General features: G+C 46.1%; 1 protein-coding gene across 1 annotated transcript; it reads right to left on the bottom strand.

Moving 5' to 3' along the window:
* Positions 1-38,512: 38,512 nt before the first annotated feature.
* LOC309516329 (uncharacterized protein) lies at positions 38,513-57,267 on the bottom strand. The gene is made up of 6 exons (XM_082195146.1): positions 57,024-57,267; positions 54,389-54,568; positions 48,975-49,152; positions 46,051-46,200; positions 43,459-43,558; positions 38,513-40,863 (listed from the first exon to the last, which is right to left on the bottom strand). Exons 1-5 carry the CDS (start codon positions 57,067-57,069, stop codon positions 43,471-43,473), a joined length of 642 nt encoding a protein of 213 aa, XP_082051272.1. The 5' UTR covers positions 57,070-57,267; the 3' UTR covers positions 38,513-40,863; positions 43,459-43,470.
* Positions 57,268-72,089: the final 14,822 nt, after the last annotated feature.

Below are 72,089 nucleotides of genomic sequence, written 5' to 3'. Positions count from 1 at the left end.
CCCTCTGAAGTAGGCCAGGCTGAGAGATAGTGACCATCCCATGGTCACCCAACGGGTTTCATGTCTGAGTGGGGATTTGAACCTTGGTCTCCTAGATCCTGGTCAAACGCTCTGACCACTTCAGGAACATCTGGAGGGCCAAAGGTTCCTCACACCTGTTGTATGGGGAAGCCAGGAGCAAGACTGTGCTGAGCAGCCCCGATTCCTACATATATGACAGAAACATCTGCAGGGTGCAGGTTGTACATTGGTAGACTTCCATGTTGAACTAAGAAGCCCTAACTGACACTGGCGGAGGAAGCGGGTGCAGTGGGTGTGGCCTACCCCAGGTGTAATCCCTGAGGGTGTGGGTGTGTGCATGCGCACAAGCTATTTCCGGTGCTCCTCTGACCCGGAAGTGGGCAGCCGCGCAGCGCAGTGCCGGTAAGAGCGGGCGGCGGCTGTCTTCCTCTTCCTCCTCCCTGGAAGGGTCAGGATGGGGAGGCGGTTTCCACCATTCCTCCTCTGCCCAGTCTCTGACAGTATGCCACAAAGACACAACTTTCACCAGCCCTGCTCCATGCATAGCTGTCAACCGTCCCTTATTTGGCGGGAAACCCCCTTATCCCAGCGCCGTGTCCTGCTGCTGTCCCTTATTGATGATGTCCCTTAAATTTCCCGGGTTTCAAAGGAAACAGCTCCTCTCCCTCCCTGCCGGCCAGGGAGGAGGGAGGCTCCAACTGTGTTGCTTGGCTGCCCGGCCCACCCCCCGGCTTCCTCTCACCAGTCTCGGCCCCTGGGAGCCCCTCCCTGCTGGGACTGGCGGGAGCCTCGGGCCCTTCCGCCACTATCCTCCTCGTGGCCGCCGAACTGGGCGTCTCTGCCTGGGGCCTCCCCTCTGCCCGTTGCTGCTGCTCCCACTGGGCCGTACTGCGGCTGCGCTGCTGAAGGACCCGGATGAGATGGGCAGCTGGGTGCGGCCTATGAATTGCTGAGGAGCCTTGAGATGAGAGCGAGGGCAACCGTAGAGAAAGCAGTTCAGAGAGAGGAGGAAGAGGAGGAGGCGGAGGCGCGGGCAGGTGTTCCAAGGGCTATAAGGGAAGGACCGCAAGCGCTTCTCCCTTCAGCCTAATGGAACTGAGAGCTGCAGATGGAGCACGAGAGAAAAGATACAGAACTGCAGCAGCATCTTCGTAGCTTGGACTTCGTTTTGCTCGAAAAGTGGTTGCTGCTTGTAGTTATTTAATTGCAGTGTTTCATCAGCTGGTGTCTTGAGCAGCAACCTCTGGAAACGAAGGGCTAAAAACCGGCGCTGCTCTCCAGAATTATCTGGTCCCTTTTAACTTCGTATTTCAGCTGGTTGACTAAAATCCCTTATTTTTGAGGCTGCTGGTCCCTTATTTTCAAATCTGTAAGTTGAAAGCTATGGCTCCATGCCCTCCTTGAGGGCTTTGGCCTGGCTGAACTGTGTCCTTGAACCGTGATAACGCCTCTTGCATGCATGGAGAGAGGGAGGAGATGCACGCCTGACATTTGCAGTGCATCCAATTGCGCAAGGCGTTGAGACGCGCCCTTTGCTCCACCCCCTTTTCCTTGGAAAAGTTGTCCATGAGGTAATGTGGGCCTTGGATTGGAAAAAAGTTCTCCACCCCTGGTCTTGGCAATAGAGGCATGTTCCCCAAAGTCCTGACTCAGGTTTGGTTCTAGAGATGAAAGATTTGCATACAATGAAATGGCAAGGATCCCCAGAGATGTCGCTGTTTTGTGATGGAATTATAAGCCGGTGACTCGTTTGTCTAGCCAGGTAATAACTGTAATTAGTGCAAGAGGTAACAAGGCGGACCTTAGGTATTAGATATTTCATGAGCATGAAGGACATTTTATGGGGAGACAATTATGAAGAAAATGTTGGCTCCCTGGAAGGAATTCTGGGTTAGACATGATAGGCTCTAAAACTATCCTGAATGTTGTTATTCTGTTCTTCAGCTCAGAGGTTTTCAGAATGAGTGGCTAATAGGAATGCAAAAACAGCAAAGAAACAATTAAGAACAACTAGAGCAGTGTTATTTTTTACTGTTGTTAGCTGCTCTGAGCCTGGCTTCGGCTGGGGAGGGTGGGATATAAATAATAATAATAATAATAATAATAATAATAATTTAAGATTGCCGGAAGAAATCAACAATCAGATATGCAGATGACACAACCTTGATGGCAGAAAGTGAGGAGGAATTAAAGAACCTTTTAATGAGGGTGAAAGAGGAGAGCACAAAATATGGTCTGAAGCTCAACATCAAAAAAACGAAGATCATGGCCACTGGGCCCATCACCTCCTGGCAAATAGAAGGGGAAGAAATGGAGGCAGTGAGAGATTTTACTTTCTTGGGCTCCATGATCACTGTAGATGGTGACAGCAGCCACGAAATTAAAAGACGCCTGCTTCTTGGGAGAAAAGCAATGACAAACCTAGACAGCATCTTAAAAAGCAGAGACAACAAAGGTCCGTATAGTTAAAGCTATGGTTTTCCCAGTAGTGATGTATGGAAGTGAGAGCTGAACCATAAAGAAGGCTGATTGCTGAAGAATTGATGCTTTTGAATTATGGTGCTGGAGGAGACTCTTGAGAGTCCCATGGACTGTAAGAAGATCACACCTCTCCATTCTGAAGGAAATCAGCCCTGAGTGCTCACTGGAAGGACAGATCCTGAAGCTGAGGCTCCAATACTTTGGCCACCTCATAAGAAGAGAAGACTCCCTGGAAAAGACCCTGATGTTGGGAAAGATGGAGGGCACAAGGAGAAGGGGACGACAGAGGACAATATTGTTGGACAGTGTTCTTGAAGCTACCAGCATGAGTTTGACCAAACTGCGGGAGGCAGTGGAAGACAGGAATGCCTGGCATGCTCTGGTCCAGGGGGTCACGAAGTGTCGGACATGACTAAATGACTAAACAACAACAACAATGCAATAACAACAGCCTAAAAACATAGAATTTCAAAGAGAGTCTTTTCAGTGTTTTGGCAATGTCCTTTTCAAGGAAATGACATCCTAGTGAAACAGGGTGGACATCCTCTTTTATCTGGTGAGGGAAATCTTAGAGAGGTTGAAATTTCATGTGGCTAGATCTCAGTGAGGAGGATTTCCCTCCCTGCTGTCAAAAGAATTGTGCTTCACATTCACTACCACCCAAAGGAATAAGTAAGACCAAGAGCTAAACGTTTCTGGTTGGTTAGCACACCTTCCCTCCCCACTGTTCTCAGACTGCAAAACTTTCTTCAATTCCCAGAAGCTACTCCCTTTGGCACTACTTCCTCAAGTATACTATGGGCAAAGACTCAGTTCCTAGAAGTCCTCTTGAGCTGACTACAAAAATCCTGCATTGTGTAAGGCCTTTCTCTCATCCCCTTTTCTCTGGTGAGCATGAATGGAAGCAGACTTTTAGAATGATTTCTAGAAAGCCCATATCAAGCAGATCTGGTGTTTGGATGGTATAGGTATTCAGAAATGAAAAGCAGCATGGGGGGGGGGGAAGATGTTTAATGGTTTAGCATCTGTGAAAGACGTAACTAAAGATGATGCAATAATGTAACTTCACACCTGAACTTGCTCCTTATGATGGCTCACAAAGGAGATCCTAACAACCCATTTACCGTATTTTTTGCACCATAACACTCACTTTTTTCCTCCTAGAAAGGAAGGGGAAATGTCTGTGCGTGTTATGGAGCGAATGCCTGCGGGTGGTAGTGGGGATCTGCTGCAGTCGTGAGCAGAGGATCCATGGTTCCCCTTCCTTCCCTCCTCCGTGGTTACAAAGCATGGATCCACATGGATCCTCAGGATTTTTGCATTGGGCTACTCCAAACTCACTGTCAGATCACATGTCTGTGGCCACAGCATGAACCACAAAAATCATATATCCACTATATCATTTAGAATATTTTTTTTCTTGTTTTCCTCCTCTAAAAACTACGTGCGTGTTATGGTCTGGTGCGTGTTATAGAGCGAAAAATACGGTAAATTACAGGGGTCAGCAACCTTTTTCAGCTGTGGGCCGATCCACTGTCCCTCAGACTATATATATATATATATATATATATATATGGGGGAATGAACAAATTCCTATGCCTTACAAATAACCCAGAGATGCATTTTAAATAAAAGGACACATTCTACTCATGTAAAGACACGCTGATTCGTGGACCATCCGCGGGCCGGATTTAGAAGGCGATTGGGCCGCATCCGGCCCCCGGGCCTTAGGTTGCCTTCCCATGGTCTTAAAGCAAACTCTGGAAGTATGTGGGCTTTCCTGGAGAATGCAGAGGAGCAAAAGGGAGAAAAGAGGAAAGAATGGATGAACCCTGTGTCAAGAGAAATTGAGTCAAAATGAGGCTATTGATAAATAAGAGGTAAGTATCAGCAAGTTTCTCCTGCCAACCTAGCAGTTCGAAAGCACGTCAAAGTGCAAGTAGATAACTAGGTATCGCTCTGGTGGGAAGGTAAACGGCGTTTCCGTGCGCTGCTCTGGTTGGCCAGAAGCGGCTTAGTCATGCTGGCCACATGACCCGGAAGCTGTACGCCGGCTCCCTTGGCCAATAAAGCGAGATGAGCACCGCAACCCCAGAGTCCGCCACGACTGGACCCAATGGTCAGGGGTCCCTTTACCTTTACCTTTATCAGCAAGTTTAGGTGAACCCCAACATTTGAAGAAGTACAGTTTAAATAGAACTTAATGGAACATCCCCTCAAACTCAGCCTAATGAAGACTAGGCATGCTTAGTCCTCAAGGGAATGTTGACCGTCAGTTAGAAAATAAACAAATGAGGATGGAGGAATGCAATGGAGTAGCCTGAAGTAGGGCATAACCAGCTGCCTGAAACCCTGAACAAAAGTATGTGAGGATATGCTGCAACATTTTGTTGCAGGTCCCACTTGTTGTCTTGAATCACGCCTTCTCCATCGTTAGGTCCATGGAATGGGATCTCAGTGTGACCAGGACACCATATCCTCCATGCAAAACAAAAATCACTGCCCATCACTGGCAACTCTCTTGCACAAATGTGTCATATAGCAGGGGTCACCAAACGTTTTCAGTAGGGGGCCGGTCCACTGTCCCTCAGACCTTGTGGTGGGCCAGACTATATTTTGAAGGGGAAAAAATGAACGAATTCCTATGCCCCACAAATAACCCAGAGATGCATTTTAAAGAAAAGCACACATTCTACTCATGTAAAAACACGCTGATTCCCGGACTGGCTTCGGGCCGGATTGAGAAGGCGATTGGGCCAGCCCAGAAATGGAAACAAGAAGAAATTCCAATGAAAGAAGAATGGCAGACGAAATTAATGGACTATGTAGAATTGGACAAAATGACAGGAAGGATTCGAAACCTGCGGGACCAGAGATTTACAGAAGATTGGAAGAAGTATATGAATTATTTGAAGAGCAACTGTAATCAACAAATTACGCAAGTAGGACTACAAGAAGTTTTGTAAGGAGAAATATACGAAGTGTTACAAAGTAGAAAAAGATAGAGATATTGGTTATGAGTTTGAAATGTAATAGGGAAGATAAATGCATACGGAGAGATTAGATTGAAAAATTTTCAGACAGGATTGATGGAAGTCAAAAATTTGAATAAGATGTAAAAGTATGTTTAATTACTGTTGAAAATGATATGTTAAAAAAACCGAATATATATATATATATATATATATATATATATATATATATATATATATATTTGCTTTCGTAGATTTTCACGGGTACAGGAATGCAGGTTTTGGTGTCTTCGGGTGTCTTCCCGTGTAAGAGTCGGGGTGTCTGTGCGACGTTTCGACGAGGTCTCACTCGTCATCTTCAGGCTGGTGCTTTCGGCTTCTTGTTACTGGAACAGAGCAGAATCTGGTGTTTGAGTTCCTATAAATACTGTTGAGGGGTGTGGTGTATAGCCTCCAACGTTCTGGGCAGAGAGGAAGTTCCTAGATTAGTGTGCCTTTTCTTCTTTTGTTCCTTAATTACTTGAGGGATATCTTGAGTGATTTCATGAGTGATATTCTGAATACCACTGGGTGGGTCATTAAGTGTAGATTAGTTGCTAAAGCTTTTGTGTCTTGACCTCTTGAGCTTGTGAAGAGTTTTTCTGAGAAGATGGCTGTGCTGCATTTAGTTGTGCTCTGGCTTGGCTTCGTGTATAGGGGCGAGCTGTGGTTTTGTGCCTTGTGCCAGCCAGATCTGTGTAGGGATTGCAGGGGGGTGCAGCATCCGGAGGTGCCACTATAGTTTGGCTACTGGATGGAGTCTGTAATATGTCTGTGGAGAGGGTCTGGGTTTGGGTCTGGTGTGGTTGATTGGTGACGGCGTTCTGTGTGCCTCTGGTTCTGGTGTCGGTTTTTGTGGGGAGGGCTAATTTCCAGATGTCTGGCAGGCGGGACGTGTCGTCACGCTTGTTCATGTTGTGAGGGTGTTTCTCTATCTCGATGGCTTCCATGATTATTCTCTTGTGGTGATGTTCCATGTTAAAGAGCAATTTGGAATCTGCAAAATTAATTTCGTGTCCTGTTTCTTTCATGTGTTGGAAAAGAGAGGAAGTTTTTTCTTCTTTTTTGACGGCATTCTTGTGTTCTGCGATACGTGCATTTATTCGTCTGTTTGTTTGTCCAATGTACGTGGCTGGGCAGACTTTGCAGGGTATTTCATAGACCCCTTGGTTTTCCAGCTGGATTTTGTCTTTTGGGTTTCTGAGGATATTGGCTATTTTTTGGTTGGTGCAGAAGGCTGTTTTGATATTGTGTTTATGGAGGATTTTGCTGATTTTGAAAAAAACACACACCAACCGCTACTTACATGCACAATCACACCACCACCCTGCACAAATAAACTCCGTAGCCAAGACTCTCATCTCCAGAACCAAACGCCTGGCTGACAAAGACCACTTGACAACTGAGTTACAGAATCTCTCAAATGTGTTAATCGCCAATGGATACCAGAAAAACAGGGTTACGAAGCTAATCCAAAAAGAAACACCCCCCAAAAACCAAGACACAGAAGAAAACAATGGCATGGCCCTCCTTCCTTATATCAAGGGCACTACAGACAAAATCAACAAAATCCTCCATAAACACAATATCAAAACAGCCTTCTGCACCAACCAAAAAATAGCCAATATCCTCAGAAACCCAAAAGACAAAATCCAGCTGGAAAACCAAGGGGTCTATGAAATACCCTGCAAAGTCTGCCCAGCCACGTACATTGGACAAACAAACAGACGAATAAATGCACGTATCGCAGAACACAAGAATGCCGTCAAAAAAGAAGAAAAAACTTCCTCTCTTTTCCAACACATGAAAGAAACAGGACACGAAATTAATTTTGCAGATTCCAAATTGCTCTTTAACATGGAACATCACCACAAGAGAATAATCATGGAAGCCATCGAGATAGAGAAACACCCTCACAACATGAACAAGCGTGACGACACGTCCCGCCTGCCAGACATCTGGAAATTAGCCCTCCCCACAAAAACCGACACCAGAACCAGAGGCACACAGAACGCCGTCACCAATCAACCACACCAGACCCAAACCCAGACCCTCTCCACAGACATATTACAGACTCCATCCAGTAGCCAAACTATAGTGGCACCTCCGGATGCTGCACCCCCCTGCAATCCCTACACAGATCTGGCTGGCACAAGGCACAAAACCACAGCTCGCCCCTATACACGAAGCCAAGCCAGAGCACAACTAAATGCAGCACAGCCATCTTCTCAGAAAAACTCTTCACAAGCTCAAGAGGTCAAGACACAAAAGCTTTAGCAACTAATCTACACTTAATGACCCACCCAGTGGTATTCAGAATATCACTCATGAAATCACTCAAGATATCCCTCAAGTAATTAAGGAACAAAAGAAGAAAAGGCACACTAATCTAGGAACTTCCTCTCTGCCCAGAACGTTGGAGGCTATACACCACACCCCTCAACAGTATTTATAGGAACTCAAACACCAGATTCTGCTCTGTTCCAGTAACAAGAAGCCGAAAGCACCAGCCTGAAGATGACGAGTGAGACCTCGTCGAAACGTCGCACAGACACCCCGACTCTTACACGGGAAGACACCCGAAGACACCAAAACCTGCATTCCTGTACCCGTGAAAATCTACGAAAGCATATATATATATATAGAGAGAGAGAGAGAGAGAGAGAAGGCGATTGGTCCGAATCCAGCCCCTGGGCATTAGTTTGCCTACCCATGTCATACAGCATAGAGAACTGGCTTATATAAATAGACATTGAGTCCATTTTATATTATTTGTCCACTGATCCACTGCCTTGCGGGACATCTTCCACAGAAGAAATAGCTAAACCCTACACAAATCCAGAGTGGAGTCCCTAAGACGGTTGGGTGGCATTTTTTACACCTCCTTCCAGCAACTCCTGTAGCCAGGCTGGTGCCAATCATATTGCTTTGCTTTCCTTTGGACCACATCAGTGGGGTCGAGAGGGCAGCCCAAGACCTCCAGGCACACAGCCCAAGCCTGCGCCCTGAAGAAGAAGAGAAGAGTTTGGATTTGATATCCCACTTTATCACTACCCGAAGGAGTCTCAAAGCGGCTAACATTCTCCTTTCCCTTCCTCCCCCACAACAAACACTCTGTGAGGTGAGTGGGGCTGAGAGACTTCAGAGAAGTGTGACTAGCCCAAGGTCACCCAGCAGCTGCATGTGGTGGAGAGGTCACTTCCTGGTTCGCATGGAGAAGGCAATTTTAATGGAGACCAGTGATGGAAGCAAGCAGCTGTATTGAGGCAGTACCGGGTGTTGAATTTTTCCACCCCTAACAATTTTGCGCCTGGAGCAACCGCCCCCTTGCCCCCCATGCTACTCCACTGGCGGTAAAGATTGGGTTTCCCTGGGGGAAAGTGGAGGGACAAACAGAAGCCTGGATGATACCGGAAGTGAGAGCTGGACCATAAAGAAGGCTGATCGCCAAAGAATTGATGCTTTTGAATTATGGTGCTGGAGGAGACTCTTGAGAGTCCCATGGACTGCAAGAAGATCACACCTCTCCATTGTGAAGGAAATCAGCCCTGAGTGCTCACCGGAAGGACAGATCCTGAAGCTGAGACTCCAATACTTTGGCCACCTCATGAGAAGAGAAGACTCCCTGGAAAAGACCCTGATGTTGGGAAAGATGGAGGGCACAAGGAGAAGGGGACGACAGAGGACGAGATGGTTGGACAGTGTTCTCGAAGCTACCAACATGAGTTTGACCAAACTGCTGGAGGCAGTGGTAGACAGGAGTGCCTGGCGTGCTCTGGTCCATGGGGTCACGAAGAGTCGGACATGACTAAACAACTAAACAACAAAATTTATGGGGCCGGGTGTTTGATGGGAAGGTGGGGAATTGGACTACGGAAGATTGGAGAGGAAGAAAGGTACCACCACTACAATAAAATAAGAGCCTACTGCATCAGGCCAATGGCTCATCTAGTCTAGCATCCTGTTTTCACAGTGGCCAACTGCTAACCAAAGAGTGGCAGAGGTCCACCACTGTTTTACCATGTGGCAAAAACTTTGCCGTTCGTGTACAGCTGTGCGTTGACGTGCCAACAGACAGTGCTTCGAACTTTTGTGCCAAAGCAACAATGACTTCTTAAAAAAGGCAAAGGGCAGCTGAGGACTGGCAGCAGGGGGCCCACACTTCAGGAAAGGGAACGTCAGAGGTGTGAGCAGGTCGGGCAAGAAGGGAGCAGAAAAATGCGAAGTCATACGTCACCCGCCATGCCACTGCCTGTGTCACAGAGCACTCCACCGAAGGGAAGACAATAGAGCTACGCCACAGAGCCAAGGGTTGTGCTACAATCCCGTTGGAATCCCAAACAGCTGCCTCTCCACCCCTCAAAAAGGAGCGTTTGGAAAATACCAAAGTTAATTGGATTGAAGTCAGGGTTTGCAAATACGTTTGAGAATTATGAACATAGTAGATTTGACTCCCGAACCAAGTGATTTTGGGTTTTGGCGACTTTACTAGCCATCATTTGTTATAAGCTGTTCAGGGTTGCTTCCCCCCCTCCCCAAAGAAAGTAATGAAGCAATATATTCAATTACCGTAATTAAAATAGTACAGAGGATTGGTTAAAGGCAAGCCTCTAACAATATACACCAGACAGGGATGGATATTTATTTTGAGAATCTTTCAGGATTTCCACCTTTCCACATTTTCAGTACAGTGGTACCTCCAGTTGTGAACAGGATCCGTTCCGGAGGTCTGGCTGGATCCTGAAGTTTCCGCAACCCGAGGATCACTTTCTGCGCATGCATGCGGAGCAGTAGACCGCTTCTGCGCATGCGCGTGCGATGAAACCTGGTCCGATACTTCCGGGTTTGCCGCTTTCATTACATGTAGTTTACGTAACCAGAGGGTTATGTAAGCCGAGGTGCTACTGTAATTGCCTTTATGGTTTTAAAATTTAAACCTACTGCGCCTCATACATTTCTAGAAGTAAAGAACCTAACAATTTAAAGTGTGTCAAATACCTACTCAGAAGTGAGTCCCATTGATTTCAATGGACCTGATCCATAGCTAATTGTGCATCCTAGGATTGCTGGATCCACTATTGGTCTCGCCACTAAATCTGCAGGAGCCTATCTTCAAATGCAGGAAAAGTCCTTAACTCATGGAAGGGCTTGAACTCCATCGGCTACCCTCACATAGTTTAGCCGGCCAGTTGAAACCGTTCCCAGGGTGTGGCCACTGTCGCATGCTGACAGCTTCTAGGAGTCACAGGTGAGAGATGAGTGCAGGGTAGGGGCCAAAGATGGAAAAACTACTCCATAAAGAGCACAATGTGTTCCCGACCAGAGGCACTGCCCCTCTCCTAATACCCCGTGCACCCTAGTCGTTCTCACTATGTATTTTATACAACAACAACAACAGCAACAACAACAACTTATTATTTATACCCCACCCATCTGGCTGGGTTTCCCCAGCCACTCTGGGCTACTCTCAACAGAATAATAATAATAATAATAATAATAATAATAATAATAATAATGACGTGATAAAACATCAAACATTAAAAACTTCCCTAAACAGGGCTGCCTTCAGATGTCTGCTAAAGTCTGGTAGTAGTTTTTCTTTTTGACACCTGGTGGGAGGGCGTTCCACAGGGCGGGCACCACCACCGAGAAGGCCCTCTGCCTAGTTCGCTGCAACCTCACTTCTCGCAGTGAGGGAACTGCCAGAAAGCCCTCGGTGCTGGACCTCCAGGCAGAACGATGGGGGTGGAGTCGCTCCTTCAGGTATACTGGGCTGAGGCTGTTTAGGGCTTTAAAGGTCAGCACCAACACTTTGAATTGTGCTCAGAAACGTACTGGGAGCCAATGTAGGTCTTTCAGGACTGGAGTTATATGGTCTCTGCGGCCACTCCCAGTCACCAGTCTAGCTGCCGCATTCTGGATTAGTTGTAGTTTCCAGGTCAGCTTCAAAGGCAGCCCCACGTAGAGCGCATTTCAGTAGTCCAAGGGGAGATAACCAGAGCATGCACCACTCTGGAGAGACAGTCCATGGGCAGGTAGGGTCTCAGCCTGCGTACCAGATGGAGCTGATAGACAGCTGCCCTGGACATAGAATTAACCTGCGCCTGGTCCTTCGCTATGGAAGAACAGTGGGAGAGGACTATTGCCCTGCTTGCGGGTTTCGGGTTGTTCTAGGTAAGCCTTTGCTCTGATCCCGCAGGTCTCTTCTTATGACCCTCCCAACACAAAGAAGAACTTCAAAGGGAACCACTTTGGTCAGCAGCAGAAAGGGTTAAATTCCCACCCCTGCCTGCTGTGATCCTAGTAATTATCAGCCCACCTTTCCCTGAGGCTGCTATTTGCATTTAAAAAAACCAAACACCAAGCAGGTTAAGTACAAAGAGGCATTTGACATCGCATCTAATTTAGCCCTAAAGCTGTGTGTCTATACACTCTACCCAGAAGGAAGTTGACAGTTCAGTATCAAGTGGAAAAGCGCTTTCAGGGGGTGTGAGCATCTTGAATGTATGAAGAGGTTGGCAAAGTGGGGGTGGAAAGTCATTTGAGTCCACGGGAGCCACTGAGGGTAGGAAGTTTGTTCTGGGTGGTTTGCGAAGGTGAACAAGGGGAGGCAGAGGTGGGCTTATTTATGGTGTGGACTGTTTGCCGCACTTTCTTTTTGCAGCTGTCAACGAGCTGCAGCAGCAATGCCCAGGCTTCAAAGCGGGGGAGGGGGAGGGGATGAGAAAGCTTTGGGGAATTGTTGTTACATGACCCCACACAGGGCCAGATTTAGGTTTGATGAGGCACTAACCTACGCAGGTGGCGGTGGGATGTGGGTGGCACTGTGAGTTAAACAACAGAGCCTAGGACTTGCCGATCAGAAGGTCGGCAGTTCGAATCCCCGCGACGGGGTAAGCTCCTGTTGCTCAGTCCCTGCTCCTGCCAACCTAGCAGTTCGAAAGCAAGTCAAAGTGCAAGTAGATAAATAGGTACCGCTCTGGTGGGGAGGTAAATGGCGCTTCCGTGCGCTGCTCTGGTTCGCCAGAAGCGGCTTAGTCATGCTGGCCACATGACCTGGAAGCTGTACGCTGGCTCCCTCAGCCAGTAAAGTGAGAGAAGCGCCGCAACCCCAGAGTCAGCCACGACTGGACCTAATGGTCGGGGTCCCCCTTACCCTTTAAGCTACTAAAGGTAACGGGGCCCTTTATATGTCCAGCTGTCCTGTGTCAACAACAAATTGTCACTTTTTTGTGTTGAATATGTGCTATATGGACGAGGGTGTGCTGTGGTCTAAACAAATGAGCCTCTTGGGCTTGCTGATCAGAAGGCTGGCGGTTTGAATCCCTGCAATGGGGTGAGCTCCCGTTGCTTGGTCCCAGCTCCTGCCAACTTAACAGTTTGAAAGTATGCAAAAAAGTGCAAGTAGATAAATAGGTGGGAAGCTAAACGGCGTTTCCGTGCGCTGCTCTGGTTTCGCCAGAAGCGGCTTAGTCATGCTGGCCACATGACCCCAAAAAACTGTCTGTGGACAAACGCTGGCTCCCTCGGCCTATAGATTGAGATGAACGCTACAACCCCAGAGTTGTTTGCGACTGGACTTAACTGTCAGGGGTCCTTTACCTTTAATTTATGGACCTAATAGGTATCTAAAGCCATTTGCACATAACAAAATACGTATTTTATCAAAGTAATTGTTGAACTGAAATACAATTAAGAATAAGTATATTAATGGTGAAATACAATTAAGAAGTCTATTAATAGTGAAATAATCATTAAGCTCCAACTTTAAATGATTTTTTATTCATAACAAACTTAATACAGTGGTGCCTCGCAAGACGAATGCCTCGCAAGATGGAAAACCCGCTAGACGAAAGGGTTTTCCGTTTTGGAGGTGCTTCGCAAAACAAATTTCCTATGGGCTTGCTTCGCAAGATGAAAATGTCTTGCGAGTTCCTGCGGGGGTTTTTTCCTCCCCCCCTTTTCCCAAGCCGCTAAGCCGCTTATCAGCTGATCCTAAGCCGCTAAGCCGCTTAACAGCTGATCCGCTAGGCCGCTTATCAGCTGATCTGCTAAGCCGCTTAACAGCTGATCTGCTAAGCCGCTAAGCCGCTGATCCACTAAGCCGCTAAACCGCTTATCAGCTGATCCGCGAAGGCCACTAAGCCGCTAATAGCGCTAATCCGCTAAGCCGCTAATGGGCTTGCTTCACAAGACGAAAAAACCGCAAGACGAAGAGACTCGCGGAACGGATTCTTTTCGTCTTGCGAGGCACCACTGTAATGCAATTACCACATCGGCATTTGGTAATATCAAAAGTTCCTTTAGAAACACAATTTACAAAGACTCATAATTTTTTGGGGGCCCCCAAGAGAGTGGGGCCCAAACTATAGCTTGTTTAGCTTATACGTAAATCTGCCACTGAGTCCCCACACCACATGGACGCCCTTTGAAATTCATACTTCCGACCCATCCTGCAGTGCAGTTCTGCAGCCACCGGATGTGTGCAAAAATGCACACGCCGAGCTAGAGTACGCACATAACGCATATATCGGTGAAGAAATAAATGGAAAATGCACTTTGCAAAAATGTGTACATTGGGCAACATTGCATACAAAAAATGTGTGCTTTCTGAAAAATTTGCAGTAAAAGCCTGATGCATTTTCACGAGGATAATAATAATAATAATAATAATAATAATAATAATAGCAAACTGATGTGGAAATGTGGAGAATGGAATTGGTTTGGAAAATCCATCAAAACTGACAGTTTCACCCATCGCTAGGCCCAAGTGCCCAGCTCAGACTTGTTCAAAGTGAATTGTTGAGGAAGAATGGTGGGGTTGTACATGCATGCACACTTTTCAGCAACTAATTTCTGGGTGGTTTTTCCCATTTGGAGGGCCTTATTTTGAAGGACATCCACTTCTTCCGACCTCTTTATTTGTAGGTGTTCTCCAAGATGATAGGCACGGTACCACCGTAGCTCAATATTAGGGGAACGATGGTGAGAATTAAATGTTGATTCTGATTACCTAGCAATGATGTATCCAAAATAACCTTGGACGCGTGCATTCAGAATGAACAGAAGTTAGATATTTGCTTTCCTTAAATAATCCTTTTGTTGGCTCAAAGCACTAAACGCAACTGTTACAACAGAACACCTCGGCAAGCTTTTTTAGGCTGCTTATTAGAGGAATGCGAGAACAAAGGGAGTGCTCACAAGAACAGCCTGTTCAAAATGTTGTAATGGAAGCAGCACCCAATGTTATATCGAAAGAAGGGAAAGGGTGATTATATGATTTACCTGGAGAAAGAACAAATATAAGACATGAATCAAGCTGGAATGAGGAATGTGAGTGGTGTTGGCAACCAAACATGTAACTATGTACTCGCACAGGAAAATAAAGCCATCATTTCTCCAGAAGAAAAGGTCTGTGCTGAGCTTGAGCGATGGAAATGAGATCAAAAGGATTAAGGCTGAAACCTATACACGCCTACTTGGGAGTAAGTCGTGTTGTTGAACTTAATGAGGCTGTATGAGGAATGAAAATCCAGGCAGCAGAGGAAGCTCCATATAAATATGCAAACAAAGCAGCTGGTGGAAAAATCACTTGGTGCTTAAGGTGCTTCCAGACTAGGGCTGGGCGATATCTGGTTTTCAACATCGCGATACAGCACCAGCTAAACATTGCGACAGAACGATATCTCACAATGTCTGAAATAAGGGTGGAGCTATGTAGAGGCACTGGCTGGCTTCACAGTTTCCCCCTCACTGTGATTTTTGCATACTACACACACACACACACACACACACACACACATTATAATTTGCGATATATTGCCGAGTCAAAACTTATGAAACCATACGCCTTGGTACTCAAACAACTTGGAACCCAAACACTGCAAACCCAGAAGTAAGTGTTCCGGTTTGTGAACTTTTTTCAGAAGCCAAACATGCTCTGTTTTGAGTGTTACGCTTTCGATTTGAGTGCCACACTTCTGTTTTGAGTGTTGCGCTGAGGTCCGTTTGTTTTTGCTATTTTTTTTTTTTTTGCAGCTTTTTTGTTTTGTTTTTGTGACTGTATGGAACCCAGTTTAGCTACTGATTGATGGAGTATGTGACTGCAGTACATTGTTTATTGCTTTCATTTTAAGGATCAGTGGTCCCGTTATATAGTAAAATTCATGTTAAATTGCTGTTTTCGGGGTTGTTTTTAAAAGTCTGGAACGGATTGATCCATTTTGCATTATTTTCTATGGGAAAGCTCACCTTGGTTTTGGAACGCTTTGGTTTTGGAACAGACTTCTGGAGCGGATTAAGTTTGAGAACAAAGGTACCACTGTATCACCTAGCCCTATTCCAGATGGAGGGTTTTCGCACTGCCCACATATTGCTCTCCTACTGTGAGCTATATGGGCTGCGTTCACACGGCGGTTTATTCCGTTTCCCTAACTGCTAGCTTCTGCATTATATTTGAGGCTTCCAAGCAATGTAAAAGCTGCTTCTTGAAATCTAACAGAGTATAATGCAAGTTTAGTGCTCATTTCCCCGTTACTTGCTTCCAGGAAAAATTCTTCTGCAACCCAGGAAACCAAGAAAATCTCTGGAGATTTGGCTAAGGCCCTGAAGGTTGCGGGGCACTCCCTGCTGCATCCCAGGCTCTCTTGCTCCCCTGCTGTTGAGGGGAGATGACAATCCTGCAGGGTCCGAGTGAGGTTCTGTCAATGGCATCACCCCCAACAACAGGTAGCCACTATTTCAGGCTTTGTTGCTCTTTAGTCATTTAGTCGTGTCCGACTCTTCGTGACCCCATGGACCAGAGCACGCCAGGCACTCCTGTCTTCCACTGCCTCCCGCAGTTTGGTCAAACTCATGCTGGTAGCTTCGAGAACACTGTCCAACCATCTTGTCCTCTGTCGTCCCCTTCTCCTTGTGTCCTCCATCTTTCCCAACATCAGGGTCTTTTCCAGGGAGTCTTCTCTTCTCGTGAGGTGGTCAAAGTATTGGAGCCTCAGCTTCAGGATCTGTCCTTCCAGTGAGCACTCAGGGCTGATTTCCTTCACAATGGAGAGGTTTGATCTTCTTGCAGTCCATGGGACTCTCAAGAGTCTCCTCCAGCACCATAACTCAGAAGCATCAATTCTTTGGCGATCAGCCTTCTTTATGGTCCAGCTCTCACTTCCATACATCACTACTGGGAAAACCATGGCTTTAACTATACGGACCTTATTTCAGGCTTAAGTAGTTTCAAATCCACATTAAACTCCAGAGTGGGTGAGTCCAGACTGAACAAAAGGTGGCCAGCTCTCTTTCACTCGAGGGATTAGCTTAAATGACAGACCTGGGCTGGGTAGGATAGTGGAAATTATTGAAGTCCGAGTAGAAGTTCTCAAAAACCTCCAGCCTGTGGAGCCTAAATGATAAACACCGTATTTTTCGCTCCATAAGATGCACCTGACCATAAGACGCACCTAGTTTTTAGAGGGGGGATGCAAGAAAAAAAAATTATTTAAAGGGAGCGCTGAGCAGAGCCTGTATGCATCCCAGGCTCTGCTCAGCGATCCCTTTCATGAGCCGCGCGGAGCAGCTTTTCTCCGAGGAGGGAGAAGGGCAGCCCGTCACTGATCTGCAGTCTCTTAGGTGAGCTGATCTCTGGTTGGCAGGGGGCAGAGGGCACAGGAGCCAACTCCTAGGGGCTGATGTCCATTGGTCCGCTCCAATAACATATTTGAGGGGCCCATCCCCCGCCAAAGTTGATGTGCATTGCTATTCAAATGGGGTGTGTTCCCCGTGTCTTGTGATCAGTTATGTGGGGCATCCCCAATATTTTATGCAAGTTGGCACTCCTGGCAGAGTGGGAGGCTTATCTATTATTAGCCAATTCCTTTGGGAAGATGGCTGCTTTATGTAACCTTCCCGTGTAAATACATTTGTGCATATAGGTGTGTGTCTTTGTCTTATCTGCCTGCACCCAGCAACCTCCTGCATTGTTAATCACATTTAATTATACGCCCTGTTTCCATAATTAAATTGCATTCAAAGGCATCAAGTGGCTGAAAAAAGCAACAGTCATAGAATCACAGAATTGTAGAGTTGGAAGGGACCATGAGGGGACCATAGGGTTTTTTTTTATTAACAATTTATTGATTTTCCAAAGATAACAAAATATAAAAACAATACAAACAGCAATACAAAAACAAAACAAACCAAACCAAACTGACTTCCCTCTAGTCCCTTCCTTGGTTCCATTATTTATCAACGTACTGCATGTCCATTGCTCAGTTTAAAATCTTATTTAAATTACTTATTATCCATTCATAACAAAATTACAAGTAATCCTAAAACCCTGCTAATGTTTATATGCAATAAACATCTTCCATTCTTCCTTAAATTTGTTGTCATCTCTTCCTCTTAAATTCATTGTCAGTTTTGCCATTTGAGCATATTCCATTAGTTTAACTTGCCAGTCTTCTTTAGCTGGGACATCTTTCCAATATTGTGCTAATAATGTCCGTGCAGCCGTGGTTGCATACATAAATAAATTCTTTTGTGAGTTTGGTAGATCCACTCCTATAATATCTAATAAGAAAGCTTCTGGTTTTTTTTTTTAAACAAAGGTTATTTTAAACATCTTCTTCATTTCATTATAAATCATTTCCCAAAATTTCTTTATGATTTTACAATCCCACCACATATGGAAAAATGTCCCTTCCGTAATTTTACATTTCCAACAGTAAAATAACACAACAATAGTTTAATACAACACTCACTCATTCAGTAAAAACTTGATCAGTACCAATGCTAAAGCAATATACAATATAACTACATTTCAAAAGGCTGATGATTGTGTTGATTGGAATTGTCTGATGTATACATTAGATAATTTTGGATTCGGGTCTCATCTTGTTTGATGGGTTAATCTGAGATATACAAAGCCACAAACTCTACACATGCTAAATGATAGTTCCTTTGGGAACGCTGGAAGTTGTAGTCTGGTAACCTAAGGCTGAATAACACATTTAGAGATACTAGGCAAGGATGTCCGTTCTCCTTTTGTTTGCTTAACTTACACCTAGAACCGTTGCAATAGCAATTAGGGAAAACCGGATTATAGTTTTAATCCTATAACCTATTTACTGGGAATAAACTCTGTGAACTCAGTGGGACTTAATTCTGAATATACATCCATAAGATTGTGCACTTAAGGAGTTATGTATAATAATAATAATAATAATAATAATAATAATAATAATAATAATAATAATATTTTATTTATATCCCGCCCTCCCCAGCCGAAGATGGGCTCAGAGCGGCTAACAACAGTAAAATAATACAGCATTCTAAAACAATTCATTATAAAATCAATTCAAAATCAAATTAATGGCAACCATTGGGCTAGAGTTCTGCGAGGATTACCAAAGGAGGGGGTCAGACTCTGCCTTGGCCAAAGGCCTGGTGGAACAGCTCTGTCTTGCAGGCCCTGCGGAAAAATGTCAAGTCCCGCAGAGCCCTAGTCTCTTGTGACAGAGCGTTCCACTAGATCGGGGCCACAGCCGAAAAAGTCCTGGCTCTGGTTGAGGTCAGCCTAACCTCTCTGTGGCCCGGGACCTCCAATATTTTTTTGTTTGAAGACCGTAAGGTCCTCTGTGGGACATACAAGTGTGTGATGCTAAGACAAGATGGTTTGCAGATGATACAACGGTGGTTGGTTTAATCACGGCTGGAGAGGGGGAGGCGGCCTATAGGAAGGACGTTGAGCAGTTGGGGGAGTGGTGCAGAAAAAACAACTTACTCCTTAACTTAAAGAAAACAAAAGAGATTATTGTGGACTTTAGGAAATGTAAATTGAATATTCAGCCACTCATTATTGAGGGGAAGTGTGTGGAATAGGTGTTTCGATTTCTGGGAATGGAATTGAGAGATGACCTAACCTGGGGAGAAAACAGCAAAGACCTGATGAAGAGAGCACAGCAGAGGTTATATTTTCTGAGAACCCTCCGAAAAAATAATCTCTCAAAGGACCTGTTGATGGCATTTTACCCTTGTACTGTTGAGAGTGTATTAACTTATGGTCTGTGTGTGTGATTTGGGAGCTGCACAGTCAGGGGAAAAACAATGCTGTCCAGGGTTGTAAAGACTGCGGGGAGAATAATTGGGTGCATTCTTCCCACCTTGGATCAAATCTATACTTCCAGGTGCCATAAGAAAGCTGCAGAGATAGCGCAGGATAGTGCACACCCCAGAAATGATCTCTTTCAGCTTCTGCCTTCTGGAAGAAGCTACAGGGTTATAAAGACTAGGACTAGCCGCCTGAGAAACAATTTCTATCCAAATGCGATTTTGGTTTTAAACGCAGTGTAAGGTAGTCTCTATGGGAGCATATTGTATTTAATTATGGGGTATCAGAGTTTTTAGGGGGTTAACCAGGCTGAATAGCTGGGATAGCAGGCTTGTTGGTTTTGAATGTCTGATGTAGATTTTTTCAATTTCGTTGTTCTGTATGGGACAATGACAATAAAGATTATTGTATTGTACAGTGGTGCCTCGCAAGACGAAAATAATTCGTTCCACGAGTCTTTTCGTCTTGTGATGTTTTTCGTCTTGCGAAGCAAGCCCATAGGGAAATTCATCTAGCGAAGCAATGGAAAACTGAAAAACCCTTTCGTCTAGAGAGTTTTTCGTCTTGCGAGGCATTCGTCTTGCGGGGCACCACTGTATTGTATTGTATTGTATTGTATTGCATATTGCGCTAACAGTTTCAGAACTTCAGAGCCATTAACAGAAGTCCCTAAAATCACTGAAGGTTTTAGCAAAGTGTCTTGGTTACAAGATTTATCCTGTGATAACAGAACCTTTAGCTATCTCGTACAGCAAAATGTGTTCAAAATGCATATGTTAGGGGGGAAATTGACCGAGAAGCATACCAAAATGAAAATGTGAGGGGAATAATGCAGACAAAACACACACATTAAAATGTGCATTTTTTTTAATCCACCAAAAATGGGACAGGACAGACCTGTGATTGAACTCAGGCGAAATTGATATGAAACAAAAATAAGTTGATCCATCCATCCCAAGCGAGGTGCTAAGTACCCTCTCCAACTTTAAGGAGAGAATCCGTTTTTCCTTTGTAAGGCCTATTTTTGCTTAGAGAGAAGGGTTGCATTGCTGCTTGTCTCTTCAGCTCCTATATCAGGTGCTAAGCATCTTGTTGGTTGAGTGAAGAAAGCACCTTAACCTTGTTCCAGTTACAGGTGGCCAAGTGAGATTCTTCCCAAGTTAAACCTCTGTAGTGCTGACTATATCCCATTTTCTTTGATAAAGGGTTAATGGCTGGGCGTGTATTCGTATCCTAGGGAACAACAGTGCCTAAAAGGAGTTACCTTATTTTGTTCTCTTTAATGATTCACTCCTTTGGAGTGTGTTGATGCCTCTGTGCATTTTGGCTAGTAAGGAGAAGCAACTGTATCCTGTAACTGCGGGTTGATAGAGACCTGGGAAATATTATCTGCGCTTGTCTTGCTGTGGAGAGAGAGAGAGGGGGGGGGACCAAAATAGGAAGCACAATTCCAAAAACCGACCGAAGACCATCTCAGTCATGCCACCATGCTGCACACCAGCCTTTTTGGGCCTTCCAGATGTTTGGGACTACATCTGTATTTCTTTAACATCCACCCTAGCAACCTGAATCTTGCTTTGAGGACGCACAACAACTTTTCCAGGGATTTGGCCCAAAATGGGGAGCGGAACTCTGTTGGAACACTTGGCAAACCCAATGTCTTCTGCAGGCATTGCTGCACATTCACAAGTTCCAGCCGCCCCCCTCAGTGTCACCTGCCCCATCCTGAAGGACTTCAGGGAGCTGAGCGGCAGTGATGGAGGTGATATGAGATGTTTCTTTCTTGTACCTTGGGTCGCTTGTGCCCTTAGCAAGCAGCTGTATCGGCGTCCCTCTCCTAGAAAAAAATAAATCACTTTGCCTCAATAGCCACATTAGAAATTACTATATTTTAAGCGGCCCAATTTCTCCAAGCATCCAAAGTGAGGGCAAAGCGAGGAGGAAGGGTGAAGAAATCCACATGCCTTTGTGTCGCAGTGTGAGAAGGAGGAGAAGCTTCCCTCACATTTTATCTCTCTACGACATATAAGTCATACACTCCATAGTCTGATAGGTGGGGTGGCTCCATTTTTTCCTTTGACAGTTCCAGGGAATCTTCATCCAGTATCAACCCTCAGTCAGGGCCAGGCTGCCGATACGATACGATACGATACGATACGATACGATAATCTTTATTGTCATTGTCCCATACAGAACAAAGAAACCGAAAAAAATCTACATCAGACATTCAAAAACCAACAAGCCTGCTATTCCAGCCTGGTTAACCCCCTAAAAACTCTGATACCCCATAATTAAATACAATATACTCCCATAGAGACTACCTTACATTGCGTTTAAAACCAAAATTGCATTTGGATAGAAATTGTTTTTCAGGTGGCTAGTCCTAGTCTTTATAACTCTGTACCTTCTTCCAGAAGGCAGAAGCTGAAAGAGATCATTTCCGGGGTGTGCACTATCCTGCACTATCTCTGCATCTTTCTTATGGCACCTGGAACATAGATTTGGTCCAAGGTGGGAAGAGTGCACCCAATTATTCTCTCTGCAGTCTTTACAACCCTGGACATCATTGCTTTTTCCCTGACCGTGCAGGTGAGGCAGTCGCCTCAGGGGGCAGATCCAGCCTCTGAGGAGTGGGCGGTTTGCTGTCATAGCTGCTGCAGTCTCCTGCTTGCCCACCACCTCTCTGGTCTCCATTTAGATGGGGGCGGGGGGCGGAGAGCTTCAGAGAGGTGGAAGAGGCAGAGATGACATTGTCTATTTTTCCTTGAGCAGCAAAATGTCCCAGGGGGCCTTCCCTTCTCTTCCTTGACCTGTGTGTGGTCCAGTTTGTCCTCCGAGGACCCTGGTGCGAGGTCAAGGCAGAACAGAACGTGTATCTGAATTTGCTCGTTTCCTTCTCCCTCCCAAACCATTTCCCTTTTGTGTACTTTCAGTCTGTTAGCCTAAGTCAGGGACTGTGCTGTTTGGACTGACCTTTCAGCTGCTGTGGGAGGTTTTAAATAGGTAAATAAACAAATTCCTCCAGAGAAATTGTAACTCTCAACATCTGGGTACCTTAGATATTGGGTTTCATGCAGCTCTTGTTTTTCTTTTAAGTGATCGAGAGTTATGTGGTCAAATGCAAGACCTAATTGCTGAGCTGTATTTGGATTTTAAAAATAATTTTATGGCGGGCTATGTTTATGCTTCACAGCTATCTGGTGATACTGATCTTTATTGGATGTTTCCAAAAGAATCAAGCTAAAGTAGACAGAATGGTACCTGGCTGGCAGGTAGATAGACTTTTCACATACTTTTCACTTTACTAGTCATCTGAACTCTGTCTTAGAAGAAAATAATGGCAAATATTCTGGAGGCACAAAATGCAATGTGTTTTGTAGGGATGTGAAAAACATGCAGCAAAAATTGTGTGGAAATATAGGCTATCAAACCTAAGAAAGGTTCCATTCCCTTGAGTTCTAAAAGCTCTCCCCGAGCTCTCCCACTTCTCTAGAATAGAGATAGGTCACATGTTTGGCTGGTCATAAGATGATTTACTTACAAAAGTCTTCAAAGGTCAGATTCATGTGCTTTTCCATACAGCAGTCAGAAACAATGCACAGGCAGTCAACATGTTGCTTAGTTCCAAAAGCAAAAGTTCCTAAACTATTGGTGTGTGTGTGTGTGTGTGTGTGTGTGAAACTATTGGTGTGTGTGTGCGTGTGTGTGTGTGTGTGTGTGTGTGAACGCTCATTTCAGACCCCATTCTGGCCTGAAACCAAAGAGGCTTGTAAAAGCCATGAGGGAGGCAGTGGAAGACAGAAGTGCCTGGCGTGCTCTGGTCCATGGGGTCACGAAGAGTCGGACATGACTAAACGACTAAACAACAACAAAAGCCACGCTCAGAGCTCCTTATATACCGAAGTCTACATGGAGAGAGAGCTAACAAAGGCTTGGGGATCCATTTCCTCTCAAGGTGGGAAGTGATGACATAGGTTATGCCTGACAGGATAGCTTCACTGCTTCATGCATGAATTAGATTTCAAACATGTAGAGTTATACGAGGTTGGTACCCTAGAGAAGTTAGGCCTGAATTGCGTTCCAGGTTTATGGGCTGTCAGTTACGTTCTTGGTCCAATTCAAAGTGGATGTTGACCCAAAAGTACTCCTGGTGGTATGGTAAAAAGGTAAAGGACCACTGGACGGTTAAGTCCAGTCAAAGGCAACTATGGGGTGTGGCACTCATCTCACTTTTCAGGCCAAGAGAGCCGGCATTTGTCCGCAGACAGCTTTCCGGGTCATGTGGCCAGCAGGACTAAACTGCTACTGATGCATGGAAGACCGTGACGAGTGCCAGAGCGCACGGAAATGCCATTTACCTTCCTGCTGCAGTGGTACCTATTTATCTTCTTGCACTGGCATGCTTTTGGACTGCTAGGTTGGCAGGAGCCGAGACAGAGCAACGAGAGCTCACCCCCTCACACGGATTCAAATCGCTGACCTTCAGATTGGCAAGCCCAAGAGGCTCAGTGATTTAGTTGTACAGTGGTACCTCGGGTTAAGTACTTAATTTGTTCCGGAGGTCTGTACTTAACCTGAAACTGTTCTTAACCTGAAGCACCACTTTAGCTAATGGGGCCTCCTGCTGCTGCCGCGCCGCCAAAGAACGATTTCTGTTCTCATCCTGAAGCAAAGTTCTTAACCTGAAGCACTATTTCTGGGTTAGTGGAGTGTGTAACCTGAAGTGTATGTAACCTGAAGCGTGTGTAACCTGAGGTACCACTGTACTTCAGACACATGGAAGTGGAGCAGAAAGATGTTACTTTTTAGCCACCAGACGGCAGTGCAGAGCACTCTGCAAAGACAGCAGTTGGCTTGGATGTGCCATAAGACTCATCACTGTTTTTCTACCTCCGTAGAAGTCACTTGTCTGAAGGAGTGTCTCCACCCCCATCATTTTGCCCGGACACTGAGGTCCAGCGCCGAGGGCCTTCTGGCGGTTCCCTCACTGCGAGAAGCCAAGTTACAGGAAACTAGGCAGAGGGCCTTCTCGGTAGTGGCACCTGCCCTGTGGAACACCCTCCCACCAGATGTCAAGGAAATAAACAACTACCTGACTTTTAGAAGACATCTGAAGGCAGCCCTGTTTAGGGAAGCTTTTAATGTTTTATGCATTACTGTATTTTAATATTTTGTTGGAAGCCGCCCAGAGTGGATGGGTGGGGTATAATTAATTAATTAATTATAATAATAATAATAATAATAATAATAATAATAATAATAATAATTGTCATGACATACATTCTGATGCGCATCTCTGTAGCTAAAGCAGCATTCAATATGTTCAAGACTGATGTGGCATGTCTGGCTCAAATCTGCTCATCAGGGGGGCGTGGGGGGGGATGAAGGTACAGGACTGTGCCACCAAATTGTCCTTGCTGCTGAAATGGAATTGAGAATTGCATGATTATGATTATAATTATGATTTTGATTACCCCACCTTTTGCCCTGATGGGGCTCAAGGCAGTTTACAGATTAAAATTGCTAAAAACAAAAGAAAAAACAATCATGGAAAAGCAATGACACTGACATAGGATTAGAACTATATACAGTGGTACCTTGGGTTACAGACGCTTCAGGTTACAGCCTCCGCTAACCCACAAATAGTACCTCGGGTTAAGAACTTTGATTCAGGATGAGAACAGAAATCACGTGACTGCGGTGCGGTGGCAGCAGGAGGCCCCGTTAGCTAAAGTGGTACCTTAGGTTAAGAACAGTTTCAGGTTAAGAACGGACCTCCAGAATGAATTAAGTTCTTAACCCGAGGTACTACTGTACATATATAAAATCTGTTTAAAACATACAAATAATGACAATTAAAAAAAAATATGCATGGCATCAGCCCTTTCGCTAAAAGCAGTCAGTTACCAGAAGCCTGTTGGTACAAGGTCTTCAGCTGTTGGCGGAAAGGCAATAAGGAGGGAGCCAGTCTGGCTTCTCTAGGGAGGGAGTTCCAGAGTCTGGGAGCAGCCACCACCAAGAAGGCCCTGTCCCGTGTTTCCACCATGGCTGAGGTTGTTGCCCACACGCTGAACAACAGGCACAGAGCATGGAGTAGCATGTCATTGCTCAATGGCTGCTCCTGATGCCATTGATAGAGCATGGTGAGCTATTCACTGAGAAGGCTTCTTGGGGTGACAGCCACCATGGTGGTTTCCTTTCAAACCACTCTTTATATCTCGTCCAAACTTCATATAATGGTCTTTTTATAATATGGTTTAAAAAGTCTCAATGTACTCCTATCTTGTCATACCCATAGCTGTTTCCGAACCCCTCCAGATCTAGTATATCTGTTTTCCAAGCTAAACCATTCTTTCAGCCATGTTATACATGCAGCTTCATAATATATTTTAAGATCGGGTAATGAGAAGCCTCCTCTTTCCTTTTTATCAGTTAAGAGTTTAAATTTTATTCTAGGCTTCTTCCCCTGCCATACAAACCTAGAAATCATTATTTGCCACTCCTTGAATTGGCCTTGTCCTGTAACAATCAGAATGATTTGAAATAATAAGAGCATCTTAGGTAAGACACTCATTTTAATAGCTGCTATCCTGAGGGGACCACAGTCTTTTGGCAAGTCTTTGAACAACTGTACCCGCTGACAAGGAGGGTTGTGCACCAGATTGGTTCAAATCCCAAACTGAATTGGGTTCGTTTGAGGGTGTCTGGGCACTCCAGGTGGCCACCTGGAGCGATCTGGGGCTGTTATGGGATGCAGGGTGGGGTGGGAAGAAGGAGAGGCCAGGCAACCCCGATGTTCTCACCAGAAAGTGAAGTTGAACCCAGCAGGACTGAATCCTCTGATCACCAGATGATGATCAGAGAAGGAGCCAAACTTGGAGGAGCCAATCATTTTTTTAAAAAATATATTTTTATTAATTTTTACAAAACAAAATTATAAAGAAGACATCCACTTTATCACCAATACAAACTTTCTGGACTTCCATCAGCTCCTCTGAGTGGAGGAGCCAATCTTGCAGGCTGGCAAACACTGCTTAATTTTTTTTTTATTTGGAGTTCAGTATTTTGGAGAAGATGACAGGGTTTTTGTTTTGTTTTTTAAAGTGAAGGATTAATATTCTACAGGGAGAGGGAGAGGGAGAGAGAGAGAGAGAGAGAGAGAGAGAGAGAGAGAGAGAGAGAGAGAGAGAAGTTACTGGGCAGGTTCCTCAGGAATTCCTTATGGGACCCGACTTATAAATATTTTAATTAATAGCCTTGGCATCAAAGCCATGAGTGTGTTAATGAAATTTCCTGATGCCACAAAGTTGGCAGCTATCATCAAAACAGATGAAGATCCCAATACAGGAGGAACTGGATAACCTTGTTGCCTTGCCCGCTCGGAAAGGAAGTGAAACTGAAGAAACATGAGATGACGCTGCATTTCAGGAGTAAAACTTCAAAAATTGCCACGAGTTGAAGGATCGTGGGAATGATGGAGGAGAGGTGAGAGGGGAGAAGACTGGAAGCAGGTTCTATTGGAGAGACTTAGCGTATGTACGCATTGCCAATTACTCTGTGACCAGGGCAGTCCCACTGTTTGTTTTTGGAGCCGCACACACATTTTGGAGAAATTGGTTGGGAAGAAAAGACTGTTGTGTTCACCATTGCTTCTATTGATCTTCTGTAAGATACTCTGGAAGTCCTTTTGGCCAGAGGGTGAGGTAAAAAAATGACGCACACAAAGAGCTAGCTTCCTACAATGGAGCAACAGGATTGTAAAATTCCAGCCTGTGTAAGCACCAAACATTTAAAGCAACCCCCTCCCCAAGAATATTGGGAACTGTTGTTTACCCCTCACAGAGCTGCAATTCCCAGCACCCTTAGCAAACTACGGTTCCTTTTGATGGGAAAATGTGCTGTATGCAACTTTTTTCTCAATACAGTGGTACCTCATGTTAAGTACTCAGTTTGTTCTGGAGGTCCATTCTTAACCTGAAACTGTTCTTAACCTGAAGCACCACTTTAGCTAATGGGGCCTCCTGCTGCTGCCTTGCCTTTCTGTTCTCATCCTGAAGCAAAGTTCTTAACCTTCAGGTTGAGAACAGAAATCGTGCTCTGGCGGTGTGGCAGCAACAGGAGGCCCCATTAGCTAAAGTGGTGCTTCAGGTTAAGAACAGTTTCAGGTTAAGAACAGACCTCTGGAACGAATTTAGTACTTAACCCGAGGTACCACTGTACTAGGAAGCAGCGTAAAAGTTTATGTAAGAAATGGACATGGTTTATTTGGGCTCGATGTCCACTCATACTAAGTCCCTAAATGAACTCACTCGGGTAATAAATATCGCATATGTAATCCAATACAATTTTTGTTCTTCTAGTTCTTTACATCAAGAGTTTATGAGCTATGATCTCACATATGTACAGTCTGTATCCTCCAACTCAGGGCTCAAAGACAGCTCTACTCGCGAAGGTTCTTGCCGCTTGCAGACTGACCTGAGTTGAACTCAAATTATGAGTGGAGAAATCTTCTCTCACCTGCCTCAGGGAATGTGACCTCAGGACAGAGCAACGAGTCCCACAGTAAAGCACGTATGTACACACAGAGAGACACACACACAACACACACAAAAAGCATAGGACAAAATAGCCTCTGAAGAAAAAAAACACTCTGGTATGACTTTTGTGAAAACAAAGGTTATTCAGAATGCTGTCTGATGAACTACCACCAACTAGGTTTAACATTCTCTAGATGTAATTTTACATTCTCTGCATGATTACATTCTCTGCATGTAATTTTTTCAGCAATTCAATGCAAATTTCTTCTAATAAACACAGTTTCCATGCAGTTTTTATGTGTGTGTGTGGGGGGGGGGGAATGGACTTGCTGGGACCCACGTGTGTGATGTGAATAACAAAAGAATTGGTTTGTTGTCTGGATAAAAAAATGGGGCTAAAAACTCACTCTCCCGCAAGAGTGAGTCTCTGGTAGCAGAGTTTAAACTCAAAGGTATATAAAAAGGGAGGGGATTTATAAAGAATGTATAATTAAACATTGTCCACAAATGAAAACCTGGACATGCTTTGACTAAACTCTCCAATCTGTAAGTTAGATAAAGAATACATGAGATAGAATAAAGAAAGAAATGTTGAAGCAGTTGATAATAATAATAATAATAATAATAATAATAATAATAATAATAATAGGATGACCTCTCAATGAAGAAGTTGGGTTATATGGACAAATTAAGTAATTGCGAATTAAGAAAAATACTTAAATACATTGGTACCTCTGGCTACGTACTTAATTCATTCCGGAGGTCCGTACTTAACCTGAAACTGTTCTTAACCTGAAGCACCACTTTAGCTAATGGGGCCTCCTGCTACTGCCGCGCCGCCGGAGCACGATTTCTGTTCTCATCCTGAAGCAAAGTTCTTAACCCAAGGTACTATTTCTGGGTTAGCGGAGTCTGTAACCTGAAGCGTATGTAGCCCGAGGTACCACTCTAATTGTGAATTAAGAAATATACTTGAATAATACAAGTCTTCTTTAGGAATTTAAGGATTTATATATATTTGTTTAATTGCTAGCCTTTTGTTTCTTCTGTATCTTATTCGGAATGTATAATTTTTACCATATTAAAAAAATCAATAAAAAGCATTTTTTAAAAAGACTGCTCACCTTTCACTATGAGTGGCGTTGCGGCCAGGCATCCTGTAGTGACCCGGCTCAGGGGATTGTGAACCCCAGCCGCATTACCCCCGCTCGGCCAGCGGGGGGCGTGGCCGCAAGTAATTTAAACCGCATTGGGTAAGCCATTGTTTAAGGCCTGCCCCTCCTCAATAAGGGGATCCTGTTAAAGGGATCTGGGGTGTGTGGATCCTGTCCGATGCCTGGACGTGGGCTAGGGCCATGCCACAACCCCAAAGGGGACCCCTTGGGCTGCCCCTATTTGATGTAAGGCGCTGTTGGTTAAACCACAGAGCCTAGTGCTTGCCGATCAGAAGGTCGGTGGTTCGAATCCCTGCGACGGAGTGAGCTCCCGTTGCTCAGTCCCCGCTCCTGCCAACCTAGCAGTTCAAAAGCACGTCAAAGTGCAAGTAGATAGATAGGTACCGCTCCGGCGGGAAGGTAAACGGCGTTTCCGTGCGCTGCTCTGGTTCACCATAAGCGGCTTAGTCATGCTGGCCACATGACCCGGAAGCTGTACACCAGCTCCCTCGGCCAGTAAAGCGAGATGAGCGGCGCAACCCCAGAGTCGGCCACGACTGGACCTAATGGTCAGGGGTCCCTTTACCATTTTATAGGGTTCCCCCTTCTGGTGGTTTACCCTTAATTTGACTCCCTGCAGACGGGCAGATTTCAAGATATAGCCTGGTTTCACGCAATGCCTAAGCCAAGCCGCTCACATCTGTAACCAATACAGTTGTGGCCTCTTTCAGCCCATAATCCTAAATACTTGTGTCAGTGTGTTTATTAATCAATGGGGAACTGCGGGGCTGGGAGCCTTGACACGCATTAAACAGAACTATATACAGTGGTACCTTGGGTTAAGTACTTAATTTGTTCTGGATGTCTGTTCTTAACCTGAAGCACCACTTTAGCTAGTGGGGCCTCCCGCTGCACCGCTAGAACACGATTTCTGTTCTCATCCTGAAGCAAAGTTGTTAACCTGAGGTACTATTTCTGGGTTAGTGGAGTCTGTAACCTGAAGCGTATGTAACCTGAAGCGTATGTAACCTGAAGCGTATGTAACCTGCGGTACCACTGTATATACAGTGGTACCTCGGGTTAAGAACTTAGCTCGTTCTGGAGCTCCGTTCTTAACCTGAAACTGTTCTTAACCTGAAGCACCACTTTAGCTAGTGGGGCCTCCCGCTGCCGCTGCACCGCTGGAGCACAATTTCTGTTCTCATCCTGATGCAAAGTTCTTAACCTGTGGTACTATTTCTGGGTTAGTGGAGTCTGTAACCTGAAGCGTATGTAACCTGAAGCGTATGTAACCTGCGGTACCACTGTATATACAGTGGTACCTCGGGTTAAGAACTTAGCTCGTTCTGGAGCTCCGTTCTTAACCTGAAACTGTTCTTAACCTGAAGCACCACTTTAGCTAATGGGGCCTCCCGCTGCCGCCGCGCTGCTGCTACACAATTTCTGTTCTCATCCTGAAGCAAAGTTCTTAACCCAAGGTAATATTCCTGGGTTCGCGGAGTCTGTAACCTGAAGCGTCTGTAATCTGAAGCGTCAGTAACCCGAGGTACTACTGTACTCCTGATCTCTCTGGTGGAATCTTCTGTTGGTTTGGCCTGCAGACCTCTGGAAGCCTTGGTTAACCTCTGGGATGTAGAAAATGGTCTATGGAGTGAGGAAACATGTGTCCATCTAGATGTTGCTGGACTCCCAACATCCATCATCTCTAGTGGCTATGCTGCCTGGGTGCTAGTGAGAGTTGCTGTCCAACAACACCTAGAGGACCACAGACACTCTACCCAAAGCCTGGAGTCCATAGACTCCATGGGGCCTGAGGGAGCCCGAGCCCCCTCAAAAATTCGTTTTGGGGGGGCTCTGCCCCCCCAATAATCTCGGGCGCCCCTCCAGCAGAGCGCCGCCGCCGTCCCCCGCCTCCTCCCCCCCTGCTCCCTCGCTAGCCAGCCAGCCAGCCAGCCAGCCGCGCGCCCTAGCCGGAGAGCCCCGCCGTCCCCGTCGCGCGATCGGCTGGATCTCCCTTCAGCAGGCCGTGCTCACAACTTGGCCCAGGGACCCCCCAGCAGCGGATCTCCGGCCCAGCAGAAGAATCCGGCAACAAGCCCCCTCCTCCCCAATCGCTCCGGCTCTGCCGAAATACTTTAAAACTCACTAATTTTCATCTAAAATTTAGAAAACTTCCCGGGGCAGGACCCCGGTATGGGCCCCCCCAATATTTTTTATAAGTCGGCGCCCCTGCTGGAGTCTGCTGACACAACAGAATGATTTCTCCTAGACATTCTCACCTGCTAGTAAGAGTCTAACTGGAGTCCTTGGTTTATCAAAGGATTGGCGCTGATGAAACAGCTCAGAAAGAAGGGCAGAGGCAGTTTTAGGGTATGGCAACCAGCTCAGCCGCGCTGGGCTCTGTGCTGCAGGGGGCGCCACAACAATGCTGTAGATTGGAGCGTGAGAAGCCAGGGGTGCCAAATGTTAGCATCGCACAGGGTGCTGCTGAAATTTGAGAGCCCAAAGTCCGCCATTTTTAAGAGTGTTGCAGATGAAAGCTTCATGTTGAAATTGAATAAACGTGGGCTACATGCTCGTTTTGCTGCATGTGTAAACCATGCCTCTCTTCCTGTAGTCGTCCCCCTTTTCAACCAGGTCTTAAACTTGAACATTACAGTAGTACCTCGGGTTAAGTACTTAATTCGTTCTGGAGGTCCGTTCTTAACCTGAAACTGTTCTTAACCTGAAGCACCACTTTAGCTAATGGGGCCTCCTGTTGCTGCCACACAGCCAGAGCACGATTTCTGTTCTCATCCTCACGGTTAAGACTGTGTTCATGAAAGACAATCTTACTCGGCTGTGAGTGATAGCCAAAGAAGTAGAGAACTGTTGCCCATTTCCAACCAGGGATCTCCTCTTTTCTGCCCCCAATCCAATTTTATGCTCAAAAAACCAGAAGGATAGAGTGATAATATTGAGTTTACTCTGAGGGGCATTTCAGCAAAGTTGTCCCAGAATTGCTAGAAAGCATGTGAGCTTGTGGTACGTTGCACCTGTGTGGTCAAAATTATGGGCTTTAGCCAGAAAGACATTTCCGAGACCCTAATTTTTTTATTAATGTTTTTCAAAAAAATTTATTGGTTTTCCAAATTTATAGCAAACAAAACAAGAACATCAAAAACAAACTAACATGCAAAGAAACAAACATTTATCTTAACTATAATAATTCCACTTTTGTCATAATTAAGTGACATCCTCAAACCCCCCCCCCCCCGGCTGAGTTTCCATATAAATCATTGTAGCAGTTTTCCAAAACTATTTCCACATAAAATTTACTTAGTCAATTAACATCTTTCCTTTTCATTTTAACTTTAAACTTAATATCCTACAACATCCTAGGCCTATCTGTTATTCGCAAGTAATTCTATTTAGATTATCTTAACATATTTAACTACCGTATTTTTCGCCCTATAGGATGCACCAGACCATAAAACGCACTTAGTTTTTGGAGGAGGAAAACAAGAAAAAAAATATTCTGAATCTCAGAAGCCAGAACAACAAGAGGGATCGCTGCGCAGCAAAAGCAGCAATCCCTCTTGCTGTTCTGGCTTCTGGGATGGCTGCGTAGCCTGCATTCGCTCCGTAAGACGCACACACATTTCCCCATACTTTTTAGGAGGGAAAAAGTGAGTCTTATAGAGCAAAAAATATGGTAGATAGTCTTTGAATTTCTTCCAATCCTCTTGATACACCTCTTCCTTCTGGTCGCGGACTCTTCTGGTCAGGTCAGCTACCTCCGAAAAATCCATCATCTGCCATTCCTCCACTGTTGAGACCCCCTTTTTTAAAAAAAAACCTGACAAATTGAAACAGGCTTCATGAACCATGAAACAAGAAACCTGCGCATAAGGGTGTGTGTATTAAGATTCACCTCCCCCCTCCCCAAGGCACATTAATTACAAAAGCAATTTGGGGTGCGACTGTTCAAAAACACAAAATAAGGCTGTGTGCACATTAACGTTTACCTCAAAGGCCATGCGCTCCCACGGATGGTGTTTGAAGCAACATGGCATTAGCCACAATCCATCTGTTTCCTTGGTTTCTTGAGAAATACCTCGGCTTGATGGACTTTCCCTCAAACTGGTTTCTATCCAATTAGAAAACCAGAAGCCGCGGTTCAGCTGGGTGTATATTTGAAGAAAGGTGCTGCAGAGTTTTGGCGCATTGGAGTTGGGCACAGGGAAACAAATCAGGCCATGGGCATTGGGTGAAGACATCCCTGCCCTCTCTCTGGTGTGTGTAAGAAAGGGACTTGAAACACCGCGTTTGTGTAGGGGTATGTAACCTCGCTGCATTTCAAGCTGCTAATTTTTAGATGGCTGAAAAATCCCACCGCAGTAGTCCCGTATTTTTCGCTCTATAGGACGCACCGGACCATAGGAGGGGGAGAACAGGAAAAAAAAAATCTCCCCCTCTCTGCTCAGCGCCCCTTCAGCGAAGCGGCAGGAGAAACGGAGCCCCTTCCATTTCTCCTCCTGCTTCGCTGAAGGGGCGCTGCGCAGAGAGGGAAAACTGTGCAGCGCCTCTCCAGTAAAGCGAAGCCTGGAGAGCAAGAGTGATCGGTGTGCACCGACCCCTCTTGCTCTCCAGGCTTCAGGCGGCTATTCACAAGCCTTTGGAGCGTGGCGGGAACTCCTGCTGCGCTCCGAAGGCTTGCGGATAGCTGCCTGAAGCCCTCAGAGCTCAGCGGGCGTTTGTGCTGCGCCCCGAGGGCTTCAGGCGGCTTTCAGCGAAAGCAACGTAAAGCTTCCGGAGCGCGGGGGGAGCTCTCCCTCTGCGCTTCGGAGGCTTCGCATTGCTATCACTGAAGCCGAGGAGCCTGCATTCGCTCCATAGGACGCACACACATTTCCCCTTAATTTTTGAAAAGGAAAAAGTGCGTCCTATAGAGCAAAAAATACGGTATTTACTGAATTTATATCCCACCTTTTTTTCCTTCAAGGAACTCAAGTTGGCATTCCTGTCCCCATTTTACCTCACAACCTTTGAGATAGTACTGCTTTTTTTTTATGCTGCGCACACACTGTTCATTTAAAGCACCCCCACATGAAGAATCCTGGGAATTGTAGTTCTGCGAGGGCTAAATCACAATGCCCAGGATATTTGGGGGCAGGGGTGAGGGAAGGGAGAGAAATAAGGTGCTTTAAATGTAGGTCTGTATGTCGTGTTACAAGAGCCCTGTCGATCTGACTTTATGCCTGGACCCTGGTCAATATTTCTCTGTGGCTCTTGCCTGTAGAATGCCATTAATGTGTGTCAGGGAACTGACATCGGAGCTAGAGGCGGAGGGAAGGCTCTCAAATGATGCTGGAGAAGGGCCCAGCAGGGAGAGAAGCAGCTCAGCAGATGGGGAAGCAAATCAGCGCAGCACCAGGGATATAGAGGGGCTGATGGGGGAATCGGCGAGAGGGCTCCAGGACTCTTCACCGGACACCAGCGGGGAGAACACGGGTCCTCCACTACCCACGCCCTCCCTGCGCAGAAGACTTCCGCGCAGGGAGAGTAGGAGGAGACTTGGCGTCAAACAGCTTTTATGTTGGAAAAGGTTTAAGAAACGCCCACTGACGGATTCTGCTAGCGACTGAGGCAGCCACGAAGTGAAGGGCTGTCCAGACAGAAAGGTTTAACAAGGCAACACAGCCAGGAGTGGCGGTAACTTACGCATGAGCAACCCCACACTCATTACAATGTGGAATGCTACCATTTCCCCCCTTACAGAAAACTGTCATTTAGGGGCAGCTGAATAGTAAAATGCACACCACACAGAACTGTAGTTCAGTAGTGGGGTTGGTTTAGGAGTCAAACACACCGCCCCCCTCACCCTGCAATAAAGGTCAATGCAAACAACCCATTTTCTTCCCTAGGATGAGCTCTGGGAAACAGCAGCAACAACACACACACCTGGTTCTGCAAGTTTGCAATGTGGTTTAGTTTCGACCAGCAGAAAGGCAGCCTTGGAGGCTGAAGGATGACTGGATAGTGCCTAAAAGCACCACCAACAACCTTCTTCCCGCCCCCTTCCTAGGGGAGTTTTGATTTTTTCTTTAACCTTTTTAAGAAAATAAGGTGAAGGGGAATATATGTGTCATAAAAACTGAACCACAAGGCAAACAGGCTGGAGAGGTGGAAGAACGATGGCTGATCTTGTGTTGGCTATACAGCAAAATGTACCGTCTTTTTTGCTCTATAAGACGCACCAGACCACAAGACGCACCTACTTTTTGGAGGAGGAAAACAAGGGGGAAAAATATTCTGAATCTCAGAAGCCAGAACAGCAAGAGGGATCGCCGCACAGTGAAAGCAGCAATCCCTCTTGCTGTTCTGGCTTCTGGGATAGCTGCGCAGCCTGCATTCTCTCCATAAGACGCACTCCCCTTACTTTTTAGGAGGGAAAAAGTGAGTCTTATAGAACAAAAAATACGGTATATTGCAGAGTGCATCTGTCAAGAGAGAGGTGAGAGCAAGTGGGCTTACACCATGGGGGAAGCAGTTGCTGTAATTGATCTTGACAGGTTATGTCTACCTGGTTATCAAAACTGCATTGCTGGCTCTGACCAAGGTTCATCAGGTGCTGTGTGCTTTATTGGACACTGGCCAGTGACTCGCTGCCTCTACCCCTGTGGCCTTTGAGATGTTGCCAGACTACAACTCCCATCAGCCTCAGCAGAAATAGCTAACAGTTGGGGATGTTGGGAGTTGTAGTCCAGCAACATCTTGAAGACCACACATCCCCTTTGATGCTTAAAAAAGAAAGAAAATGGCAGTGGGAACTTTGGTGCAATCCACTGTGGGTCAGTTGACCGGTTTGGAAGATGTAACCAATGATGAATTTAAGAAAAAGCAAACATACACCTTCAGAGGGTCGCCATGAAGAATTCAGGATACAATCCACAAGTATGAATCCATTCTATTAGAATAACTGAGTGTCATGGTGAGCAGCAACCTTAAAAGGTCGACTTCCCCGCGAAGGCTACCACCCTCTATAAACAGGAGACGACCTCAAGCCAGTATGACCAAAACAGGAGGATGACAACCATTAATTCTAGATGCTATTTGTGGCTTCCTTGAGACAACCCTGTTGACACACTATAATAGGCAGCCCACATTCTGCTTTTCCTGTTCTACTTGCTCTTTCAAGAGAGGGAGGGCTGGTGTACCATTGTACAGTGTCATTCTCATGAGATGCAGGGCGGGACTAGAAGCAGTGTCAGAATAATGGCTCTGGGGAAGTTTCGCTCCGCAACGATAAAACTCAAAATCGAGAGATGGGTTAGGTGCGATTCCTCCTCCCTGCCAGTCATGTTCTTGAGTTTACAGTGGACCTTCTCTCTCTTGCACAAAATGAACCTGAGCTTTGCAAGGGCACCAACACCCCCACTCATTTCCTTTGGGGCTTGCAAATCAGAACCTCTCGGGTGAATTTGCTTTGAGGCATCTTTACGTGATTTGCGAACCTACAGCTCCTCCTCCTCTGGAGTGGATTCAGCCTGGTGATCAGGAGAGGCAATCTAATTGCACAGAAATTGGCAAACCGGTGGGATCTTTAAGGAAGCGGAAATGTTATGGTGATTTGCTTGCGTCTGTTCAATAGCTTTAGTAAAAGGTAAAGGGACCCCTGGGGACATGGGTGGCGCTGTGGGTTAAACCACAGAGCCTAGGACTTGCTGAACAGAAGGTCGGCAGTTCGAATCCCCGTGACGGGTGAGCTCCGTTGCTCGGTCCCTGCTCCTGCCAACCTAGCAGTTCGAAAGCACATCAAAGTGCAAGTAGATAAATAGGTACTGCTCCAGAGGGAAGGTAAACGGCGTTTCCGTGTGCTGCCCTGGTTTGCCAGAAGCAGCTTAGTCATGCTGGCCACATAACCTGGAAGCTGTCTGTGGACAAACACTGGCTCCCTCAGCCAACAAAGCGAGATGAGTGCCGCAACCCCAGAGTTGGTCATGACTGGACCTGATGGTCAGGGGTCCCTTTACCTTTACCTTTAAAGGGACCCCTGACAGTTAAGTCCAGTCGCGAATGACTCTGGGAGCCCCTTCAGGCGCAATGGAACACTGACACCAGAGCAGCGCATGAAAACGCCGTTTACCTTCCTGCCGGAGTGGTACCTATTAATCTACTTGCACTTTTTGGCATGCTTTTGAATTGCTAGGTTCGCAGGAGCAGGGACCGAGCAACGGGAGCTCACTCCGTCACAGGGATTCGAACTGCCAACCTTTTGATCAGCAAGCCCAAGGCTCAGTGGTTTAGACCACAGCGCCACCCACGTCCCGATAGCTTTAGGGTTTGCTAAAGCCTGAACAAGTTGGGAAGTCTCTCTGTGGCTCCCAGGTCAGGGCTTCCACGCTTCCTCAGGCACACTGAATTAAAGGCATATCTGTACACTACAATCTGGTTTATTGACTCTGAGATCTACACCACACATTTATATCACTTTTAGAGGCATGCCTGCCCCCTCCCCAAGAACCTTGGGAACTGTGGGTACCACACATAGTTACAATTCTCAGCACCCTTAAACTACAATTCTCAGGATTTTTGGAGGAAGCCATGTGCTTTAAATGGAAGGTGTGGGTAGTTGTCTCTCTTGCCCCAGGAAACCGGGGAAGGCAAGGAAAAAGAGGAGCAGTAGGCATCTAACATGGGGCATGGGTGGCGCTGTGGTCTAATCCACAGAGCCTAGAGCTTGCCGATTGGAAGGTTGGTGGTTCGAATCCCTGCGACGGGGTGAGCTCCCGTTGCTCGGTCCCAGCTCCTGCCCACCTAGCAGTTCAAAAGCACATCAAAGTGCTAGTAGATCAATAGGTACCACTCCGGCGGGAAGGTAAATAGCGTTTCCGTGCGCTGCTCTGGTTTGCCAGAAGCAGCTTAGTCATGTACGCCGGCTCCCTCGGCCAATAAAGTGAGATGAGCGCTGCAACCCCAAGAGTCGTCTGCGACTGGACCCAACGGTCAGGGGTCCCTTTACCTTTAGGCATCTAGCACTCTCACCAAATCAGAGTCTCTAAAATTCTCTGGGAAAAGCCATGAAGAAATGAAACCAATGAAGAATTGTAGAGCATTATAATAGCCTGATTGTTATTGTGCCAGCCAGTAATTTAGGCAATCTTAATCATTCAGAATCTAGTGCCAAGTAGTATGCAAATTTGTTATGACTCAACTCGCTTATTTTCCATTTATGTAAAAAAGTTTAATAAAATAAATAGGTCATGTCAAGTTGTGCGAACATATTAAATACAGGAACACATTATTTACAATATTAAAAAACAAAACTTCTCCACGTATACATATTTACACTAATGTAAAATCAAACTGTGTCGCTCAAGTTCTCCTTTTCGGTCACAACAATTTTATACACACAACCCAGTGTAACTTAAGGGTACAGTCCCTTGTAGAAGCAAATCCCAGAATGTTCAGTGGGGCTTACAGGAAATAATATATAGGACTGTAGCTTGAGTTAATTAAGATGCAGCTTTGCAGGAAGTCCTACATAACTTTACAGGAAGCATAAAGTAATAGCATGTGGTTGCAAGTTTACACACAATTAGACTGCTTAAGATATGCCATGCCACTGTTCAGTGCAGGAAGATTTACATTTCGAAAAGCAAAACAAAGAACTTCACTGAAGGTGGTGAGCGTCGATAAGTCTGTGTGCCAAAGCAATCCATTTCCCCCACAATTGTTGCATCAAAATATTGTAAGTTGTCTTATATGATTGCTCATCATTCACCTTTGCCATAAATGGCATATTCTAGCATGCATTTGCCCCCGTATTCCAAAGGGTACTGAGAAGGGGCTGCAGTTACTACATTGGCACAAGTATTTATTCTTTACTTGAGGTGGGAGAAGGATCTAGGTGGTGAACCTGTTTTCCTCCAGGTGTTGATGGAATATAACTTGCATCATTCCTGACCTTGGGCCAAGTTGGGTAGAGCTGATGAAGAGCTCCAGAAACATCAGGAGAGCCACAGGATTCCCAGACCTGATCCAGGCTTCAAGGGAGAAGCAGCCAGACAACAGGACTGACAAAACAGACTCATTTTATGACCTCTCTCATGGCAAGCTCTCCAAGGATTACGGGAACCACCAGACAGCTGATTTAGAATTCACTTCCCAACCTACTTAAATCCAGAACAATCTGTGCTTTGAGGAGAACTTCAGTAGGTGGCCTTCAGTGTTATTTCCACATCTCAGCCGTCTCGATTGTTACACAGCACAGGTTGCGAAAACAGCAGCCCTGGGCTTCTGAACGCTAAAGGGACGGCTCAACGGAACAATACTCTAGTTTAGGCACACTGCAGCTGACTGGGATTTAGTGGCATAGCATGCGTTGCCAGAGCCCGGGGCAAAACAAGTATCCTCAGCACCACCCGCCAATAGGCTGGAATGAAGGGGCAATAGTTTGGCAACTTACCCAAGTGGCAACAGTGGTGCCCTGCGAGTGTCGAGCATGGCAGAGGGTGGGACAGGGGATTGGTTAGGAATGCGTCTCTTTCTAAAGCCCGTGCAGAGGGCACCCTAGCGATTGGCCGTCGCCCAAATCCACTCTCCAGTCTGCCCACACAAACATTGGGAGATCTTCTGTGTGAGGGGGAGGGCACCCTATTTTTTATTTATGATGACTACTTCATTCCCCCCCCTTCTGGAATTTTGTGCCCCTAAGAATTTTGCCCCGCCCACGCTATGCCACTGCTGGGATTAGACAAACCCCGAGACAGCAGCAACAAGCAGCTCTTAGGTGAGAGTTTTGCCGTGAGATATCGGTCTTTAAAAAGGTGCATTTATCAAAGAAAGAAAGAAAGAAAGAAAGAAAGAAAGAAAGAAGCAGCAAACTTGGAAACAGCTTGTGCACCTCCACGGCAAGACATCCAGAACAGAAAGCAGAAAGCAGTGACATTTCTGGTCTGCCACCTTTTTCAGGCAGCAAGCAGGAGCCCTCAAGATGACAACAGGTGGAGGTGTATGAGAAGAGAGGCACACCCTGTGCAGTTTATCCCAGGCTGGGAGTCACAGAGCTCTTTAAGCAACGTGAGACTTATTTCAAAGCCTGCTCTGTTTCCCCTCCTTTCACCTTGAGGGGTGTGTGTGTGTGGAAGTCAGTAACAACACAAAGAAGAAGAAGAAGAAACCCATCTCTTTATGCAGGCATGAACACCTCCCTAAATTCTCCCCCTTGCACACAGACGTCTCTGTAAACTACCTGCCGAGAGTTCTCTGGTGACAGATTAACGCACACACGGTCTTTGGGTCGTCTTCCGGTACGGAACAGGGTGGGGCAGCTCTCCAGCAGCTGTGGAAACGGCAGATGTTGACTCCTGCAAGTGTGGCAGCCTGTTTGACATCCTCTGGCAGCTGCAGAGAGGCCAAGGGCGTGCAAAACCCCTCCTTGCGGCATCTTCCATGTTGGGCAGACAAGGTCTCAGGCTCTCAACGTGCTCCTCTGAGGTTCTGAGTTTGACCTTCTCCGACGTGCCTCCACGGAAGGGCGTGTGCTTCAGCGACAGCCTTTCCAGCTGCATCTCCTAGAAGAGGCAAGAACTGAGTAATAGCTTCGACAGGGAACATCATTGTGCCAAGCTGGGAGCTACCAGAAGTGTTTCCAAAGAGTTAAAAAGCAGGATTTAGTGGGCCATGTGAACATAAGAAGCACCTGCTGAATCATGCCAACGGCACATTTAGTTCAGCACCCTGTTCTCACAGTGTTGGACATAATAATAATAATAATAATAATAATAATAATAATAATAATAGTTTTTATTTATACCCCGCCCTCCCCAGCCAAGACCGGGATCAGGGTAGCTAACACCAAATATAAAAACAATGGATTGAAATACATCTTAAAAAACAAGATTAAAATACATCATTAAAACATTAAAAGGCAGCCTCCTTTCGGTGGAAACTCAATCAAAAACGTTTTGGGGGATAAAAACGTCACGTCTTCACCAAGGCTAACTATCCAGACTAGTCCTACACGGGCCAGAAAAAAGCCAGGGAAGTCCCCAAATAGGAGTTCCAACACAGAAGGAGAAAGAGAAAGAGAAAGAGAAAGAGAAAGAGAAAGAGAAAGAGGGGAAGGGAATCAAATTGACTCCAAGCCAAAGGCTGGGCGGAACAACTCTGTCTTACAGGCCCTGCGGAAAGAAATCAGATCCCGCAGGGCCATGGACAGAGCGTTCCACCAGGCCGGAGCCAGTGTTGAAAAGGCCCTGGCTCTGGTTGAGGCTAATCTAACTTCCTTAGGGCCCGGGACCACTAGGGTGTTGCTATTTATGGACCTTGAGGCTCTCCGTGGGGCATACCGGGAGAGGCGGTCCTGTAGGTACGAGGGTCCTAGGCCATGAAGGAAGCCTGCAAATGACATGAGCACAACCGCACCCTGCCCCAGAAACTGGTATTCAGAGGGGTGCTGCGGCTCAGTGATGGGGCTCGTGCTTTGGGTGCAAAAAGGTCCCAGAATCAATCTCCAGTCAAGAGAGGACTATGTCCAATGCCAGCCAATGTAAGACAAGAAAAAAGCACACCAAGAACTCAGGCCAATGTAAGTTTCAGTAGTGGGAGTGGTCCCTACTCACAAGTTAATAGTCAATAATAACAAAAACTAATCCATTCAAAAGTATGTATTCTGACAAGATTTACAAACTCAAATAGAGATTACAAATTCTAACAGAGATTACAAACTCTAACTCATAAAGATATGTATAACACAATAATCCGTTACAAAGATTTTCAGTAGTGGACCACTCCCACTACTGAAACTTACATTGGCCTGAGTTCTTGGTATATTTAATAACAAGAACTCCAACTTATTTAAAGCCAGTGGAAGACAGCTCCTGGTTGGATTGCGTAATTAGACAGAGCCTTCATATTGACCTGACAATAATGGCTTTGCATCTGACAGCTTCCTAAAGAATGCCTGCAACCGTAGAGCCCGATTCTGATCTCTTGCAGGGTCCATACTTTCAAGGAAATGCTACCTACTGCATTTAACTCTGGAATGACGGACAGTGGAACTGGAAAATAGTCTGTCTCTACTCACTTCCCCCAAACCAAACAGGGCAACCTCATACATTTTGCTTTGGAAGCGAGTCCCACTGTGTTTACTGTGGGCTACTCCCCGGTAGATGTGAACAGGATGGCAGCCAAAGAGGGGGAACAGGATGGCTCGAAATGGAAGCATCATCGGTTCACACCTACAGAGCCAATTAATGCACCACACACAATTTAGCACTTGCCCAAAGTTTGAAAACAGACAAAATGCTGCCCCTGTGATCATTTTGGAAATACAGAATTTCAGAATTTTCTTGGCATACTATAAGGTAAAGGTAAAAGTACCCCTGATCATTAGGTCCAATCGTGACCGACTCTGGGGTTGCGGTGCTCATCTCACTTTATTGGCTGAGGGAGCCGGCGTACAGCTTCCAGGTCATGTGGCCAGCATGACTAAGCCGCTTCTGGCAAACCAGAGCAGCGCACGGAAAAGCCGTTTACCTTCCCGCCGGAGTGGTACCTATTTATCTACTTGCACTTTGATGTGCTTTTGAACTGCTAGGTTGGCAGGAGCAGGGACTGAGCAACGGGAGCTCACCCCATTGCGGGGATTCGAACTGACGACCTTCTGATCGGCAAGTCCTAGGCTCTGTGGTTTAACCCACAGCGCCACCCATGTCCCTTATACTATACTTCGTTGTAATTCTTATAACAGCCGCCCCGTGAGGTTGGTGGCCGGTATTAATAGGGTATGGGTGGAAATGGGCTAGGATACAGTGTTTTCCTTTAACCCACCTAGTGAACATATAGATGTGGCAAGATGGTGCTTAGTCACTACGCCATAGAAGTTCTGATACAGATGATAGGGATATATAGAAAGCCATTGGCCCATCTGGTTCAGGGGACATACTGGACAGCTGCTCTACCACCAAGCTCAGGCACTTTTCCAAATATGAAGCATAGCCAGATTTGCAATATATTTGGGGTATGGTTCCTCTTCTCCTGAAAGGCACTATTATCCCAAAGCGATGCTATCCCCATTCAGTTCTACAAAAAGGAATTTTTCTCTGTTTGTTTCTTCGAGAATTAAAACCTTTGGAGAAGAAAGCATATTGAGAGGCGATGCTTACCTTCAGTTCCCTTTAAACATCATTGCTGGAACTTCCGTTTTCTTGCCGGAGCCTCCTCCTTTCTTCCTTTTCATCGCACACAGAACACTTTTTCCTTACCCTGTGAAGCAACAACATTGGAATCCGTCATGAAAACCGAGATTGCCCCCTCCAAAAGTATACAAAACACCCCTTTCGCAAACTCTGGTGATCTGAAATCCAAGCGTAGCATTGCCTATTATATCTGGAGGCAAAGCAACTTGCCTCGTGCATGGTATAATTCTGAGAAGGCCAGTAGGAAACAGAGTGTGTTCTTTCAGTTTACTGTGCATTAAAATACAGTGGTACCTTGGTTTGCGAACAGTCTGGTTTGCATACGTTTTGGATTACAAACACGTCAAACCCGGAAGTGCGTGTCCCGGTTTGCGAACTTTTTTTGGATTACAACCCATTTTTTTGGATTACAAACAATTTTTTTTTGAGGCCCCATTGGCGAAAGCGCGCCTTGGGTTACAACCTGTTTTGGTTTACGAACGGACCTCCAGAATGGATTATGGCTGTAAACTAAGGTACCACTGTATACAAACCCTTTTAAGGAACTCAGGATAGGGGTGGAGAAGGGACTAACAGAGTCCAAGCATTAATTCCTGCAAAATGTCCTACTGCTTGGGTCAAATCTGCTGCAAGGGGTGGGAAAAGAATGAGAGGGACCTTCAGAGTAGGTGTACTGAGGTTTGTGCAACTCTCCTCATTGGGATAGGGTAAGGAAGGATTCTTCTAGAAGCCTCCGTCTATATAACATCATGTTCTATATGAGCACCAAGGATCCTCAATCATGGAATCAGCAGAAGGTGGACTGGGCCTCTGAGGTTTCACTTCGTGTCAACGATGAGTTCCTGATCCATTTATCTCAGCTATCCACCATCCAGGCTGACACTTCAAGGCCCCTTCACAAACAGGTGTAGCTTCCGGCAGCCCGGCCAGCTGTTCTCAGTTTACCCTCATGAGGCCCTCGTGAAGGTAAAAAGGGGAGGCAGAGAATCATGTCGGCCATCTTGAGTCCCTTGGAGGAATATGATATATACAGAAGCGAGACTTCAGAAGGCAGTGAATTGGCTTTGCATTTCTGTTCTTAGTTCAAGAACATTCGGCTAGTTTGCAACATCGCTGCCAGCAACAGATACCATGGACAGATCCATTTGTGCATGCTTTGTTTGCCTAGTAAAAAAGCATTGATGGGTACCTGCAAATGGTATCATTTGCTGGGCTCTATGGAAACTGTCTATAAACTGTTGATTTATCCTAAATTATTAGCACTGAGCTGTGCATTTTTAGGGATTCGAATGAGCCGGAATGCCCTGCCTTACTATTTGTAGATTAAACTGGGTGAGGCAGCATCTAAGGTGAATTCTCACTATGAACAATATAAAGTGCAGCAGTGCAATTGCCACTAAACCCCCTTTTCCCCATGAGTGGGACATTGCTTTATGCTATCGCATGCAGTAAACCTATGCAGATGGCACACTTAGCCAGGCATTGGCTGGCATGGTGTGATTGAGGGATATTGCCTGAATCCCATCCGTCCTCCTACCGGGGGCCCCTCAGATTGTGTGGCACAGGAGTGTGGGCCGCTCCTCGTGATATCACAAGGGTCCATGGTTTACAAATGCAACACTAGCTCATGACACCATCCCACATTGAACCCATTATCCGCCCCCAACTATTTGGTGACCACCATGTACCCATCCAAAAGTAGAGACATCACCTTGCCAACAAAGGTCCGTATAGTAAAAGCTATGATTTTCCCAGTAGTGATGTATGGAAGTGAGAGCTGGACCATAAAGAAGGCTGATCGCCAAAGAATTGATGCTTTTGAATTATGCTGCTGGAGGAGACTCTTGAGAGTCCCATGGACTGCAAGAAGATCAAACCTATCCATTCTTAAAGAAATCAGCCCTCAGTGCTCACTGGAAGGACAGATCCTGAAGCTGAGGCTCCAATATTTTGGCCACCTCATGAGAAGAGAAGACTCCCTGGAAAAGACCCTGATGTTGGGAAAGATGGAGGGCACAAGGAGAAGGGGACGGCAGAGGATGAGATGGTTGGACAGTGTTCTCAAAGCTACCAGCATGAGTTTGACCAAATTGCGGGAGGCAGTGGAAGACAGAAGTGCCTGGTGTGCTCTGGTCCATGTGGTCACGAAGAGTCGGACATGACTAAACAACTAAACAACAACAACAATGTACCCATCATTTGTTTAAATTAAGCTTGTTCCAGAGCTTTACATCTTAAAGGTTAGGAGGGCGTAACCTTTGACCAGTTCCTGGAGACCTGAAGGACACCATCTGCAGACTGCTTTTCAACTGAAAAGTTTCTGAAATGTTGAACTTACAAGAGCGTTCACCAGATTGTTTGCTTAGATCATTGATTCAGATTATATTCATATGGGATACTTTAGGACAAACTTGCAGTGAAAACCAAACCCTATTCCTATAACGCACTCAAAAAAGGACTACAGGAGAATGTGGACGTAGGTGAAATATTGTGTGTGCTTCTGCCACCAATTTACTAGGTTTCTTCAACAAACCGGAGGACCAAAATTGTACTACTTACAGCAATGTTACAACGATCACAATGGCAGCAAAGGTGAGCAAACCAGCCGTCGACGCAAGTATTGTGGATGTGAAACTTTCGTTGCCATCGGTACTGTGTGTCTTCAGAAACTGCTCGACGCAACGTTCGCCAAAGTAATCCGAATGGCACCTGAAAATTGACCACACACAAAATTTAGCCGCACAGTTTTTTGAGCGCTCACTTCAGAGTTTACACCAAGGCAAGCCATTTGGATAAGACCTCCTGCAGCTCATCAGCACCACATTGTAAGATGCTGGGGCCCGAGAACCAGGATCTCACCATGTAATGTTGTCAGATCCAACAGCGCCAGTGAGGAGATTGCGAGCTGTAGGCTAAGCTGCAATGAGTTTGGCTGGGACGTTCCAGGAAAAGCGTACTTCATTCTTTCTTTTAACACATGAGCAAATTACGAGTTCGGCGGCCCATTGTGCAGCTTACGAATGCCACAATCATTTAAAACGTACATGGCAAAGAGGACTTGCTGGTGACACAGTGAATCACCGTATTTTTTGCTTTATAAGACGCACTTTTTCCTTTTCAAAAATTAAGGGGAAATGTGTGTGCGTCTCATGGAGCGAATGCAGGTTCCTTGGCTTCAGTGATAGCAATGCGAAGCCTCCGAAGCGCAGAGGGAGAGGTCCCCCTGTGCTCCGGAGGCTTCGCGTTGCTTTCGCTGAAGCCACCTGAAGCCCCCGGAGCGCAGCAGGAGTTCCCGCTGCGCTCTGAAGGCTTGCGGATAGCCGCCTGAAGTCTGGAAAGCGAGAGGGGTGGGAGAAGAAATGGAAGGGGCTCCGTTTCTCCTCCCGCTTTGCTGAAGGGGCGCTGAGCAGAGAGGGGGAGAATTTCCCCCCATTCTCCCCCTCCTATGGTCCGGTACATCCTACAGAGCGAAAAATATGGTAATCAGAAGTGCTAACAAGACAGTGAGCAAAACCCACCAAAGTTTGGATACCTTTGTCTCCGGGAACCCTCTCCTGCCATTACATAACTCATTATTGTTCTAGATATTCTGGAATTTTCCTAAGGGCACACCCCTCACCGGCCTGACTTTGCACCCCAGACCTATTTGCTTCGGCTAGTTATGTGCTCTCAAATTCCAGCAATACCTTTCGCCTGCTGAATGGAAGATACGAGAGGCGGCTGTTACCGTATGCAGAAACTAGACTTCTGTACAATTTTTGCCCCACCCATTTTGGCCATTGGTCCTGCCTCTCTCCCCCCCCCCAAAGCTTTGGCCCACAAAAGGTTGCTCAGAAAGGAACCCATCCCTTCCTATACTTCATTTAGAATATATGTATAAAAACCACAGTTATTCTAACAATGGCATTGGGCTCGTTCCAATCAATGCAGAGACCAGGCAGCAGCACCCATATCCAGGTTTCTGTGACACCTTTGTCTAGGAACGTAAGGTCGGATTAAGACCTTTAGAAGCCCCAAGCACTTAAAAGATTTTGGTGCCCACATATATATCCAATTCAAAATATAGGAGCGTCTCCACCCCCATTGTTCTACCCGGACACTGAGGTCCAGCTCCGAGGGCCTTCTGGCAGTTCCCTCACTGCGAGAAGCCAAGTTACAGGGAACCAGGCAGAGGGCCTTCTCGGTAGTGGCACCCGCCCTGTGGAATGTCCTCCCACCAGATGTCAAAGAGAACAACAACTACCAGGCTTTTAGAAGACATCTGAAGGCAGCCCTGTTTCGGGAAGCTTTTAATGTTTGATGTATTATAGTAGTTTAATATTCTTTTGGAAGCCGCCCAGAGTGGCTGGGGAAGCCCAGCCAGATGGGCGGGGTATAAATAATAAATTATTATTATTATTATTATTATTATTATTATTATTATTAACAATGATAAATTGTGAACTACCATTTCATTTTTCGAAATGAAACAAAACCTGCAGTAAGATGGGAGATAATGTTTATTTTTGTATAAAGGTAAAGGGACCCCTGACCATTAGGTCCAGTCGTGGCCGACTCCGGGGTTGCTGCGCTCATCTCGCTCTATTGGCCGAGGGAGCTGGCATACAGCTTCCAGGTCATGTGGCCAGCAGGACTAAGCCGCTTCTGGCGAACCAGAGCAGTGCACGGAAACGCCGTTTACCTTCCCACTGGAGCAGTACCTATTTATCTACTTGCACTTTGAGGTGCTTTTGAACTGCTAGATTGGCATGAGCAGGGACTGAGCAACAGGAGCTCACCCTGTCGTGGGGATTCTAACCGCTGACCTTCTGATCAGCAAGTCCTAGGCTCTGTGGTTTAACCCACAGCTCCATCCACATCACTATTTTCTCCTGCTTTTTTCTAATTGCAAAGCCTTTGATCGGATCCTCAAAACTCATCTTAACGCAACACATCTCCTTCTATGCTTAGCAGAGATAAGGCGTCCAGCCTGCCTTGTGGCATGGTTTTCTGTTGGGAATTTTAATATACTTCAGCTGAGAAAACAAACGCTCAGATGTGAAATTTGTGACCATTAATGTTAAAAAAAACAGCAATGGGAAATTTCTGTAGTGACCCCTCTTCCCTTGATGGACTTATTTTGCTTCATGGTTAATCCAGCCTAGCAGGTTGACTGTGGGTTGATAAGAGCTTTGTTCTCAAACTTTCTCAATAATTCTCCCACCCACTTAAAAAACAACAAAAAACGGTAAACTATTTATCAACAGATCTGTGTTTTCTATGTTTTGCTGCCCATTTAATAGCCCTGCGCTCAGGGCTGTGGCTTTAAACGCCTTCTGTTTTTGTTTTTATCCTGTATTTTATTCTGCGAACAGCCCTGAGATCTTATGATGGTGGGCAGTATATAAATCAATCAATCAATCAATCAATCAATCAATCAATCAATTCTGTGCAAAAGTCCAGGATTCAGAAGGATAGCCCTCCAAGGCAGTAGGTCAACTTACTTGCATGTGGCTTTTCGAAGGTGTTCATAATATTTGCAGTCCCCATGTACACAGAAGTTTTTAAACTCTGCTTCACACGGAGTTTTCTTCTTGTTTTTCTTCCCCTTGTTGTTTCCCTTTCTTTTTGGCTTCTTTTTCCCGCTCTCTGATTTTGCTGGCTTTTTAAGTTCAAATGGAACTGGAAAGGGGAAAGGGGAAAAAAAAGTGTTTATTTGCATTGAGGAGTTATCTGCCCTTGCTTCAATGAGCTCAGGGTGGTATTTTAACTGCAGATTAGATCATACTGAGAGGGAAATGGGGGAAGAGGGAGGGAGATGTAGCCAAGGACAGTAGCATTTCAATCTCAGTTTCCCATTCAAACTAGTACACCATTTTGGCTGCAAGTCCAAAGATCAACAAAGGGCTTTCATGCTAGAGACCTGCCTAGAATACACAAGATTCTAACAAGATAGCAATTGGGCATCCTGCTATAAATTGAAGATGGCCCTGTGGAAGAGGTTTTCGGTGCATTTTTAAAAAACAGCAGCACCAACAATAACAACAACAACAACAGAAGATGAACAAAAGATGCTTATGTCTTTAGAGGCGACAACTTTGTGCTAGCAGAAACTCAAGGAACAGAGTCTAGGAAACCGTGATTTATTTATTTTTATACACTAAGGCCAAGGTGCTTGATCCAGATATTTAACTCTTGGTGTTCAGGAAGTGCTTCCCTTTCTATTTTTAGACCTAGTACATACCTCACACTCCAGAAGTAACATATGACCAGGAAAGAAGCTGACACAGATGAGAAACAATTTTTGCCTCTGCTTTTTATGTTGATGTGACACACATTTTAGAAAGTCAATGTGCAAAAGCCCTTTTAATATAGCTTTGAGTTTGATTCCCAAATGCAATAAAGTCCCAGCTAGTAATAACTGTTGTTGACTAATTTTATCATAAACATTACTGCTCAGCATGAAGGGCAAATTAAGTAGTGCCGACTAATTATGCTTAGCAAGTCTAATGAAGTGTGGTAATATGGTTAACCCCAAAGATATTTGCATTTCAGAGGGGTTCAAAGGACTGAGCAGACAGCCAAGGAGGAATTGTTAAAGAGGATTTCACAGCCATCTCCCAGTTTAAAAATGCATGCTTGTGGGATTCTGCTGTGGTGTGCTAATGAACATGTGCCATTAATGGACGGAAAGACATTCTTAAATCATTCCCACCCAACCCTCTGATACATGCATGTGCAAAAGCATCGGTTAACACACAACTGGGTTTCAGGATCGCCTTCTGAATTTTCCATTTTGCTGGTACAGTGGTACCTCAGGTTAAGAACTTAATTCGTTCTGGAGGTCCGTTCTTAACCTGAAACTGTTCTTAACCTGAGGTACCACTTTAGCTAATGGGGCCTCCCGCTGCAGTCGCACAATTTCTGTTCTCATCCCGAAGCAAAGTTCTTAACCCGAGGTACTATTTCTGGGTTAGCAGAGTCTGTAACCTGAAGCATATGTAACCTGAAGCGTCTGTAACCCGAGGTACCACTGTACTAAGAACACAAAACATAACTAGACGGACTTTTTTGTTTTTTTAGGTCATGATCGGCAAGACTTGCTAGACTTCATGTTGTAGGTGTGTTTATTGCATTTTAATCATGCTGTTCCTCCAAGAAACTTAAGCAATGCACATAGCTCTCCCCTCCCCCCCCCACAGCAACTCTGAAGTACCTTGGGTCAGTCATTTTCTCTCAGCCTGAGGTAAAAAAAACACACAACCACCTAGGTGTACCTCTGAAAACCTACCATACAAATGACAAACTTGTTTAGAAGACATCATACAGAGACACTCATCAGAGAAACAGGACGGAGTACAACTCCCTGTCAGGCACACAAACTGACACTGTAGCATCCTTTCGGCGCACATTGCTCAGCACATGACGGCTACATTGCAATTAGCATTATGAATGATACTTTGAGCCATGGCAGGTGGCTGTCAAAAGACAAAAGACCAGCTAGGCTCCATGATCACCAAACCTTGTATGTTCTACCTTGGTGGTTCTTCACCCCCAACCTGGATTACTGTATTTTTTGCTCTATAAGACTCACTTTCCCCCTCCTAAAAAGTAAGGGGAAATGTGTGTGCATCTTATGGAGCGAATGCAGGCTGCGTAGCTATCCCAGAAGCCGGAACAGCAAGAGGGATTGCTGCTTTCACTGCGCAGCGATCCCTCTTGCTGTTCTGGCTTCTGAGATTCAGAATATTTCTTTTCTTGTTTTACTCCTCCAAAAACTAGGTGCATCTTGTGGTCTGGTGCGTCTTATAGAGCAAAAAATACGGATACTTGAGAATTGCTGAGAGCGTTGATGGCCCACTTTATGGTTTCCTTTGGAGACTATGGAAGTTTGTAGTCTGTATCCTCCTCAAGCTGCTATTCATGGACACATTCCAGAGTAAGAACTTAGTTTGTTGACTGTACCTTTCAGGGGTTCCAACTTCAATAAGATATTTTTTGTAGGGGGAGGTAAGCCCCACCCCACATATTCGATCATGTGATGCTGTGCGTGCACACCATTCGGGCTTGGCCCCCTCAAATATTTTTGAGGGATGGCCGAAGAGACCTCAGCCCTGAGGACTGGCTCCTATGGTACCTTTGTTCTGCCACGAAGGGGCCAAAGGCTTTCAGGTTGGTCAACAAACTAAGCTAGATGGGCCAATGGACTGATTCAGTACTAGGCAGCTTCAGATGTTCCTACGATGGCTTGGAAAATTCTCAACAGCCCTCCAAGTGTCTCTTGCTTAAATGGTTTTGTCCTGCCCCTTGACTCCACAATGGAGCCAGCAATTCCCAGGATTCTTTGGAGGCAGCCAAGACTTGTGCAACCACTATAAGTTTGCAGCGTAGCTATGCTCCTTCATTTTCTGGAACCAACAACAGTCCATTTCGAAAAAGTGCCAACCGAGTTACCTCAAGAGTCTTAGAAATGGCATGAGCGTTAGGAAGGCAAAATATTGCTCCTAAACCAACATTTCCTTAAAACTCAAACGCAACAATGCTGTCAGCTCTCAGGGTTAAAGGCTCAGGTGTGAGCCAAAGAATGAGACTGCTTCTGAACCAAAGGCTGAAGGGCTTAATTCAGGCAGTTTTGGGACTACAACTCCCATCATCCCTAGCTAACAGGACCAGTGGTCAGGGATGATGGGAATTGTAGTCCTAAAACATCTGGAGGGCCCGAGTTTGGGGATGCCTGGTTTAAAGCATTGGCTCAGCAGTAGAATGTGAACACATTGGGGGCAGTGTACTGCAGAAAAATTCACTCTTGGTGAATTCCAGTTCAAACATCTGCACTTCCCAGAATAATGTACAGATGGGAATTTTGTTATCTACTATCTGCTGAAGTTCTTGAGTGTTACAGCCCAGTTCTTGGCTCAAAAGAGAATAAAAATACATTTGAAGAGTATGTACTTGGCTAGGAAATGTGTTTTGAAATGTATATTTAAATACAAGTTTCAGAGATTATTATTTAAATGGACTTATGGCCAAGCAGATGCAAAAGTAGTATGAACCAGAAGCAGCCCAGATCACCTACCATATAGCAGCAGAAATAGCTTATGCTTTGAGTTTGCCAGAAATTTAAAGCTCTATTTACAAACAACACATTCTGCTGCCATCCCAAAACTTAATTGCAACTATGCACTGGGAAAGCTTATCAGATTGATACCTAGGTTTCACTAATTAAATAATATTCCAAATAACTCTCGCCCACAGCGGTTGCAGGAGAACTGCAACCCAAGATACGATCACATTGTTCAGATTTTGAAAACCTCAAATTTAAAAGGTTTAGTAATATTAAAGGAAGGAAATCCTACTGGGCTGTGGTAGTGCAGGACAAGTTTCTACTTGGCCTCATATTCACTTGGTGTGACTTATGGGAAAATATGTCTAAGGCCCATTGTTGCTACGTTATAGGGTAATTAACTTACAGCAGTGTAAATTAATGCTAACTGGTGAGTGAAAAGCGAATTATTGAGTTTGACAGTGCTTTTTTCTGGGGGGATGCAGGGGTACGGATACCCCTAAACGTTTTGTGAATCTTTGTACTTTTCTCCATTTACTGTCTTTATTTTCCCCAATTTGAACTATAAAATGGGGATTTTCTTGAGTCAAAATAAGAGTACCCCTAAACACTTTTTTTTAAAAGCACTGGAATTTGAGTATTATATTATTCTGTGGAGACGATGAAAACTTGAATTTGAAGGAGGGAGAAACTGAAATCCATTCATTTCTTCCTGTCCTGAAAATTTGGGTTAATAATAATAATAATATTTCTCTCTTTTCTTTTACACAGTGGGATACCTGACAAAATGTAGGAACCCCTTGCAATTAAGGTAAAGGACCCCTGGATGGTTAGGTCCAGTCAAAGGCAACTATGGGATTGCAGCGCTCATCTCGCTTTCAGGCCGAAGGAGCCGGCGTTTGTCCACAGACAGTTTTCCAGGTCATGTGGCCTGCAGGACTAAACCTATTTTGGCTCAACAAGACACCGTGATGGAAACCAGAGCACATGGAAACGCCGTTTATCTTCCCGCTGGAGCAGTACCTATTTATCTACTTGCACTTTGATGTGCTTTTGAACTGCTAGGTTGGTGGGAGCTGGGACCGAGCAATGGGAGCTTACTCCATTGCGGGGATTCGAACCACAGACCTTCCGATCGGCAAGCCCAAGAGGCTCAGTGGTTTAGACCACAGTGCCACCCGCGCCCCTAGGACCTCTCCTAACATCTCGCTAATATATAGTTGAGCCCAGCTGCAAGTGCTTGGATCATAGGAAGTAGAACCAACAAAAATGCAGAGCCTTTGTGGGACCCTAAAGCTTGCATGCAGGGACGCGGGTGGCGCTGTGGGTTAAACCACAGAGCCTGGGACTTGCTGATCAGAAGGATGGTGGTTCGAATCCCCGTGACAGGGTGAGCTCCCGTTGCTCGGTCCCTGCTCCTGCCCACCTAGCAGTTCGAAAGCACATCAAAGTGCAAGTAGATAAATAGGTACCACTCCGGCGGGAAGGTAAACGGTGTTTCCGTGCGCTGTTCTGGTTCGCCAGAAGCAGCTTAGTCATGCTGGCCACATGACCTGGAAGCTGTACGCCGGCTCCCTCGGCCAATAAAGCGAGATGAGCACCGCCACCCCAGAGTCAGCCACGACTGGACCTAATGGTCAGGGGTCCCTTTACCCTTTACCCTTTAAAGCTTGCATGCTGTTGTAATCAAAGTTGGCCAACTAAAAACTCTCTCCTATATTTCCTTGCAGAAGACACACGCCAGCAGCTTTTTTGCACAAAACCCACCACATCCCAGCAGCAGGCTCGTCTCCACATGGCCCACAGCCAAGGACGAAAGAGCTCTCCACAGGCAAAAGCTCAACTTTGACATACCTGTAGCTGAATCACCTACAAGGAATTGAGGTGCCATCGCCACCTCTTCCTCTTCAGTCTCTTCGTAGTCAACTCCCGAGGAAAACACCCCAGTTGCAGGTGTATTAAGCGTCCTCAGGACGGGCATGTTTTGCTCTTGTTCCGTCACATTTAGCCCTGATCCAGCGGCATGCTGGCACACTGCAAGAGAGAAATGAGACAAATCAGGATGCCATTCTTACTAGTCAGCCAAAACCAGCAGAGAGGTGTTTACCTGAAAGTTACATTAGGCAGCTATTACTTATGTAGTCTTATGCAGCCGTGAGTCACCCGAGAAGCAGCTCTCGGCTTTTCTAATGAGCGAATGCATTTATACTTCCCCGGTATTTTAAAAATGCCTCCCAAGTTTTGGGTTGCTATGCTCTGTTTGACAAAATCAGTGCGCCGCTTAAGAGCAACAGATTCTCCACTATAGGCACAAGTCCATGGCCACAATGACTCTGAATTTGGAGGGAAACCCCACTCCTATTAAAAGGACTTACTCAATTCAAAACGACTTACTTCTGAGAATATCTGGTTCGGGGGATGGAGCACAAACATGATTGCGGATGTAGCTAAGCCATAGATTTCTCCCATCATTCTAAGGATGGCACATTGGGTGTGAATGTCCAAGAATCATGGAGTTGGAAGGGATCCTGAGTAGTCCCATCCCCTGCAATGCAGGAATTTGCAGGTGTCCCATATAGGGAATCAAACCTGCAACCGAAGCCCTATCAGTAGCATGCTCTAAGCAACTGAGCTATACAGTGCGTCATGAGATGAAGATTTTCGGGGATCCGGCGACCAAGACAAACAAGCCGCCATTGCGCAGAGCAGTGACAGTTGCTGACATTAGCCACATCTTAGACTAACGCAGTGGGTTTGGACCAAAACACCTGCGCAGGCAATTACTATAGGAGGAACTCCCAATCAGCCTAATCCTAATGACCTACTCATTATCCCTTTCAGTGATAACCAACACAGGACCCTCCAGATTTTGCTGGACTGCAACCCCATCATTCCTGACCCCGTCATTGGGGCTGATGGAAGCTGTAGTCCACAACATCTGGAGTATACAAAGTTGGTTGCCCCCTGCTTCCAGGTCAGACAGAAATTACAGTTGAGAGAGAATGCACCTTTCTAAAAGGGGGGTAACTGTGCATTGTGGCTGCAAGCCTATAAGCACTTTCCTCATAGGAAGCCCAGCCGAACATAGTGGGACTTACTCAGTTGTAAGTAAAGACCATAAGCCACATAATTCTTTAACCCCTTTGTTATTCGAACCACCCCCCCATCTACCATACAGAAACAGGAATACTGGTCTATCTTGCAGAGTTGTTGATATAAGAGGTGCTATATGAATTCTAAGCTCAAGGTGCAATGGTTAGCCCCTGATTTGGACTGGAAAGAGCTGGGTTCAAATTCCCCACTCCGAGCTTCTTCAGACAACCGGTTCAATTCAGCATTCATCCTGATCTGCTTGCACAAAGTTCACACAGGGGTTACGACTATGCCCAGTCTTTTCGGAGCATTCATTCCAAATTGTTTATGGGGTGCTTATATGACAATAAGCGTTCACCCAGATTCACTTGCGGGGAGATACACGTCTTTCCATTAATTGTTCATTCATTCCACACTTTCCGAAAAGATTCCCCATCACTTTCCTAAAAGTGTTTTTACAAAGTGAATTGTAGCACTAGGGCAACAGAGCACCTTAATCCACCTAAATTACAGAAACCTAAATTTCCGGCATGTGTTCCAGTTTCCGCCGACAAAACAGTGGCAGTCTGGAGGCAGCTTCTGCCAAGAAGGTCAGTAGACTGGGTGACCTTTGGACCAACTGTCCCACCTGTGGGTGAGATGGGCAACCTGCGGTCTTCCAGACATTGTCAGGCCCCAACCCCTGCCATCCCTGACCACCAAACCACCCTGGTTGGGCCTGATGGGAGCTGGCGTCCAACAACATTTGGAGACCAACAGGTGAGCTCATCCTAGTCATCCTCCGAATGGTGCAGCAATAAAACTGCCATCACATTTGCAAAGCTAAGCAGGGTCTGGTCTGGTTTCAAATTGGATGGGGGACCTTGTGTGTTGAGAGGTTGGACTTAGATGACCCTGGGTGGTACCTTCTTCCAGCATTACCTTTCTATGATCTATGAAGGACACAGAAATGCACGAGAGATGCATGGAGGGAACAGCAGTTTAAAAATAAAATTAAAAATAAAGGAAGCTTTAATTAAGATGTCACAAAAACAGGGAAGAACAAGTATCTAGTAGGGTTAGCGAGGCCAGATCAAAAGTGTAGGGCGTGGGAAAAGGAGAGGAACCCCCCCCCCTTGCAGCCTTTCAGGTGCCTCCTGTTTCAAAACAATGGTGCTGTTCCCGTCCAACCCCCTGGAATCAGGAAGCCGTCGGGTATTGGAGCCAAGCCGTGAGAAGCGAGAGAAAATGTAGCAAGTTCCCATCGCTGTACCAGAAACGCCTCTCTCTGTGCGTCTCTCTCCAAAGCGCACCGTCTTGGGTCTGTCACCCGAAGTTAACCCCGACACCCCCCCCCCCAGCCCAGGGTCTCATTGCCCGCCCACCCACCTGCCCCTCTTCCCGCCCCGCCGCTCACCTAAGCTCCAGAGCAGCAGCCGGAGGAGGGCGAGCCTGGCGCGCATGGAGAGCACGGGCGCGTCGTCGGGGGGCGGACGGCTAGGCAGGCGCGCAAAGGCGGCTCCGGCTCAGAGGGACTCGACGGGCGCCTGGCGAGCTGCGAGCGCCGTACGGCAACCCTGCTCCATCCCTGCCGAGAGATATATATGCGGTGGAGGCAGGCAGGCAGGCCGGTCGGACGCAGCTCGACGTCAGGCGGGTGGGGAAAAGGTACAAGAGCGCCTCCGGAGACGCCACCCAGGTGCGCGCGGCGCAAAGAGCGAGCAGGGCGCGGAGGCGGAGCGGGCGCGGAGAGGCGGCGAGGCGGGCCAAGGGGTGATTCAGCCGCGGCTCACGAGCTGCTACCGGCTTCCCCACGAGCCCGGAGAGAGGGAGCTCCGGCCGGATCCCCGGGGGGCAGAATGAAGGGCGCGGGGTTCCCCCGGGGACACTCTCCTGCGCGTCTGCTCCGGCATTCAGAAACTCCGTGTTGCGCTCAGGCCCAAGCGCCAGCGAAAGTGCTATACACCTGCTCAGCTTCTCCGCAGTCCTTCCCAAGACTTTGGAGCATGTCAAGGGAGGGTCTGTAAGCCACAATTAAATAATGCGTCAGGTGGGCCACTACATTGCCAAAGGAAAAAAGTGAGAATCTCCCAGCACTTCCCCAAAATGATATGCATCTCCAAACTGTTCAATATTTCGACGTCCCAAAGTGGCATACGGAAATATTAGGTACTACTGTATCGCTAATTTTGAAAAATAATAATCATAACAGAAAATATATTCTGTTGTTGGCAGAGGCGGTTGCCACAGGGTGTTGCAACTATGACGTATTGCACAGGCAGGACAGAAGGTGGCAAATTTTGGCAAGGGTGCTAAATTTTGGCCTCGCACGGGGTGCCACTGAAATTTGAAAGACCCAAGTCCGCCCCTGGCGGTTGGCACCTGTCTGTCTTGAGAGGCAACAGAAGAGTGCTCCATTCGAGATGACATCAGACCGCTAAAGAGTTACAGCGCCTGCTGTGGCTGTAGAGACCAATTTGGGAGAGATATGTTTTATTGCAGGTGGGGCATCCAGTTGTGCTGCTGCAGGTGCGCTGTGGTGTTCCTTCTCTGCTTTTCTCCCAGCGGCCAATCCTCCTCTGGTCACTACTGTGGACACACGACCTGACAGTCTCCAGGCACTGTGGTCATCTGCTAGGGAGTTCCACAGGGCGTGGTTAATGTTGCCAGCCTTCATGTCACATCTGCAGGCATCTTTGCAACGCGGAGTTGTTCTGCCAACTGGCCTGGTGCCTGATGCCAGCTCCGTTGGGGATCCGACCACCTTCCATTCTGTGGAGACGACCAAGGAAGTGTAGACCGTCACTGAGACAGGAGTGCAAGCATGCTGAGAATGTAGGCTTGGGAGAGCGCGTCTTTGGAATTGTGTCCTGCCATGTGATGCCCAAAATCTTTCTGACACAGCACATATGGCATTGCTCCTGGTGGGTGTAAGTTGCCCATGACTCGCTACCATAAGGCAGCATCCTTAACATGCAAGCCTGGTAGACCTTCGTCTTGGTAATGGTTGTTTGTTGTTGTTGTTTAGTCGTTTAGTCATGTCCGACTCTGACCCCATGGACCAGAGCACGCCAGGCACTCCTGTCTTCCACTGCCTCCCGCAGTTTGGTCAAACTCATGCTGGTAGCTTCGAGAACACTGTCCAACCATCTCGTCCTCTGCCGTCCCCTTCTCCTTGTGCCCTCCATCTTTCACAACATCAGGGTCTTTTCCAGGGAGTCTTCTCTTCTCATGAGGTGGCCAAAGTATTGGAGCCTCAGCTTCATGATCTGTCCTTCCAGTGAGCACTCAGGGCTGATTTCCTCAAGAATGGATAGGTTTGATCTTCTTGCAGTCCATGGGACTCTCAAGAGCCTCCTCCAGCACCATAATTCAAAAGCATCAATTCTTCGGCGATCAGCCTTCTTTATGGTCCAGCTCTCACTTCCATACATCACTACTGGGAAAACCATAGCCAGTGGAAAACCAATGGTTGTTAGCATCTCCCATTTCCTTTTGGAGAGGCGAGCCATTGCTGTAGCTGCCTTGCCGATATCACATCTTACTATAGTGAGCAGGTGACCTGTGTGTCTGCTCAGTGTGCAATGTCGATGGCGAAGTTCAAGGCTGTTAGGTTTTATTTTTGTTTAATATTATTATTTGTCTTTGGACAAGGTAAAGGTAGAGGACCCCTGACAGTTAAGTCCAGTCGCAAACGACTCTGGGGTTGCGGCGCTCATCTCGCTTTACAGGCTGAGGGAGCCGGCGTTTCTCCGCAGACAGTTTTTCCGGGTCATGTGGCCAGCATGACTAAGCCGCTTCTGGCGAAACCAGAGCAGCACACGGAAACGGCGTTTACCTTCCCGCCGGAGCAGCACCTATTTATCTACTTGCACTTTGACGTGCTTTCGAACTGCTAGGTGGGCAGGAGCGGGGACTGAGCAACGGAAGCTCACCCCATTGCGGGGATTCGAACCGCCGACCTTCTGATCGGCAAGTCCTAGGCTCGGTGGTTTAACCCACAGCGCCACCCGTGTCCCAACACCACCGCTCTAGGTAAGATTAAACAAGACAAGTTGGGTTCATACCAAGCTCAGGTAGCAGTAACACCAAGGCCTAAGCAACCAGTTACAGATACTGGGTACTGGGCACTGGGTGATGGTAAGCCCCTTTGGACCCTCATGCAATTTGAGCAATGAAGACGCAGGAAACCCTTACTTTTTAAAAACTTCCTTGGCCCAACTTACTCATGCCATTCCCATTTGGATTTCAGAGTTCAGGGGAACAAGCTTAGAATGGTTTTCTCAGGAAGATACTGGGTTTATTATCCTGTATGAAGACAGAGGCGTACCCAGGGCCCCTTGCATCATAAATATTATGTAAAGCAAAACTTACATTTGTTTATGAATGTGCTAGAAATCTGAAAAATCTAACAATACATATTAAGCTCACACACAAAAATGATGATACCAAAGGCTTGATTATCCATAGGAAGGTTCAAGGAAATCTCCCATGTAACCAATTAACCAGTGTCTGTGAAAATTGTGTACAACTTAAGGAGTTGGTCGGTTGGCCAGATAGGAGAAAATATGTCCTGAAATGTTTTTTTTCACAGCTAAAGGGGTTGCATTAGTAATGTGCGTGATTTTGGATTTGTGGCCTCAAGGTGGATCCAAAACATTTCAGTGCACGCATTAGCTCTCAAAGGGTCATGCTTGGGTAAGTGACATAAAGCACCACATTATGTAAAGTAAACATGTAGTCTACTTCATTTTAGTATCTCCAGCACAGAATCCTTTGATGTCAGCGTTATTTCCAGGCGCTATCGTCAAAGGCAGTTGCCAGGGCAAACAACAAGGATGGAGTGGCAGCACGCTGGAACATGACTCGGGATAGGGGGCAGTGGTTTGTGGGGACCTATGCCAGCCAGGAGGCAAGAATAGGAGGCAGGGTAAGCTTCAGAGCTGGAGGGTGGAGTACAGGATGGGTTGGAAGAAGAGGAGGAAGAGGCAGGTCAGGCAGGGGAAGGGCCTGGGGTTTCTACTCTCTCCTGCATCACTATCTTGTAGTACCAGGAGGGGAGTGAAAAGGGAGGAGCAGAGGACGTTGCCACGCAGGCAGGACACAGGTGGCACTGTGGTCTAAACCACTGAGCCTCTTGGACTTGCCGATCGGAAGGTCGGCAGTTTGAATCCCCACGACAGGGTGAAATCCTGTTTCTCAGTCCCAGCTCCTGCCAACCTAGCAGTTCGAAAACACACTAGTGCAAGTAGATAAATAGGTACCGCTCTGGAGGGAATGTAAACAGCATTTCTGTGCAGTCTGGTTTTCGTCACAGTGTTCTGTTGCCCCAGAAGTGGTTTAGTCCACTGGCCACATGACCCGGAAAGCTGTCTGTGGACGAACGCCGGCTCCCTCGGCCTGAAAGCAAGATGAGCGCTGCACCCTATAGTCGCCTTTGACTGGACTTAACCATCCAGGGGTCCTTTACCTTTACCTTTTACCTAGTCTTTGGCTGCATGCACGCAGCCCGGCAGAAGAAGGTACATAAACTGGTGGAAGGGGAGTGTCTCCTGTTGCTTCAACTACTCCATAGAGTACGGAGCTGGGAACAGCTGCCTAGCTGTTAGATTGGTGTGGAGAAGCAATTGTAAGCATTATCTTCGACAATAAAGCATTAACTCTCTGCCATGTGCATTCCTTTGGCTGGGAAGTGACTCCCTGCCTTATTCCCCTTCAGAAATTGAACAGTAGAAACTGCTGATTATTAACCATCACCATAAAGCATCGTGCAGTTAAGGTGCATTTAAAGCACTCTTGGCAACCTTAGCGCCACAAATCCGGACAAAATGAGGAAGCATGAAGCAAGCACAAAAATGTATGAGAAGACTTTTGCAACAGAGAGTAGCAAGTAAGGTGAATTGATTGTCGCAGCTTACAGAGACGTCCTAAGAGGCAACAGGAAGAATGGATGAAAGATGCTCAGGTGAACTCAGACCAGTGGACAGCAAGGGATGACAGACATGATGGCTGGAGACATAAAAACAATTGTCAAAAATACAGTTAATTTTTAAGGATGGGGGAATGGAATCGGTGAGGTTTGTGTTAGCTACGGGTGCTCAGGATTTGTTGTTGTTGTTTAGTTGTTTAGTCATGTCGGACTCTTCATGATCCCATGGACCAGAGCAAGCCAGGCACTACTGTCTTCCACTGCCTCCCGCAGTTTGGTCAAACTCATGCTGGTAGCTTCGAGAACTCTCTCCAACCATCTCGCCCTCTGTCGTCCCCTTCTCCTTGTGGCCTCCATCTTTCCCAACATCAAGGTCTTTTCCAGGGAGTCTTCTCTTCTCATGAGGTGGCCAAAGTATTGGAGCCTCAGCTTCAGGATCTGTCCTTCTAGTGAGCACTCAGGGCTGATTTCCTTAAGAATGGATTGGTTTGATCTTTTTGCAGTCCATGGGACTCTCAAGAGTCTCCTCCAGCACCATAATTCAAAAGCATCAATTCTTTGGCGATCAGCCTTCTTTATAGTCCAGCTCTCACTTCCATACATCACTACAGGAAAAACCATAGCTTTAACTATACGGACCTTTGTTGGCAAGGTGATATCTCTGCTTTTTAAGATGCTGTCTAGGTTTGTCATTGCTTTTCTCCCAAGAAGCAGGCGTCTTTTAATTTTGTGGCTGCTGTCAGCACCTGCAGTGATCATGGAGCCCAAGAAAGTAAAATCTCTCACTGCCTCCATTTCTTCCCCATCTATTTGCCAGGAGGTGATGGGCCCAGTGACCATGATTTTAGTTTTTTTGATGCTGAGCTTCAGACCATTTTTTGCGCTCTCCTCTTTCATTTTTCAGGAACAGAAATGATTATATATGTATGTGGCGACAGCAGCGTGGATACTACTTGACCAGAGATGGGAAGAAGATAAAGTCCCAACCAGAGAGAAATGCTTGATGAAGATGACGGACTACGCCAAAATGGCGAAAATGACTGGGGAAATCAGAAACCAGGAAGATAGAAACTTTAATAAGGTATGGATAAAATTACTATTTACTTAAGAGAACACTGTAAACAACTAAAAACTTTGGATTTGAATAATGCTTGTAATAAAAACTAAGGTGAAAATGGATTATTTTACGAAAATAGAGAAAATATATGACGTGGTAGAAAAAGTTTGATAATGGAAACCGGGGGGGGGGGAGTCTAAGGATTCAGGAAATCCTAAATGTTGATGATTATGATTAATGTTTGAATTCAAATACAGTGGTACCTCGGGTTAAGTACTTAATTCGTTGCGGAGGTCCGTTCTTAACCTGAAACTGTTCTTAACCTGCAGCACCACTTTAGCTAATGGGGCCTCCTGCTGCCACCGCGCCGCCGGAGCACAATTTCTGTTCTTATCCTGAATCAAAGTTCTTAACCTAAAGCACTATTTCTGGGTTAGCGGAGTCTGTAACCTGAAGCGTATGTAACCTGAAGCGTATGTAACCCGAGGTACCACTGTATATGGTGTAAAACTGATTTTAAAAGATTGTAAAAAAATACATTTCATTTTTCTGTTTTTATAGATAATCTATGCTACGATACTAGCGTTTTAAGGCTGGTACAGCTTTGCTGTCAAAGCTTTCTAATGTTCTGCATCGAAAATTAAAATCTTGTTAATCACTCGGTTTCCTCTTGGAATGCAAAAAATGTACGAGCTGAAAGGAGGTGAAACAAGGGCATACGGATAAATTACTCTAGCCGTACACATGAAAGCTGGAGTTCCTGAGGGTGTGTCTGCCACACACCACACCACTGACCTGGGTATTCAAACATGAGTTATCCTTCCTCTCAATTCCAGTTACGCGCACATGACACAGAAGAAACCAGCTAGAATGGGTGACTCAGAGTTACAGCTTGTCTGGGTGTCTCTGAAACTTTCACTTCGTTTTCCATTGCTTTCATCACAACTTAGGGAAAAGCAGCTTGGGCTCCTGGTTTTCACCTACACAGAATTTCAGACTGGGGAGGTCATGACTTCCTGAACCTGAAACGCATCCTTCACCGTGAACACTCGATTGTGGAAGCCCCACCTCCTACACTTCTTGCGGTTAAAATTCTTAGCAGTGTGCAAATTGTGCTAAGTTTTAGGCACTATGCTATACACGCTCATAATATTGATGGCAAATACTATGTTTTGCTTCTCCTAACTTCTAAAGCTAGTTTATTTAGCAGTACAGTGGTACCTCGGGTTAAGAACTTAATTCGTTCCGGAGGTCCGTTCTTAACCTGAAACTGTTCTTAACCTGAAGCACCACTTTAGCTAATGGGGCCTCCCGCTGCCTCCACGTTGCTGCTACACGATTTCTGTTCTCATCCTGAAGCAAAGTTCTTAACCCGAGGTACTATTTCTGGGTTAGCGGAGTCTGTAACCTGAAGCGTCTGTAACCTGAGGTACCACTGTACTCATACTGGTGAAACTCAGAAAATTAGAATATCGTGGAAAAGTTCATTTATTTCAGTAGTTCAACTTAAAAGGTGAAACTAATATATGAGATAGACTCATAACATGCAAAGCAAGATATGTCAAGCCTTTATTTGTCAGAAAATTAGAATATTAAATGAAATCAGCAAAACAAGGACTGCAAATAGAGCAATATTGGGCCTCTGAGAAGTAGAAGCATGCATATGTACTTAGTACTTGGTTTGGGCCCCTTTTGCATCAATTACTGCCTCAATGTGGCTTGGCATGGATGCTATCAGCCTGTGGCACCGCTGAGGTGTTATGGAAGACCATGATGCTTCAATAGCAGCCTTTAGCTCTTCTGCATTGCTTGGTCTCATGTCTCTCATCTTTCTCTTGGCAATGCCCCATAGATTCTCTATGGAGTTCAGGCAGGCAAGTTTGCTGGCTAATCAAGCACAGTAATCCCATGGGCATTGAACCAGGTTTTGGTACTTTTGGCAGTGTGGGCAGGTACCAAAGTCCTGCTGGAAAATGAAGTCAGCATCCCCATAAAGCTCGTCTGTGGAAGGAAGCATGAAGTGCTCCAAAATCTCCTGGTAGACGGCTACGTTGACCCTGAACTTAATGAAGCACAGTGGACCAACACCAGCTGATGACATGGCTCCTCAAATCTCTTTTCTGGTGAGAGCAGCTTTTGCATCTCATTTGGAAACCAAGGGCCCAGAGTCTGGAGGAAGAATGGAGAGGCATACAATGCCAGATGCTTGAAGTCCAGTGTGAAGTTTCCACAGTCTGTGTTGATTTGGGGGGCCATGTCATCAGCTGGTGTTGGTCCACTGTGCTTTATTGGGGCTGGGGTGTTGAGACTGAGAAGGAAGAAGAAGAAGAAGAAGAAGAAGAAGAAGAAGAAGAAGAAGAAGAAGAAAGAGAGAGAGAGAGAGAGAGAGAGAGAGAGGTCAACACCAACATTTTGAATTGTGCTCGGAAACATACTGGGAGCCAATGAGTAACCAGAGTAACTAGAAATCTAGTAGCCCAATGAGTCCACTGGATCTAAACACAAACCTATCTGAAGCAAGCCACTGTCAACACCATTTACTGAGCTGTGGAACAGTAGGACTCTCCTTAAACATGCTTGACTGTGCAGATAAAGGCAAGAACACGGGGCGAGACTCATTACCCTGGAAGCCCAGCAGACCTGAATGCAGCAAGTATTTGAACCAACTGTCATACTTCCTCAAGGAACATAGCTGTCAACCGTCCCTTATTTGGCGGGAAAGTCCCTTATCCCAGCGCTGTGTCCTGCTGCTGTCCCGGATTGATGATGTCCCTTAAATTTCCCAGGTTTCAAAGGAAGCAGCTCCTCTCCCTCCCTCCCTGCCGGCCAGGGAGGAGGGAGGCTCCAACTGTGTTGCTTGGCTGCGTTGCTCACCCAATAAGGAGTCTAAGAACGACTGGGGGGTGGAACTTGCATGCCTAGTGCCGATCAAATCGGCCGCGTTGCCTGGGGACTTGCCTTTGCTCAGTGCTTCCCAGCGGAGAGGTGACGGTGGTTTTCCTTGCTGCATCCCCTTTGCCGGGTTGCTGTGCTGTGGGAACCACCGCTTGAGGCTTCGTTTGGCTGCTGGCTGGGCTTTCTGCCTTTGGCTCGGAGGGGCTCAGAAGTTGAACATACCTGTGCTTGGAAAATCCCTTATTTTGGCTGCTGATCCCTTATTTTCGAGGCTGCTGGTCCCTTATTTTCAAATCTGTAAGTTGACAGCTATGTCAAGGAACGTAACAATCAGGGACACACAGACATTCAATAAAGAGTAATCAGTGTCTCCAGCTAATGAACAGACTCTCCTTTCCGGGAAATATATTGGTCCACAGCCCTTTCGCTAGTCATTGGAACATAGGAAGCTTATTACTGAAGATCGGGCGTCTAGATTGGCATTGACTACAATGACTCACATCAGCTCTCCAGAGTTCCAGGAATGGGACATTCTTGGTCCAGCAACTGAACCAACTTGTCAGGAGTGCTTGCAGGAGCCAGGCCCTGTGACCGGTAGGGCTTCGCAGGACTGGGACTTTCCTAAGTTATTCTGAAGAGGCAAGGCACAGTTGCACAGGTGAGGCTGATTGGTAACTCACAGCACCTGGAAGCACCCTGGGGGTGGACATGTTAGCTCCCGGGGCTCAATCCTGCTCTCTGCTGAAGGGTGCAACTGCAGGGACTGGTTCTGAACAGGACAAATATTGAGGATTAATATAGAAATTTAGTACCCATGCCATTGTAGTGGACGAGAAAATCAGACCACTGCATATTAATCAATGGCTTACAAATACAGATGAAATTACAGTGGTACCTCGGGTTAAGTACTTAATTTGTTCCGGAGGTCCGTACTTAACCTGAAACTGTTCTTAACCTGAAGCACCACTTTAGCTAATGGGGCCTCCTGCTGCTGCTGCGTGATTTCTGTTCTCATCCTGAAGCAAAGTTCTTAACCTGAAGCACTATTTCTGGGTTAGCGGAGTCTGTAACCTGAAGCGTATGTAACCTGAAGCATATGTAACCCGAGGTACCACTGTATATTGATGCTCCCCTTTTAATAAAACATTTTTGGAAAATGATTTCCTAATTGCTGGAAAATCAATCCAGTAATTTTTCACACACCCAGCATGTTCCCTTCATTTCATTCTTTTTCTCCAGATAAATTGTTAAAGCATGTGCATCTTAAAAAAAAAAGTCTCAGTCTCAGTTTCTGTTTGTTTGTTTAAAGCCTGTGTGTCGGCTCGTATTTTTTAATGAAAACTCAAACAAGCTGACTGGAATGAAACTGGTTTTGACATTTTAGGGTAAAACGAAAGCATTCGATTAGATTTTTTAAAAAATTGGCTAAATTGAATCGTCGAACTGAAAGCTGGTCGAGTTTAAGTTCTGCTGTTTGTAAAATAGAAACATTTTACAACTTTGTTCAGCATCAAGGCTGCTTTCGGGGGGGGGGTGCAATTTCCTGTATTGACTCAGCTGCATAACTGAGTTCAAGATCTGACCTGCATTAGCCTTCCACCCATATACCATAGATGGTCTCTCTTGGAATGCATGAGAACAATTGCAAAGCGTGCCCTTTCCTCTATTTCTTAGCAGGTGCAGGATAGATAAGGTATTGCACAGAATTCGCACTAGAAGCCTGCTATGACAGCCCTACCCAGAGAGCAAAGTCTATGAGTTGCCTTCCATGTGACCCAGTCTTGGATTTACATACCGTATTTTTTGCTCTATAAGACTCACTTTTTCCTTCCTAAAAAGTAGGGGGAAATGTGTGTGCGTCTTATGGAGCGAATGCAGGCTGCGCAGCTATCCCAGAAGGCAGAACAGCAAGAGGGATCGCTGCTTTTGCTGTGCAGTGGTCCCACTTGTTGTTCTGGCTTCTGAGATTCAGAATATTTTTTTCCTTGTTTTCCTCCTCCAAAAACTAGGTGCGTCTTATGGAGCGAAAAATACGGTATACAGTGGTACCTCGGGTTAAGTACTTAATTCGTTCTGGAGGTCTGTTCTTAACCTGAAACTGTTCTTAACCTGAAGCACCACTTTAGCTAATGGGGCCTCCTGCTGCCGCCGCGCCGCCGGAGCACGATTTCTGTTCTTATCCTGAAGCAAAGTTCTTAACCTGAAGCACTATTTCTGGGTTAACAGAGTCTGTAACCTGAAGCGTATGTAACCTGAAGCGTATGTAACCCGAGGTACCACTGTACAGTCATACCTCATGTTACGGATGCTTCAGGTTACATGTTTTCGGGTTGCGGACTGCGAGAAACCTTGAAGTACTGGAACGGTTTACTTCCGGGTTTCGCTGCTCGCGCATGCGCAGGAGCGTTAAATTGCACTTTGCACATGCGCAGAAGCACCAAATTGTGCCGGCGCAGGATGCGAACACTGCGGGTTGCGGACTTGCCTCCGTCACGGATTACGTCTGCAACCCGAGGTCCCACTGTAAGCTAAACAAGCTATAGCTTAGGGCCCCACTCTCTTGGGGCCCCAAAAAAATTCAAAGGGAAAACAACCTGGATGTAGATTTCCAAAATATAAGATAAAAAGCAAATAAAATAAAACCTACATACAGCAACAGTGTTTTGTGTTGCGTATGGACCTATTAGGTCCGTAAATTACCACACAGCATATATTCAACTCAAAAAGCAGAGACAATTTATTGTTGGCAAAGGGCAGCTGGACATATAAAGGGCCTCATTACCTTCATCAAACCTAAATCCGGCCCTGCGTGCGACCCCTGGGTGCATGCATGGCAACCACTGGGTGGAAAGGATAACCCCCCAAGGAAACACAGAAATATAATCTTTATGAAAAATTCACAATTCCCTGCTTCAATTTATGGGGGTGGGGAGACTTAAAATGTCAACGCCATTGCAACTATTTTGTCTTTCCCCAACAGGACAAAACATTAACTTTGAGTTTGTGCGTCTGTTTAGGCACCTTGCCTGCTATTAGTGAGAACTAGGTCTAAGTGTCTATCTTTTCTTTGCTGCCATTGATCGGGTTATAATTTTATTCTGTTGCCACAATAGCTTCTATGCAGGACAGCATGAATTCATAGCCCTGAATTCATAGCACAGAAGCTGCACCCAAATAATGTTCAGTCCTGAAAATAAGACATTTCTCTCCTTTAGTTCAGAAAAGGGCTTCCCACCTTCCAAGAAATGAGTTTTCCACATTTTGTAAAGCATTACCAGATAAGCTTCCAAAGGGTTAACTTTGCAGCTACCTCTGCGCTAACCTGCCATTCCTAAGATATTAATCATGAAATGGTGTGCCAGTCATCTCCCACTCCTTCCTGATGATAATTTAATCTGTCATTTTCATCCAAGGCTTTCTGCTGGCATTTGGAGAACGGCTGTTGATGTCTTTTTCTGGGCACCAAAACCATAATCCAGAACCACACCGTTGCATGCGCTTCAGATCTGCTGAGCTCAGTGAAACTCAAGCATTTATATAACAGTGAGATAGACCGTGGCAGAGGAGTAAAATGTTCAGAAATGTCTGTGGCTTGGGGAGGGTGGGGCCCTTCCAGATGTTGCTGAACTACAACTCCCATCATTCCTGGTGAGTGGCCATGCTTGCTGGGGCTGATGGGAGATGTAGTACTACAGCAATATCTGGCGAGATAACGGTTCCCCACACCTCCCTCGAAAGGCTAGATTTGCACCAAATGGAGGCAAGTTTATTGAATGGTGGATTGATTGACAACTGTTATTTATATCCTTCCAATTCTTCCAAGCAGTGGCGTAGCATGGGTTGTCAGCACCCGGGGCAAGGCAAGTAATTTGCGCCCCCTAACCCGTGGATTTGCGCCCCCTAACCCTTTCCGTTACTTCCAGGTCCCTGCGGAGCACAACGTGAAAACGCTCAACCTCAAGCGACTTTAACCTGAGGTATGACTGTATGGGTAAACTGTGCCAAAAGAAAGATTGTGAAGATAAGAAATATGTAGGGTGGGCGCCAAATTTGTTCCTTGCTCTGGGCTCGACATTACCAAAGACTACTCTTGCACATATAGAGCAAAACTGCATACAATCTTGTGTACAAACAGGTGAAATTTGCACCCAAAAACCCTGGTGCATTTTCCCGAGGGATTTAAAAATAAGGAAATAAACACGATGCGCAAATGTGGCGAACTCAACTGACAACTGGGCAAATGAGAAAGGGAGAGAAAGCCAAAAATGACATATTTGCCCCCCTTGAGTGATGAAGAGGCAGTTCTGCCTTACATCATTGGCTAGTGGGGGCGGGGGAAGCGTACGGCATGATGTCACGTTGATCAGCACAGGGAAGACGGAGCCAAGAGACATGGAATGTGCCTTGTGTACTGTCTAGCATGCAAATCTACGGTATGCAGAGACAAGCCAGCTTATGCAACTGGGATAGCTCAGTCGGTAGAGCATGAGACTCTTAATTTCAGGGGCGTGGGTTTGACCCCCACGTCAGGCAAAAGATTCCTGCATTCTAGGGGGCTGGACTAGATGACCCTTGTGGTCCCTTCAAACTCCAAAATTCTATGATTCTATGTGATTGGAAAGGTGTTTCTGCATGGCAGCTTTTCCTCAAGGAGCTGCAAATAGTAATACTACTACTTTATAATTTATACCCCACCCATCTGGCTGGGTTTCCCCACCACTCTGAGCAGCTCCCAACAGAATATTAAAAACACCAAACATTAAAAACTTCCCTAAACAGGGCTGCCTTCAGATGTCTTCTAAAAGTCAGATAGTTGTTTATTTCCTTGACATCTGCTGGGAGGGCGTTCCACAGGGTGGGCGCCACTACCGAGAAGGCCCTCTGCCTGGTTCCCTGTCACCTCACTTTTCGTAGTGAGGGAACCGCCAGAAGGCCCTCGGTGGTGGACCTCAGTGTCCGGGCTGAACGATGGGGGTGGAGACGCTCCTTCAGGTATACTGGGCCGAGGCCATTTAGGGCTTCAAAGGTCACCGCCAACACTTTGAATTGTGCTTGGAAATGTACTGGGAGCCAATGAAGGTCTTTCAGGACCAGTGTTATATGGTCTCGGCGGACGCTCCCAGTCACCAGACTAGCTGCCGCATTCTGGACTAGTTGTAGTTTCCAGGTCACCTTCAAAGGTAGCCCCACGTAGAGCGCATTGCAGTAGTCCAAGCAGGAGATAACTTGAGCATGCACCACTCTGGCGAGACAGTCTGCTTTTGTGCTGATGCGTTGCCAGCTGAAATATACTCGGAGTCGAGAGTCGATTTCATGCTCTTTATTCAGCTCATAGTGGTGAAGAGGAATGGAAGTTCCCCCACAATATCTGCTTTATATACATTATTTACACAATGGGCTGCACGTGATTGGCTAATTCCAGGATTCTCCTGTAGGCCAATCAGGTTGTGGATTCACTTCCACCTGGAGCTGGATTGGATGGCTCCTGCGGACCAATCAGACTGCTGCATTGTTCTAGGACCAATCAGACTGCTGCATTTTGGATCCTATTCAACTCAGTACATAACACCAACTTAGAGTCTCCTGGCAGAACGCAGTGCCACTAGGCAGCAGTCTGGACAGCTGGTTGGTTAGAGTATGGTGCTGATAGTGGCAAGGTTGCAGGTTCGATCCCCCTATGGGAGGGCTGCATCTTCTTGCACTGGCAGGGGGTTGGACTAGATGATCGCCAGGGTCCCTTCCAACTCTATGATTCTAACTGCAATGCTTCTGCTAAAGGTAGGCGTGCCTGGAAGCAGACGGCCCCAGGTTCCCCCTTCACCACCCATTCTTCTTTCCGGAGACCTGTGCTATCTTGCTGCCCCGCCTTCCACATCCTGCTGAGTCAGAAATGCCATAATGGAAAATGAAGGCATGACCCTACATCTGGGGTGGAGAACCTGCATCCCTTCAGGAGCTGATGGGCTACAACTCCCAACCCCTCTGGCTGCGGCTAGTGGGAGTTGGAGCCCCAAACAGGTTCCCTGGCACCCTTGCGAATGTAGCCTGCTGCAGGCTTGTAAATGGTCGTTCCGATGTTCACCTTCTCTCCTGATTATTCTGGTTTATAAGAACTGGCTTCCAGATACAGTGGTGCCTCGCAAGACGAAAAGAATCCGTTCTGTGATTCTCTTCGTCTAGCGGTTTTTTTCGTCTTGCAAAGCATTGAAGGATTAGCGGATTAGTGCTATTAGCGGCTTTTAGCGGCTTATCTGCTGATTGGATCAGCTGATAAGCGGCTTAGCGGCTTAGAAAAGGGGGGGGAAGGAAGGAAAAAAAAACAGCAGGAACTCGCAAGACATTGTCGTCTTGCAAAGCAAGCCCATAGGAAATTCGTTTTGCGAAGCACCTCCAAAACGGAAAACTCTTTCGTCTAGCGAGTTTTCCGTCTTGCGAGGCATTCGTCTTGCGGGGCACCACTGTAAGTAGGAAGAACGCCTTTACAAAATTGCCCAACTCCTTAATGATGGCCACAAATGATTACAATGGGCAAATGGGCTGCTAAAATAATATTTTTAAATGTTTTGGGGCCATTATTTCCAAGGCTGGCTGAATGCCACTAG

The sequence above is a fragment of the Podarcis vaucheri genome (assembly GCF_965113315.1).
Source record: "Podarcis vaucheri genome assembly, chromosome: 13".
Classification (NCBI taxonomy): Eukaryota; Metazoa; Chordata; class Lepidosauria; order Squamata; family Lacertidae; genus Podarcis; species Podarcis vaucheri.
This window is presented reverse-complemented; position numbering and strand designations above follow the sequence as displayed.

Excerpts from the sequence above, each read along its gene's own strand:
- LOC309516329 (XM_082195146.1), bottom strand. The coding sequence starts at position 57,069 with ATGCGCGCCAGGCTCGCCCTCCTCCGGCTGCTGCTCTGGAGCTTAG. Across the intron at positions 54,569-57,023 it reads GCTGCTGCTCTGGAGCTTAG|TGTGCCAGCATGCCGCTGGA; the intron begins GTGAGCGGCGGG and ends TCTCTCTTGCAG. Across the intron at positions 43,559-46,050 it reads GTGATCGTTGTAACATTGCT|GGTAAGGAAAAAGTGTTCTG; the intron begins GTAAGTAGTACA and ends GTTGCTTCACAG.